Here is a 67,647-nt window from a genome sequence, read left to right on the forward strand (position 1 = left end):
GTTACTCCTGGCTTTGCACTCAGGAATTGCTCCTGGCAGTGCTTGGGGGACCATATGGGATGCCAGGGATCGAACCCAGGTCGGCCGCGTGCAAGGCAAACGCCCTACCCGCTGTGCTATCGCTCCGGCCCCCTGTGTTACATTTCTTAAAAAGCTTTTGCCCACCACGGACTGCATTTCCTCACCTCCCACTCACCACACCCGTATGGGCCACCAAATCATCCATCGTTACCTGTAAATGGTCTCTGGTCTGTCTCATGCCAGCCTGTTCCACTCTGCTGCTCTTCACTCCATCCTAGCAGTTCAGGCTGTTCTAAGAAACTCCAGTTATCACCCAGAAGTATCCGTTCAGCTGCAGAGACTGCTCTTCCAAGCTGCAGGTTGGACAGCCTTGCGGGTAACTTATACCTCACAACCCCAAATGATCCCTGAGCACATGGGCATTCAACCTAGAGCAGAAGCCTTTTCCCTCCCTTCTTTCCACATGTATCTGATCGCCTAGACCTGCCCCGCTTTGCTTCCTGCCTCTCTCAGCAATCTACTCTTCACTGCTGCCACCCATCCGAGTCATGCCACCAGCACCGCTTAACTTTGCACAGACCCAGGACCATTCTCCCTGCAGACACTCCAGTCCATCCTTGAACTTAAGCTGCCACAGTTTTCCATGGCTCTACAGATCAGCAGCTTCTGTTCTTCCCCCACTTCTTCCCAATCACAAAGATCCATAGACCCATGTGCCCTTTCTCTGTCTCTGTCTCTCGCTCATGAGAGGGTGGTTTGGAGCACACCTGAAGGTACTCAAGGGCTATTCCTGGCTCTGTGCTCAGGAAACCGTGTACATCGACAATATTACTTCCTGTACTCTCCCGCCTCCATTACGTTCTTCGAGCCATGCTTGGCCCAGGGTCTTGGTACTATTCTCCCTGTGCAGAACACCATCTCCTCAGCTCTGTTGGTTTTCTCGTCCTGTAGGCCTCTGCTCAAAGGTCATTTCACAGAAAGGCCTTCTCTGATCTTCCTCTCCAGGGAGGCCTCTGCCTTTTCCTTGTCCATGTATCTTTTTGCTTATCTTTTGTTTTGTTTTGTTTGGGGGCCACACCCAGCGGTGCTCAGGGCTTACTCCTGGCTCTGTGCTCAGGGGACCATGTGGCATGCCGGAGATCAAATTGAACCGGGGTCTGCTGCATGCAAAGGATACACACTACCCACTGTATTATCGATCCGGCCCTGTTCACTTTTCTATCTTGCCTGTGTACTCATTACAGTAGGCCCGAAATCCCAAATAACTGACAATTTGAAACCCAAACATTTGCTGAATGAGTAAGCATGATGGTCCTCCAGGCCCAAAGAGATCTGATCAAGCACTTCTTCGGTTTTGGTTTTGCTTGGGGGTGGGGGCAGGTACATCCAGTTGGCCTGACAGAGCTATTGCCCCTGCTGGACTCTGCCTTCCTCATCCCAAACCTCAAACCCTTCTCTTCCCAGGGCCTGGATCCGTGCAAAAGCACTCCTGCCACCCTAGAAACTTCCTACACAGCTCTCTGCCTAGCCTAGTTTACTCAGGGCTTCACCTACAAGGCCACTTTGGGGGTTTCTGACACTTGCTCCCCCACCCCCTGATGTAAAGGCCTGCTATTTGTTTTACTCACTAGATTACATTTCTTCTATACTAGATTTCATAGGTTTGGGAATTTTCTCCTCTTTTGTCTTTTTTTTTTTTTTTCTTTTTGGGTCACATCCAGTGATGCACAGGTGTTACTCCTGGCTCTGCACTCAGGAATTACCCCTGGTGCTGCTCAGGGGACCATATAGGATGCTGGGAATCGAACCTGGGTTCGCCGTGTGCAAGGCAAATGCCCTACCCGCTGTGCTATTGCCCCAGCCCTCTTTTGTCTTTAAGATCATACCCAGTGGTGCTCAGGGCTTCCTCCTGGTGATACTCAGGGGACCAAATGTGACATGGGGGTGGAACCCAGGGTCATCTGTGTGCAAGGCAAATGTCTTAGCTGCTTTATCTTCTCTCTGACCCCTAGGGGCTTTCTTTTGGTTTGGGGTTCACCTCTGGTAATTCTTGGGGGACTATTCAGTGCTTGGAATCAAACCCAGGCCTCACACACGGAAGGCAAATGTTCTTGGCCACTGTGTCACCTCTCCAACCCCCTCATCAGCTGGTGAGCTGTAAGCACCACTGAGACATGGTCTGTGTGTCTCTCTGCCCCTGTGCAGTCCATGTTGACTGATGCTCTGTGGAGACGAGGCGGGAGTCCACAGAAATCCCAGGCATGGACCGACGCATAGGACCTCTTAGCTGGTAAGTCTTTGGAGTAAGGAGGGCCCTGAGCAGGAAGGCCAGGAAGGGTTTGTGTAAACTGGGTGGAGACAGAGGGGCCTGTGGTCATTGACTTCTTCAGCTCAGGATGCGCTGAGCATATTCAAAGAAACGCAACAGCAACTTGGTTTTATTGTTTTTGGTTTTGGTGGGCCACACCCTGCGGTGCTAGGGTTTACTCCTGGTGGGCTCAGGGGACCAGAAGGAGTGCTGGGTACTGAACCCAGGTAGGCCACGTGCAAAGCAAGCGCCCTACTTGCTGTACCCTATCCGGCCTCATGGCAGCAGCTTGGAACCAGGGAATTCCTGAGCCATGCTGCAAAGGGTCCTCAAGGTCTGGCCCCAGACCCAAGTCCATTCACTTGCTAAGAATCTCTAATCAACAGGACTTGCTGCCCAGGGACACTGGTATACCCCAAAGAACACTGTCTTTTTTTTTTTTTTTTTTTTTTGCTTTTTTGGGTCACACCCGGCGATGCACAGGGGTTACTCCTGGCTCTGCACTCAGGAATTACCCTTGGCGGTGCTCATGGGGACCATATCGGATGCTGGGAATCGAACCCGGGTCGGCCGCGTGCAAGGCAAACGCCCTACCCGCTGTGCTATCGCTCCAGCCCCCAAAGAACAGTCTTTCTGTGGGGTGCTCACCGCCACTCCATAAGGCAGCTCTGGGTTAAAGGTTCCTTCAGCACCTCTCCTCAGCCACGGGAACCTGCTGCTTGGATGGTACCATCTGGCCTACACACCTCAAAGTGACTGCTGAGCACCAAGGGTGTTGGGCAGTTCCCCAGGAGCCTCCCTATGGCCTCCGAGGTCCTATTCTGAGGACACCTTCGCCCAGATCTGAGTGGCCTACCTGCTCCCTGCCTGTCCCAAAACACTTCTGTCCCTCTTTAGAGTCAGAGACATCTAGTGCCTTCTTGGCTGACCATGACCTGACTCATCCCCAGGGCTCCCCCCCACCCCAAAGGACCCTTCCCCGATCAATCCTTCCTGCTGGCCCCTCTGCACTGCCCTGGTATTCGGACTATTCGGCCTATTTTTTCTGTCTCTACCTGCAAATGACCCACCTTTTCAGGAAAGCATTGTTTTGAGTGCATCTTTGCACCCCAGTACTGGAAGCACCCTAAAAATTCTTAGGGAGGGGGGAAGGGGGTTAGAGAGAAGACTAGGCGCTTCTCCTGAGCCCAGACTTTCACAGGACCTGACTTGCCAGCCCCCCTTCCCCCCTAGCAGCGAATGAGGTAGGTGCGATTCCGAGGCGGCTGGCGCTGGCAAGGAGGAGCCCCGGGGGCCGCGGCGGGGTCACGTAGCTGCCCAGGCGCCTGGCTCCCTGACGCGCGCCGGCCGCCCTGTGCAACGCAGGACGGCCACCGCAGTCCACGGCGGCAGAGAACTCAAGCGCCGCGACCAGAAGCGCGGCCCGGGCGAGGGCAGCTGCGCACCCTTGCAGCGTCCAGGCCTCGGGCGCGGGGTCCCCGGGATGGGCGCCGCTCGGGCCCCTAGGCCCTCTGCTCCGGGGGAGGGCGCGGCGAGCACGCGCCGCGGGGACATCCCCAGGGGAGCAGCCCCGGGTCGGGAGGCCGGCTGAGAGGTGGGGGGTCCGGCGTGGGATCCGGAAGCAGGAAAGGCCAGCAGGTGTGGGACCTAAATTCGGATGAGGGCGGGGAGGGCGCTCGGTGCAGAAGGGCGCCCGAGACCCGCCCAGACACGGAGAACCGGGAATCCGACAAGCCCCTCCGGCTCCGCGGCTCTTCTGCCTCAAGTGCTAACTGCGCCCCACTTCAACTCGGCCTCTTCACAGAAGTGGCTGCACGCTTCGCGGTAAACGCCGGGGTGGGGGGGCGCGGGCGGGCGTGTGCGTGAGTGTGTGGAGGGAGGGGGGAAAGCCGGGAGCCCCGAGGGAAGGGCGGGGAGCCTGGGCCGGAAGGCGTCCCAGGCTCGGCCGGGAGCCGGCGCTCTCTTTCGACGCCACCCGCTGCCCCCGCCCCGGAGCCGGCCGGGACGGCACAACGTCTCCGCCCCCAGCGCACCGCGCACCTCACCTTGAACGCCGCCCCACCCACCGCCACCCGATTGGGCCGCTTGGACCCAGGCGACGCTGCCATTGGCCGAGGCGGCCCCGGGAGGCCCCGCCCCCTCCCCGCCCCCGCCCCCATCCGCCGGTACTTTGGACGGCGGCGTGGCGCCCCTCCTCCGCGCCCGGTCCCCGCCCCCTGGAGCAAATGCTGCCGAGCTGCGGCCGCGGGGCAGATGCACGCGCTTGGGCCCGGCTAGCAGGCGCGAGCAGGCGCTGGGCGCGCGAAAGCGAAAGAAGGAAGAGGAAGGGAGGGCGGGGGCGGGGTGTCGAGGAGGGGCGGGAGGAGGAAGAGGAGGAGGTTGGAGCGCGCTCGCGCCTGGCCCCGCGCCCGCGCGGAGGGAGGGGGAGAGGGGCGCGCGCGCGCACGCTCGCGCTCTCGCTCGCTCCATCCATCCATCCTCCGGTCGCGGCACGCGCGCGCACTCCGGGCTCGCGCCGCACCCCCCGCCCGGGAGAGGCGGGCTGGAGTGGGGGGCGGGGGGAGGGGCGCGCGGACGGCGCGCGGACTGCGCGCGGGCGGGGTGAGGTGAGGAGGAGGAGGCGGCGACGGGACGAGAAGGGAGGGGAAGGGGCCATGGCCGCCCGGTGAGGCGGCGAGGCGGGGGGGCGGCCCGACCCCCCGGCCCCGGGCCCTGGGCCCCGGGGGGCGGCGAGGACGGACCGACGGACATGGGGCTCCGGAGCAGCCGCCGCCGCCGCCGCCGCCGGAGGACGCGGCCCTGAGAGGCCGCCGGGCCCCGGCGCGGCCCCCCGGGCGGGGTAAGTACGGGACGGAGACGGAGACGGGGCGGGGGAGGGGCCTGCGGGGGGCGGGGGGCGGGGACGGGGCGGGGCTTGGGCCCCCTCCCCCCAGGTCTGGGTCAGCGCCCCTTCCCCTCCCCCCGGCCGACGCGGAAACGCCCGGCTTCCCCGGCTGCCCGGCGCGGCCGGGGCCCCCTGCGCTCCCCCTGCCTGGGTCCCCCCTGGGCGGGGCAGGGCCGGCCGGGGAGGGGGCGCGGGGCCTTTGTTAGGGAGCCAGGCCCCAGCCCCCGGGACAATAGAGGCACCGTCCCGGACTCGTCTCCCCGGGCGGGCGGGCAGGGCAGCAGCGGGGCCGGGACGCGTCCCGCGCCGCCCCACTCTCCAGGGCTCGGGCTGTCCCGGGCCGGCGCGGCCGCGGGCGGCCGGACTCTCCTCCCCCCGGCGGTATGATGCAGCAGCCGTGCCGCAGGGACCGGGGAAGAGCCGAGGCCCGGCCTCCCGCCCTCCCCTGTGCCCCTGGCGCGTCCGGCCGTCCCCACCCCACTCCGGGCCGGCGGCCCCGTCCACTCGCACCCCTCCGTCCAGGGATTCCTGGACTTTGGGGCTCTTGCAGAGACTTCCGGGCTGCCCCCCAGGGAGGGAGGGGGGTGTTTGAAGGAACACCAGGTAAGGGGAGCGCCCACTTCTGGCATGCCATCCCCTCCCCGGCCCTGCCCTCCGCGAGCCCGGGGTGGCCACAGATGCCCCTCGCAGGCTTCGGTGGGCGCGCTCCCCTCCTGGAGTGGCAAGCTTGTGCCCGGGGAAGGTAGCGTGGGTGAAGGTTGTAGGGTGCAAGGGCCGGTCCTACTTCTGGTAGCAGTACCCCCCCAAGTGGACATCCTGGCTGAAAGCAGAGGTGACTCTGAGGAGAGCCTGGGGAAAGCGGGGTGCTGTTGAGGAGTCTGTGCAGTTCTCTGCCACACCCTGTGGGTTTGCTTTGAGGCCTTAGAGTTCCTTCTCCTCCCCCTGCTGCATTGCACCATGGGTATGGAAGAGGGGTTTGAGTTTGGGGGAGCGGGGGGCAGCTGCTGCCTCCTGGAGCCCCAGCCTCGGATGGGGAGCGGGGGCTGTGTGCAGCCTGGGAAACACCAGGCCCTCTTCAGCGTGTGGGCCCTGGGGACCCTCCAGACTGGGGAGGCCCTGTCCTGCCAGCAGGGCGAGCTCTGGGCAGCGAGGTGCGGAGGGGAGGTGGCAGGCCTTAGCGGTGCCTCGGACTCACATCAGCACCCCCACCCCCTGTGTGCAGCCGTGTTGCCACCCGCTGTGCTATGAGCAGTCAGAGCGCCGTCTCCACAAGAGTTTACAAATGAAAATGGAGGAAATGTCTTTGTCTGGCCTGGATAACAGCAAACTAGAGGTGAGGGCTCCCCCACATGTGCCTCTGGCTTTTTCTCTTAGTGTCTGTCGCTAAATCTGGCATCTGCTCCGAAGAGGAATTTGGGTGGTCCGCCTGTCTCCTTTAAAGGGAAGAGCCAGCTGGGGGGGTGGGGGGACCCAAAGACCCAGAGGAAGAAAGGACATGAAGTCAAGGGGGGGGGATGACCAGGAGAGCGGCTCTGGGGCCCGGCCGGGCCAGCCGGGCCTATAGCGAGTGGGAGCTGCTCTCAGTCCAGTGGCTGCGGCCCCGTGACCGCGGCCGTTCTCCCCCCACCCGGGCCCAGGCCATCGCTCAGGAGATCTACGCGGACCTGGTGGAGGATTCTTGTCTGGGATTCTGCTTCGAGGTACACCGGGCTGTCAAGTGTGGCTACTTCTTCCTGGACGACACGGACCCTGATAGCATGAAGGATTTTGGTGAGCTCCAGGGAGGACGGACCGTCCGCGGGGCCCCAGGCCCTGCCCTGCGAGTAATCAGCGCTAACAGGTTGGGAAGCAGTGCCAGGCAGAGCCTAGTGCAGAGCAGATGCCCCCCACCCCCCTCAAGCACCCGCTTAGGCAGTGCAGTGAAGATGCTATGGAGCCGAGGGTGGGAACTGCCAGAGGTGTGAGGGTCCCGCCTGCCCTGACGGTCACGCCGCTCCTGTCCCCAGAGATCGTGGACCAGCCGGGGTTGGACATCTTTGGACAGGTTTTCAACCAGTGGAAGAGCAAGGAGTGTGTCTGCCCCAACTGCAGCCGCAGCATCGCCGCCTCCCGCTTCGCTCCCCACCTGGAGAAGTGCCTGGGGATGGGCCGGAACAGCAGCCGGATCGCCAACCGCAGGTGAGGGCCCGCCCCTGCGCCTTCCTGGGGAACAGGGTGGGTGGTACCTGGTCCTGGGTACCCACCGTCCCTCGGAAGTTGGGGGGCAGGCAGGGGAGCCTTGACACCCCTCCTTCTCTTTCCCGCTCTCTGCAGGATTGCCAATAGCAACAACATGAACAAGTCTGAGAGTGACCAAGAGGATAACGATGACATCAATGACAACGACTGGTCCTATGGCTCAGAGAAGAAAGGTGTTTGGGGGTCCGGGGAAGCTCGGGGGCAGGGAAGGGCATATGCCATCCCACAGTGGTGCAGGGGAGTGAGCTGGGAGACCAGCTTTGTTCTTCCTTTGGTGACCTTGCTCTTTGTCTTTCTATTCAATACAGCGAAGAAGAGGAAGTCAGACAAGGTGAGATCCCGGACAAGCCTAAGGGAAATTTGGGCAAAGGACCCATGGCCTCTCCGGGGACAGGGAGTCCTCAGGGGTCTTGACTCAAGTCCGAGATCACTGGGTACCTCTCGGGGTTTGGGGATGGGGGTGTGTGTGTGGTGGACCGGAGGGCAGCAGAGGCTTCTGAGGGCTGATAGGCCTCTTAGTGGGGGACCTGGGGACAAAGAGGAACTTGAGGCTGTTTCTTTGTCAAATATTTTTTCCTTCCCTGGGTTCTCGGCTCCCCCTTATCGTTACCCTTTCTCCAAAGCTATGGTATCTCCCATTCCAGAACCCTAATTCCCCTCGAAGATCCAAGTCTTTAAAACACAAAAATGGTAAGTGGGGCCGGAGGAGCATCTGAAGGGATGCTGGCAGTGTCTTCTGGGCCAGTGCTGCAGGGGAGGGTGGAGGCAGGGGACTGGAGGGAGGACAGGGGCATTGAGGGAGGGCCTGTGATCCTTCTGTCACCCCCACTTCCTCTCTGGTTATTTTCAGGGTTCTCTGTCTGTACCTCTGCATCAAACACCCTTCCCCTTCTTTTTTCTTCTTCAGGGGAACTTAGCAATTCGGATCCTTTTAAGGTGAGTCTGGGCTGCCCCTCTGCGGTCCTCATTAGCTCAGGGGTCGGGTGGGACTCCTGCTTCCTGGGTTAGAGAACTTGAGCCAGGGACACTTCCCCTCCCTCTACCCGTCCTCCCTTCTCTCTCTCTCCCCCTCCTTTCTCCTCCCTCCCTCTCTCCCCCTCCTTCCCCTCCCCGTTCACTCTCCCTCTCCTTATTCACTCTTTCCCCACCTCACTCCTTTCCCTTTCTTCCCCCTCATCCTCTCTCACCCCCCTCACTTCCTTGCCCTCCTCCCCCCCCACACCCTGTCATTTGGGATAGCTGGAAGGACCTCTCCTGTGCCCAGCCCATCTGACCTGTCCGCCTTCTTCCTCTCCTCCATCCTCAGTATAACAACTCCACTGGGATCAGCTATGAGACCCTGGGGCCAGAGGAGCTGCGGAGCCTGCTGACCACGGTGAGGAAGCGGAAGGGCCAGAACCCTGGAGAAGCCAGTGACCACTGTGTCTTGCAGTTTCTCTAGAACTAGATTTTTGGGCGTCTGGTAGTCTGAGGCCACTGTCAGGGCCATTTCTGCTCGGGCAATCCAGCGTTTGTACCTAGAGCAGGTTTCTCTTCGTGCCTCTTTTTCATCTTCTTTCTCTTGCAGCAATGTGGGGTGATTTCTGAACACACCAAGAAGATGTGCACAAGGTGAGCTCAGAGCCAAGAAGAGGGGGTGGGGGTCCCCTGCAGCTAGTCCTTGGGCCTGGGTCTGGGGCTCTTCATTCGTCTCTTGCCCGTCCAGTGGGAGAGGCCACCTCCTTAGGGTCTGGACATTCACCCCCTGCAGGTCCCTGCGCTGCCCACAGCACACGGATGAGCAGCGGCGAGCTGTGCGGATTTATTTCCTCGGACCCTCGGCGTAAGTACCCACCGTCCAGGACGGGTGTTGGGGTTACGCAAGGATTCCCCACAGCCCTTTGTGCGTTGCTTTGGGTCACACACGGTGGTGCCTGGGGGGCCTGAGGTACCCACGAGATCCTGCATGCAGAACCTTCACGCAGCCTTCCTCGCACTCTCCCCTCCCCAGCGTCCTTCCGGAGGTGGAGAGTTCCCTGGATACTGACAGCTTTGACATGACTGACAGCCAGGCCCTGATCAGCCGCCTTCAGTGGGACGGCTCATCGGACCTCTCACCCTCCGATTCAGGCTCCTCCAAGACGAGTGAGAACCAGGGGTGGGGCTTAGGTAGGTGCCGCTCCCGGGCCTGGCCAGAAAGCCCCTGACACTGCTCTTGCCGCCACCTGACCCTCCTCCGCTGTGCCCCCTCACTCAGGTACCAACAGCTCCGAGTCGCGGAAAACCAAGAAGAAGAAATCCCATCTGAGCCTGGTGGGGACTGCCTCCGGCCTGGGCTCCAACAAGAAGAAAAAGCCAAAGCCACCGGCCCCCCCAACGCCCAGCATCTACGATGACATCAACTGACTTGGGTGCAAAGGATAGCCTTTGGCTGGGCAGAGCCCTCTTGCCAGACCCCCGCCCGGGTGGCAGAGCCTGGCGAATGGACGGCTACTGGGGGTCTGGGCTCGGGAAGCTTGATGAGCCAGGCAGACAGAGGACCCGGTTATGCGCCCCTGGGGGGTGGCGGGGTCCTCTGCGATGGTGCACGATCCCTCGGCATGCAGGACTCAGACCTGGACATATTATGCCTTGGACATAAGTTTGGTGGGGAGGCGGTTTTCCTATTTATTCTGTGAGTTACTGGATGTCCAGCTAGGCCCGGGGCCTGACTTGGGCACAGTGCCAGGGCACTGCCTGCCCCCCACCCCAGGAACTGGACTAAGCCCTGCCGAGGAGCGCGGTTGCTCCCCGGGAAGCTGTGGGTGGAAGCTGAGCCTGGAGGGAGCCGTGCCCAGCTGCCCTCAGCAATGTGAATGGGTCCGGTGCTTGGAGCTGAGGGGGCAGGGCTGGGCGCGCCCTGTCTGTGCAGACCCTGCCGCGTGCATGCCCCCCGCCCCGGGGGCCGGCAGGCAGGCACAGCGAGCTGTCTGCAGGGGCAGACGTCCAGATCTGCCACCGCCATCCCTGCCCCTCACAGGGGCAGCCCCTTCCCCTCAGTCCCCACGGGCCTCCTCTGCAGCAGGAGCTGTCCTTGTGTGGCTGGGCGCCAGGAAAGGGCCCCCGGCCTCAACAGCTTCAAGGAACAGGCGAGGCGAGGGTAGGAAGAGGGAGCTGGATGTCAAAGTGACTCCCCTCGCCTCTCCTCCCTGACCCGGGCTGGTGAGGAGCGGGGGCCCAAGGGGAGAGGGAACGGTGCTGCTTTATTTGAAATGTTTTTCTTACCTCATTCCCTGCCCCAGGAAGGGGCCCAGCCTCACCCTCCTGGGGTGGCCCCACGTTCCTCCTGCCTACCCTGCCCCACTGCCCTCCCGGGGCAGCCCGAGTTCCCAACTGCTGCTTGCCACGCCCCTCCCCCACCTCGACCAGCTTCAGTTCCTCCCGGATGCTCCTGCCGCCCAAGCCTGCCCTCTTTCCCCTCCCGTAGCCGCTTTTAAGTTATTTATTCTGTACTTGTGGTTTGGGGCTCTGAGGAAAATCCTAGTCTTTTTTACCTCTTCCCCTTTGGCTGAGAGTGGGCCGGGGAGGGAGAAGAGGGGAGTCTGATCGGGGCTGTCCGTGGAGAAGGAAGGGGTGCCGTGCCTCGGCACTGCCCTCTGGGACGGTCATGCCAGTGTGCTCACCTGCCTGGTCTACATCGGAAGAGATGTACCACCCTGCCGCCACTGCCCGGCAGCGCGGGCTGGGAACAGTGTTGGCGATGGAGCGGGCCCTGAGCCACGGTCCCCTGCCCTCTGCCCTGAGGAGCCAGCCCAAGTTTGGGTAGCTAGTACCCAGGACTGGCCGGACTGATTGGGGTTAGGGACCCTAGAGGGTTAAGGGAACAGAGAGAGACTGGGCAGGAATGCCCTGTCAGAACCCCATTCTCTCCCTGGGGTGGTTCGAATTGCAGCTGACACCTGGTTACAAATTGGTTTTTAGCCCAAGAATTGTGATTATTTTTAAAAAAGCCAAACAAATGTTGGCAGGAGTTCAGACTAAATCCTGGGGCCTGGGTTCCTGTGTTCTTGACCTTCGACTCCCTTCCAGGGGGAAGTAGAGGAGGATCTTGGTGAGCCCCCGGCCTGTCCCCGACCTACCAACCTGCACAAGCTTGGGGAGTGGGGTGCAGGTGGAGGGAGGCAGGCCCTGGTCACTACCTTTGAGGCAGCTCAGGCCCCACAGACCCTTCCCTTCCCCTCTGGCCTCACCTCCTCCCTCTTCTGATTGGAGGAGGGAATAGTGGGAAGCAGTTTGGGAACTGGTTTGTCCACATCAACTTCCCCATTGTTTCTGGCCCGCCCTCAGGGCAGAGCCCCCTGCCCAGGCTGGGTAAGCCACGGGCTTGGTCTAGCAGGAACCCTGAGGGAGCAAGCCCTTTTCTTTCCGGGGAGAATGTGCCCCCCCCCACCCCCATGTAGTCAATAGGGGCTAGGAGCTCCCCTCCCCTCCCTCTTTAACAGCAGGCTCTGTGGGTGTCAGTTCCCATCCTCCCCCACCCTGGCTAGGTGTTGTCCACCCTGTATCCTATCATGTGTCTGAGTGTGTGTGTGGGGGGTTCTGTACTAATTTCCATGGCCGGTGGCTTTTCCTTCCATGCATCACTCCCCCCCGCATGCCCAGGGGCCACCCGCCTGGCATTACCGCATGCTGGGGTCATTGGGGGAGGGGGGTGGGGCTCACGCTGTCCTGTGGTCTTGAGATTTTTATTTTTGCATATGTAATCCATCCTGTACAGGTAGCTAACTTTGTAAGCGCTGTGTATCTCCCCTGCCCCCATGGCTGCTGGTGTAAATAAATGCATCTCCCGTTGGTAGCCCAGTCTACCTGCCCTCATTGCCTCGGTGGTGGGGAACAGAGCAAAGCCACTCCTGTGTCACAGAAAGATGCATCACAGCTACAAAATGGAACTTTATTGAGTCAAGGGTGTTGACCCTCCAGGAGTCCCAGAGAGGCAAGGGCCTAGGGCCCAAAGTTCCATACCCTGACTCGTCCTTGGAGCCGGGCAGGGTAGGGCGCTGGCTAGGGGCCAGAGCAGTCTCCTGCTTACAGCCTTAGGCCTAGGGTAGCAGCAGCTGTGGCCTGGCCTCTCCCAGTGCTGGGGGCTTGGCACTGTGCCCCGGTCCCCTGACTGAGCTCTATAAAGGACTATTAAAAAAGAAAGAAAAAACAAGCAAAGTGCTCTGATAAAAGGGAGACCACTGCAGTCCTCCTGCGGGGGCAGACAGACCTGCGAGCACGGCCTGCCTGTGGGACTTGGGTGTCAGGAGACAACTGCGGTGGACTGACACTGCTCCCGGCTCCCTGCCTGAGCAGACGGGCCATGCTGAGCGCCCCACCACCACCCTGGGGTGCTGACAAGTGGACATGCAGGACAATAGGGAGAGTGAGGGCCACAGCCAGGAGGGGTCCTCAGCCCGGCTCCCCACTCTGCAGGGCCACCGGCCCACCTCTGTCCCTCAGGACCCTACGAGTGAAGGAAGATGACACCCTCGCTTCTGGGTTGTGCTTGGAGGGGCAGGTGGTCCCCTCGTGGATGTGCCGGGAGGTCTTCCACCTGCCTCCCGGTCCTGCAGGGAGGACCCTCTGGCCTTCCCATCCCTCCCTCCCAGGCCCTTGGGCCCAGCTCTGGTCAGGAAAGTGGGGCGGCTGCGGAGGAAGATCATGCCTTTCATTCCCCCGTCCTTATCGTCCGTACATCCCGAATACTAGGAAACTGAAGAAGACCGTGACCCCCACCAGGGAGACCGTGGCAGGTGCTGTGAAGAACTGGCGGTAATTGATCCGGAAGTACCAGACCACCCCCAACAACACCACAAACACCGGCACCATGAGGCTGCCCACACTGATGCCCAGGCTGGGTGGCTCTGTGGTCGAGGAGGGGCCCAGGGCGGCTGAGGGACCCGGGGCACCAGTGCCTGGGGGCGAGCGGTGGCAGTGAATGACACAGTTGTCTGTAATGTTCAGGGAGCGCAGGGTGCGGGCCGGGTCTTGCAGCAGGCGGCCCTGGTAGATGAGTTTCATCTGACTCTCTTGTCCGGGGAAGTACTTACTGCAAGGGTGAGGAGAAGGCAGGGATAAGGAGGCAGCAGGTGGGCCACGGAAGCAGGGCTAGGTGTCTCAGGGAGCCAGCTCCTACCCCGAGGAGGAGCTGCACTGGCCCTCCCCCTCCTTGACTGGCCTGTCCCAGCACCCCCTTTCCAGCCCACTCACCTCTTCAGTGCACCCACAGTATCCTCGGGTCTGGCCACCGCCAGCTCCTCCGTGTCGTTAAGGAACTTGAGCCGCACGCTGATGAGGCCAACGCTCTCCTCGGCGCGCACGGCGGGCTCAGGGCCGCTGCTCTCGGGGCCCGCTTGTCTTTTGGGCAGCCCTTGGATGTCAAGCAGATGCTCCAGGCCGGGCTCCACACCACCCCCGGCGCCGGGCTCCCCCGCAGTGTCTCCCCCACCTTCGCCTGCCTCGTCAGCTTTCTCCTCATGTCCCTCCGACGGGTGGGAGAGTTCGGCTGGCTCAGGGGTGCTCTGGCCGGCCACCAGATGGTCCACGTGCCCCAGGTGGAGGACAGAGGTGTCGCCTGCTGACACAATAGTGCCCAGGAGGTGGTTGCCACCGCTGTCGGCCACATAGGTGGAGAGCCAGGCCAGGACCAGGGCCAGGATCAGCACCACCATGCCCGCCACCACCGTCACCTCGTTCCCCACCCCCTCGATGAGGGTGACATCAGACAGCTCCATGGCCTGGCTGCTGACCGGGTCCACACTGCAGGGACAAAAGTGAGGAAGAGTGTCAGAACCAGGTCACTGCCAGCGTTTTTTGTTTGTCCAGCCAGGCCAGCCCTGGGAGGACACGGGAACCGAGGGTCCCGTGGAAGGGGAAACACCCCTTCCCAAGGCCGGAACCCCCAGCTACCACTGAGGATGCGGCTTTGCCTCCTGTTGGGTCTCAGGCCCCCAAGGAGGTGCTGGGGGGGACGACAGCCTCTGGACCCTGAGGCTGCCGCGAACAGCCCCTCCAAGGCCACGTGCGGGGCCAGACGGCGAGATCCGGCCTCAGGAGGAGAGCCGGGCCACCGCACAGGGACAGCTGGGGGGTACCCCTCAGAAGAGACACTGCAGAACCGGCGGCCTCTGCGACCCTAGCGGCCCGAGGGGGGGGAATCAGCGCCCCTCCCGGGTGCCCAGAGGGTCTCAGGGCCGCAGACCACTCTCGAGGGGGCGTGATCTGGAAGATTCCGCGCGAGCGCCCGGTTCCCCCTCCCTGGCCGTGCAGCTCCTCCCTCAGCAGAGTCTGGGACAGAGCGGTGGGGTCCCGGCGGTCCCTGGGGCCATCAGGACCCTCTGTGCGACCTAACATCCTCACTTCGTGCCTGGGCCCGGGGCGGCGGCGCGGGCAGGTCCCGGGTCGCCTCTCCCCGGCTCTGTGTAACCTTGGCCACCTCAGCTTTCTCATCCGCGAACTGGGGCGAAGGCCGGTACCTACCTCAGGAGGTTTCTCTGCAGACGACTGGAAATCATGGAGACACAAACGTTTAGCACAACGCCTGGCACGTTGCGCCCGTCCAATAAACAGATGGCAGCAATATTTACTTGTCACGCGCACAACTAGCCCCCACGGCGGGGAAAGGTGAATGTCATCGACCCGGGCGGCAGGAAACGGGCGAGCAGACGCGAGACGGGGCTCTGGGGCGGGAAGGGCCGGCGCGGAGCCCGGGGCTCGGCCGCGGAGGCCGCGTCTCCCTGCGCCTGAGGAGGGGTCCCCGACTCCGCCCTCTCCGAGGCGAACGCGGCGCGCGGCGCCGGGCGGGGTCCGAGGGCGCACGCCGCGCGGCTGCCGGGGCCCGGGGCGCGGGCTCCAGGCAAGCGCTCGCGTCCGTCAGGGGGAGAGGCGGGCGAGGGGGTCACAAACCATCCACACCCCTCAAGCCTCGGGGCGGGGCCAGGAGACGGGGGGCGGGGCTTGGGAACGCGAGGAGTCATGGGAAATTAAAGGGCGCTCGGGCTGGTCCTGTGCCGGCTGGGGAAGCAAGCCTCACCTGAAAAAGCAAGGCTGAGTGTTTTGACTTCGCCAGGAAGGCCCACAGACTCACCTTTCCACAGGGGACAGGGGAGGGGCTGGCGATCCCCGATTCTGTCCGGCTCCGGGCTCTTCCGGCTTCTCCCGGAAGCTGTTAGAACCAGCGACCGGAAGTCCCGCCCCCACGCCTAGCACTGATGACGCAAAGCTACGTAAGGCGGGCTGACGTAAACGTATTCTTTAAATAAAAGGGACCGGTTTCGCCGCTGGACGAGGGGCGGGGTCATTATTGGCGGGATGTCGGCCTTTTCGTTGAAGACCACGCCCACCTGTGGGCGTGACCCAGGACGGCCGGGGTGAGAGGCGTGGCCTGTTAAGTCGAGCTGAGGCGGGGCTCAGATGAGATGGGTGTGGCTTGTCGGGGGCGTGGCTTCGCTGGTGGAAACTCTAGCAGGCTGGCACTTTTGGGCAGAGAGCGAGCCGCGCTTCCCTTTTCCCAGCCTTGTACTTCCGGCCTTGCTCCCAGCTGGGAGCTAATTTTTTTTTTTTCCCTGTTCTGCTACTACGCGCTGCGGGTAGCGGGATCTGTAAGGACTGGTCTCCAGAGCCCTAAACTAACCGGGAGACAGGCAGGAGGCAAGTGTAGTCATCAGCTCATCTGGAGTTCCCGAGAATGGAACTTCAGGCGTGTGGGAACTTGGTAAATAGGGCTCAGATTCGGCGCAGTTTAAGATACAAGAAAAACCGGAGCTCAGAAAAGACGGGAAGAAAAAGTTCAGCGTCCAAGAACTTAATCCAAAAATTTCACAAGGACTTTTAAATATATATATATGTGATGAGAATGTTGCTTTTTGGTGAATTTCAAAGCAGAAATAGTGCAGATGGGCAAGTTCATAAGCAAAAAGCTCCGTGATTTTCACCAAATCAACACATTGGTGGAACCAGCACTTAGGTCAAGAAACAGAGAATAAACTTTGAAGCCCTTTGTTACTCTCTTTCGTTAATAGCTTCCAAAGAGTGATCACTACTCTGGCTACAGTCATCTTGGTTTTCTGGTTTTGTACTTCGTATAAATGGAATCAAATGGTACTTTGTTGTCTCTTTTCTTTTTCAAAGTCCTTTTAATTTTTTTGTTTTGGGGCCACACCCAGCTTTGCTCCAGGCTTACTCCTGGCGTGCTTGCAGGTCCATATGGGGTGCCAGGGATTGTACCTGGGTAGGTGGTGTACCTGGGTAGGGTAGCCAGCACCTGACCCGCTGTACTGTCCAACTGGCTTCCTCTTTTTAATTTTTGTGTCTAGGTGTGAGGTGGGGTGTATTGGGGGCCACGCCCACCAACCCACAGTGCTCAGGGTTTGCTCCTGGCTCTGTGCTCAGGGATCACTGTTGATGGGGCTCAAGGGATCATCATATGGGGTGCCAGGGATTGAACACAGGTTGGCCACAAGCAAGGTAAACACCCTACTGATGGTACTATCTCTGATCCGGTTTTTTATTTATTGTTTGACTGTATGTGATTTGGGGGGCACATCCTGGTTGCCGGTGGCTCTCCCAGCTCTGTGCTTCAGGGCATGCTCTGAGGGTCATGTTGTGCTGGGGATCAAACTTGGACCTCCTGAATCCAAAGCCTGCCCTCAGCCCGCTGAGCTTTCTCCAGCCCTATTTAAAAATCTTTATGATAGTAAAGTATACTTGATAATTACCGCCACTTTAAGGACTTTTCATGACTAATTCAGAAGACCTTTTTTTTTTTTTTGAGGTGGGCACACTTCCTGGTGCTCCATGTTTACTCCAGGCTGGACATGGAGAAACCTATGTGATGCTGGGGATGGAATCTAAGACGCCCATATGCAAGGCAAGAGCCCTACGTGCTGTACTGTCTCCAGGCCCTGATTCAGTGTTTATTAATTAATTAATTAATTAATTTTTTGCTTTTTGGGTTACACCGGGTGATGCACAGGGGTCACTCCTGGCTCTGCGCTAAGGAACCACCACTGGCGGGGCTCAGGGGACCACATGGGATGCTGGGAATCGAACCCAGGGTGGCTGCGTGCAAGGCAAATGTCCTACCCGCTGTGCTATCACTCCAGCCCCAATTCAGTAGTTTTTAAGTACATTCTTTTTTGTTTTATTTTTGGGTCACACTTGGCTGATGCACAGGTGTTATTCCTGGCTCTGTACTCAGGAATTACTCCTGGTGGTGCTCAAGGGACCATATGGGATGCTGGGAATCAAACCCGGATCGGCCGCGTGCAAGGTAACGCCCTACCTGCTATGCTATTGCTCCAGCCCCCAAGTACATTCTTTATCCTCAGCATAGTCCTGTACTGGTTAAACAGTAATCCCTTCTTCCCTTCTCTCTTTTTCTGTCCTAGGAATTTGTTCTAGGCACCTTATTTAAGAGTGATAGTACAGGGGCTGGAGCGATAGCACAGAGGGTAGGGCGTTTGCCTGCCTTGCATGCGGCCAACCCGGGTTCAATTTCCAGTATCCCATATAGTCTCCTGAGCACCGCCAGGACTAATTCCTGAGTGCATGAGCCAGGAGTAACCCCTGTGCCTCACCAGGTGTGACCCAAAAACAAAACAAAACAAAAAAGAGCTATAGTACAGCAGGGAGGGTGTTTAGTAAAGCAGCCTTGCATGTGGCTGCCCAGGTTTGATCTCCATCACCCCATGTGGTCTCCCAACACCCACAAGCCCCACCAGGAGTGATCCCTGAATCTACCCTGCCCTGGGCACCACTGTGTGTGACCCAAAAACAAAAAGGAAAAGGACGAATCATTTGAATGGCCTTTGTTTTGGCGATTACACCCAACCGTACTTAGAGGCTACCTCCAATTTAGAGCTCAGGGGTAGCTTCTGGCACTGCTTGGGGAATTCTGTGGTGTTGGGAATCAAACCCAGGCCTCCTACATGCAAAGCATGTGATCCAACCTGTTAGGCCAGAGATCTCCCTGGCTCTCTCTCTTTTTGTTTTTTTGTTTGTTTCTATCTGTGAGCTATTGTGACTAATGCTGGCATGAGCACTCCTGTATGAGTCTCTGAGTCCCTTTTTACATACTTTCATCTGACTTCTTTTGATCAGATGTGTGTTTGTCAGATGAAAGATTCTGTTTAACCTTTTTGTATATGTACTTTTTTGTTTTGCTTTGTAGCCATACCTGGTAGCTTTAGGGACTACTCCCAGCTTGGTTTTGGGGGTCAGTGCTCCTGGTTGTTGCCAGCAGTGCTCCTGGGGCCACGCAATTCCACGATCACTAGAACCCCAGGCTTCCTCATACTTTGCATGTGCTCAAGCCCTTTGAACCATCTCCTCATCCCAATACCTTTTTTTTTCCAGTGGGAACAGGGTGTGTCACACATGGCGGTACATAGGGATACTACTCCAAGATCAGTGCTCGGGGGTTACTCCTTGGTGGTATTCAAAGAACCATCAGTGCCAGAGACCGAATCCAGGCCTCCTACACGTGGTTCTTTGAGCTATTTGCTTAGCATCCCTCTTTTCAACTTTGTGAATATCTGTCATTACAATAGCTTTAATTGGACACTTCTAGATGTGTATGTGTGTGCGTGCACACTTTTTTCTTTTTCCGTGCCTGCTAAGGGGAGGCATGGGGGGTGGGGGTGGCTTGGGGGGTGGTTGGGAAAATGGGGACAATGGTAAAGGGAAGGTCACATTGGTGGTGGGATTGGTGTTGGAACAGTGAATGCCTGTAACTATTGTATGATGAACAACTTGGTAAACCACAGCTTTTATATAAAGGGAAAAATAGAAAAAAAAATCTAGACATAGAGTAAAATTTAAATTAGTAAGATGTATACGTCTTCTGCAGAGGTGATAAACTGGGAAAGTAAAGGGGCGGTCAGGAAAAACGTTTGAAGATGTTTCCTCTGTCATAGAGGACTGGTCCCCTCTGTTTTCCTGCTGGAGGTCACAAACCTGGAACCTCACAACTGGGAAGCACGGGCCTGCTGTTGGATACTAACTCTGAGTGTTTTAGGCTTCATCAGTGAATTGCCCCTTTTCCTCTTCCCGGCGAGGCTCAGTGCTCTTGGGAGCATCCCAAACCCCCAAGTTTATCTTTAACCTTTCCTTTGTGTTTATACCTCATTGTCACAGTTCCCAAGTCAATCTTGGTTGCTTATAAGCCAAAACTTGATGGTAATTCTAGTGAATTGCTTGCTTTTCTATTTCCCCGATAGCCTTTTTATATTTTACTCTAGAGCAATGTTCTTTGCTTAAACACAGAAAGACCTTAATGCTATGCTCCTAAGATTGGGGAGTTGATTGACTCTGAAATATATCTGCTCCCGAGTATAATTACTTGGTCATAATTACTTAACTCAGGCTTCAGTTGCTGTAGTTCCTAACACCCCAAAAGGGAAGTCCTGCCATGGGACTGGGATAAACCCGGGGCAAATGGCAAAGCTACCCCGGCATCGAAATGGAGCATTCTAGAAAGCATAAATGCATGATCTCGATGCAAGCTGTTATGACTTAAGAGACAGGACCCCCATAGGAAAGGATAAGCTGAACTGGCCTGACGACTTAGTCTGGAATTTACGGTAAAAACCTCACTTCCTCTCAGAGCCCAGAGAAACTAAGTTTTGGGATCTCTCTCTCTCTCTCTCTCTCTCTCTCTCTCTCTCTCTCTCTCTCTCTCTCTCTCTCTCTCTCTCTCTCTCTCCTTTTCGGGTCACACTTGGAGATGCACAAGGGTTACTCCTGGCTCTGCACTCAGGAATTACTCCTGGCAGTGCTCAGGGGACCATATGGGATGCTGGGAATCGAACCCGGGTTAGCTGGGAATTGAACCCGTGCAAGGAAAACGCCCTACTCGCTGTGCTGGGGGTTGGGATCTTTCTCTTACTCTGTTTATCCAAACAACTGCAAGTATTGGTAAAAAGTAGAACTAATTGTTTGACTGTTTTACTTAATTGTTTGATATCTATGACTGGAGGGAAAGAGAAAAGCAGTACAGAGATCCCTGGGAGACAGAGCCTCTCCTTGAGTTTATCTCCCCCAGAGAATTGCCTCTGCTGGAATGTTTTACCTCTGTAAATCACATGGACATGCAGTCCTACACCTCTGGCCCCTTCAGATGCTCTATTAGTATGCTAGCAGCTCTGCATTAAACGGGCCATTTTCACCATCAGACTGTGGTCCCCGTCTCTCTGTCTCTCTGCTGGGGAGGCCTGGGGACCATGGAAGGCAGCTCTGGACACCAGCGCTGCTTTGTGAACTCACACCCTGCCATTCAGCTCCATCCCTCATCCTAACTTCGGAAGGTCAGACCAGAATGTCTTAGTAACAGTGGTGCTGCTGATGATGACAAAAGACAGAAATTTAAACAGTCATGTTATTCCATTTTAGTTTATTTAATTAAATGCAGGAGATGGCCAATCCAATTTTTTTCTTTTCTCTCTTTTTTTTTTCTCTTTTGTAGTCCCCCATTCAATCTGGGCTGCCACAGACAGGCAGAAAGTGTGAGGACACTTTTTTCTTGCATCTGTAGGTGTGTGCACATGTACTGTGTTAACACACAAACTTTTTGGGTCACACCCAGCGATGCAAGGGGGTTACTCCTGGCGCTGCACTCAGGAATTACTCCTGGCGGTGCTCAGGGGACCATATGGGATGCTGGGAATCAAACCCAGGTTGGCCGAGTGCAAGGCAAATGCCTTCCCCACTGGGCTATCAATCCAGCCCCCAGCGTTGGTGTTTTAGCAGGTAATGTTTTGGTCTTGCATGTGGTCAGCCTGGGTTCGATCCCCAGCACCACATATGGTCTTCCAGCAGTGAACCCTGAGCACGGAATCACAAATAATCCTTGAACAATCAGCTGAGACCCAAAAACAGCAACAAGAAAAAAAAAAGAAAAAGCTTTAGTGTTTTTATTTTGAAGAACACACGATGGGTCAGGATACAACTAAACAGAATTTTTTTTTCTTTTTGGATCACACTGGTGATGCACCGGGGTTACTCCTGTCTCTGCACTCACGAATCACCCCTGGTGGTGCTCAGGGGACTATATGGGATCTGGGAACTGAACCCAGGTTGGCCGTGTGCAAGGCAAATGCCCTAACAGCTGTGCTATCGCTCCAGCCCCTAAACAGAATTTTGAAGTCTGAGAAGAGGTTTATCAAGCAAAGTTACAAACACAGAGAACAGCTGGTTCAAGGCCTCTCAATAGGCATTTAAAAGACTGAAACTGAGTTGAATCACTGTTAAATCTTTTGAAATTCAGGGGCTGGAGAGATAGAACAGTGGGTAGAGATTTGCCTTGCATTCGGCCTCTGGCATCCCTGGTATTACAAGCCTATTGCAAGCCCTGGCATCCCATATGGTTCCCCAAGCACTGCCAGGAGTAACCCCTGAACATCACCAGGTGTGACCAAAAAAGCGCCCCCCACAAAAAAAAAGAGCTTCTGAATTTTTTTCTTTTTGGGTCACACCTGGCGATGCACAGGGGTTACTCCTGGCTTTTGCACTCAGGAATTACTCCTGGCGGTGCTCAGGGGACCATATGGGATGCTGGGATTTGAACCCGGGTTGGCTGCGTGCAAGGCAAACACCCTACCTGCTATGCTCCAGCCCCGAGCTTCTGAAATTTTAAATGCCAAGTGCCTTAAATACTTCAAACACATTCTCCTATGGAATTCTATAAAGTAGCTTTTATTGTGTCCCTTTTAAAGAATAATTGTCCAAAATATGCTAAAATCAGGGGCCAGAGTGATAGTACAGGTACAATGGGTAGGGCACTTGCCTTTCATGTGTAGCAGACTTGGGTTTGATCCCTGGTATCCCATATGGTCACCCAAGCTCTGCCAGGAGTGATCTGTGATCCCTGGGTGCAGAGCCAGGAGTAAGCCCTGAGCACTGCTGGGAATGACCCCCAAAGTAAAAACCAAAACAAATATACTAAGGTCATCCAGGTCTCTCTCTCTCTCTTTATATATGTGTGTATATATATATATATATATATATATATATATTCAATCATATATTCAATCTTTTTTTTAATTTTGAGGAAGGGGAGAACTCCTAGCAGTGCTCAGGGGCTACTCCAAGCAGTACTGAGGCTTGAACTCTGGCCTCCTGCATGCAGAACATGTGCTTCATGCTTTGCCTTCTCTCTGGCATCATAATATTTACTCGTCTCATTTACATGGACATCTAAATTGTTTTGGGGCGGGGGGGACTGGTGTGGTAGTACTGGGGTACTCTAGTAGGGTACTTGCCTTGCACATGGCTGACCCGAGTTTGATTCCCGCATCCCACGTGTTCTTCTGAGCCCTGCCAGAGTGATCCCTGAGCAGAGGGCCAGGAGAAAGTCCTGGGCACCATTAATCCGGAAAAAATAGAAAATAAATTGTTTTCAATACTTTGTTACTTTTTTTTTTTATAGGAACCACAACTAACAGTGTCCGAATGGTGGTGTTTGGGGGCCCTTGGGAATGTGCCCGGTGGTGTTGGTGGTTTCAGAGACTGAATTCAGGGTCTTGCACAGGTTAAGACATGTGCTTTAACACTGCCGCTATCTCCTCCCCAAAGAGATTTGATTTGGTTTGGCAATACTTCCCCAGCACCGCCAGGTGTGATCCTTGAGCCCAGAGCCAGGACAAAGCTGGTTCTGCCAACTGCTGTGTGCGGGCCCCCAACAAAGCAAACAACAGCGGCCTTCGCTCGGGAAGCTCTTAACAATGAACACTGGTACTTTTTGTTTGTTTGTGGGAGGTAGGGAGGCGGAGCATGTGGTACTGGGGATAGAACGTGGGCCTAATACATGCTAGGCAAGGGCTTTACCACTGAGTCACATCCCTGGGCCATACATGATGGTCCTTATGACTCTGGGGACCAGAGGAGGAAGTGAGGAAGGGGCCAGCTGGGGACATGCCCTGCTGTCCTAGACCTCCAGAAGCCATCAGTGTAGTGACCCCTGTTTAGGTGCACCCTGGATCCCTGGGGAAGGGGGACATAAAGAGGTCTCAGGCAGACATGTAACCTTCCCTAACAATCATTTACTGTCAAGGAAATGCCAGCCCGACACCACACAGGCGGGAACGAGGCTGAGCAGAGAGAGCTACTGGGCCTGCCAGCCTCGAGGGGTCCCAGCTCAGGGGAAGGACCCCCAAGCAGGGGAACCGTCACGCACAGATGCCCGGAAACGAAGGAGAGAGTCTTAGCGGCCAGCCTCAGCCAGTTTATTGGGGCGGGAGACAGGAGCGCCGGTGGGGACTCGGAGAGGCAGGAGCTGGGAAATTCCTGCTGGGGTCCCCGTATGGCCTGACAGTGGTGGCACCGTGCATCCCAGGATGGTGCCAGCACCCGTGAAGGACATGGGGGTCAACCGGTCAGTGACGTGTCTCTTTCATCTCTACGGTGACGGAGGGTAGGGGGGCAGCTGGCAGTGGTCTGTCACCCCAGCAGGAGACACGGGTAACACAGCGGGCAGGTGAGGGACAGAGGACCGGGCAGGATCAGCGCTGGGCACAGCCAGCGGGGCTCACTGGATGCTCCCCTCCACTCGCAACAGCACGTAGGCCCTGAGCCCGGGGGGCAGCGGGAGGCAGGCGGCGGCCTGGCGGCATCGCGCCCCCAGCTGAGCCCGCACTGTCAGCCGGGCGAGGTGCTGCAGCCGCCGCGGCTGGTTCTCCATGCCCAGGACGGAGCTGTAGAAGGCTTTGTGCTCCTAGGCCAGGACAGGGGCACCGTCAGATGGCCCCACAGCCTAGGGCTGTGCCCTTCCCTCTGGGGGCGACCTCCACCGGGGACCCCTGAGATATTGTGACATGCACCTCACCTGCGTGTTTGCTGCACTCTGAAGGCTTCAGATTCAGAGCCAGAGAGGCAGGGTGGGGGGGGGCACGGGGGGGCAGTTTAGGGGCTCAGCCATATCCGCGCCCACCCACCCTGAAGACGCTGCTGTGGTAGGGGATGGGGGGGGAGCTGAATCAGAGATGTCCCCAAAAGAAAGAGGCTGGAGAGACGTGTGACCACGGGCCCCCCCCACCTCTCCTCCCTCGGGGAAGCCTGTGCTAGAGGACCAGGCCCAGGGCACCTCCTTCCTGTTCCCAGAGCCTAGCCTCAGTGGCCGTACCTTCCAGAGCTCAGGGTGCATGGCCCCTGCCCAGCCGCTGTCTGGGGGCACCCGTGGGTAGGCATTCAGCAGCACTTCCAGCGCCCGGGGGCAGTTGGCACAAAGCTGCAGCTTCTGGGAAGGGAGACTGTAAGGCAGCGGCCTCCCTGGCCCAGGGCAGACCCTCCCTCCAACCTGTCCCACTACCCAGAAGCCATAGTGCAGCGGGCAGGGCGCTGCTGGCTGACCTGGGTTCATCTTCCTTTCCTTTTTGATTTTTCCCTTTTGGGCACTCCTGGCTCGGGTAACCCAGGAATCACTCCTGGCGGTGCTCGGAGTACCAAATGGGATGCCGGGGATTGAACCCAGGTCGCTGTGTGCAAGGCAAACACTCTACCCACTGTGCTATACTACCTTTCTGGCCCCTGACCTGGGTTCAATCTCATGAGCCCACCAGGAGTGATCCCTGAGTGCAGAGCCAAGAGTCAGCCCTGAGCACTGTTGGGAGTGGTTCAACCCCCATCCTCACCCAAACCCAAACCAAACAAATCCACTAACCACCCCATGGCCTTGCTCCCTGCCTCAGTTTACCCCACCTTAAAGAGCTCCAACTCCATGGCTCCACATGGCCCCCGGGCCGTATTTCCTCCCTCTCCCATTTCCGTCCCTGATGATCTCCACATGGGAGGGGTGGGCCGGCCTGTGGTTAAAGCGTCCCCCCTGCCCTGATAACAGCAGAGACTTGGGGCCCCCAGACCCAACCCTCGGTCTCGCCCCAAGGTACCTCGGGGTGCACCGGTGGGGCTCCATAGTCCAGCAGCGCCGCGAAGAGGACCTCGGGCTCCGGGCTAGCGACGTCCTGGACGGCCTGCAGGGCGCAGTCCATGGGCGTGTGGCCCGCCGCGTTGCGCGCCGTGGCACAGGCGCCGTGGCGCAGCAGCAGCTCGGCCAGGGCCCCGCAGCCGTTGGCGCAGGCGTTGTGCAGCGGCGTGTGGCGCTTGCGCCCGGCCACCCGGGGGTCGGCCCCGGCTTCCAGCAGCCGTCGGGCCACCTCCTGGTGCGGTCCGTCGGGGCCCTCGGCCGCCGAGCACGCCGCGTTCAGCGCCGTCTCGCCCTGCATGGTGCGGCGGGCCACGTCCGCCCCGCGCTCCAGGTACAGCGCCACGTGCGCCTCCAGGCCGCGCGCCGCCGCCACATGCAGGGCCGTGGCCTCGCTGTCCCGCGCCGCCAGGTTCACCTCGGCACCCGCCTCCAGCAGCAGCTTGGCACACCTGGGGTCAGGGCCGAGGCCTGGGGTAAGACCGGAGGGTCCAGGGCCCAACCTGCACCCTTCTGGGCTGTCCCGCTCCCCTTCCCATTCAGCTCCCCACACTGGTGGCCAGCCTCAAGTCCGGCTGGCACAAGCCCCAGCTTGAAGGGCTGCAGGAGTCCTCAGGAACAGTCAATCCAGGGAAACGGTCATGTGGCCAAGGACACAAAAAGCCCAGCGGGGAAGGCGCTTGCTTTGCATGCTGCTGCCCTGAGTTCGATCTTCTGCATCCCGTATGGCCTCCCGAGCACCGCCAGGGCTAATTCCTGTGTGCAGAGCCAGGAGTAACCCCCTGAGCATTGCTGGTGTGACCCAAATACCAAAAAAAAAAGTGTAAAGTTTCCGACCTTGCCCATGTCAGGTGGCACCCCCCAGCCTTAGTGGATCACCCCATCTGGTCAGGACCCAAGGCCTGGCTCTGAATCACTTGTCCTGAGACTGGACATTGGGACAGCAGAGCTTTGAAAATCCACAACACTAGAAAGCATCAAAAATTCCAGTATGAGGGCGGAAGAAAGAAAAAAAGTGAGGGGGGGGCTGGAGCCATAGCACAGCGGGTATGGCGTTTGCCTTGCATGCGGCTCACCTGGATATTTATACATCTATATGTATAGATGTATAAATATACATCTATACATCTACCGCCAGGAGTAATTCCTGAGTGCAGAGCCAGGAGTAACCCCTGTGCATCGCCGAGTGTGACCCAAAAAGCAATTTAAAAAAAAATAGTACAGCAGGTAAGGCACTTGCCTTCCATGTGGGCCACCTGGTTCAAATCCCCAGGACCACATATGTTCCACCGAGTGTTGCCAGGGGTCACTCTGCAGCTGGGAGCTGGGAATACCCCTGGAACTCTTTGTGTGTTTGGTGGTGCCACAGCTTGAACCCAGGCTCTCACTCTGGTGAGGTAAGTGCTTCACTGCTGGACTCTGTTCTGAGCCCTAGGCCAGGACCTTGTTGAGGTAAATATACATCTATCGTCAACACACGTGGGCTGAAGCAAATGCACAACAAACTCCACCTATAAAAGGAACAGGTAGGGAGCATGACCAGGTGTGGGCACATCCCTCCAAATAAAGTGGGGTGGGGGGAATGAAACAGGTGGCCAGGGTCGGGGCTCAGTAGGAGAGCACCCCCTCACCTTAGGTGACGCCTGGGGTTTGGTTCCCAGCTCAGCCAAAACAAAATTAAACAGTAACTTATAATTCAGAATGGCCAGTCAGAGGGCAGCATCTACCCCAAGGGGCCCCTGATAACCAAGGGGGGATATGTGAGCAGCCAGTTACATGTCAACTACTGAATTTCTTTCTGAATTTCTGAAATTCAGACCACTGCGGGTGCTACCCCCAGGGCTGAGCTAACTGGAGAAAGGTCCCCAGCCTGTGGGCTGTGGGTGTCTCCCAGGACCATTGCCCAGCCAGGAGGCCATGGCCAGGCTGTAAATGAGCAAACGGCTCAGCAGGGGGTGGGAGGAACTGAATGGGAAAGAGAAGAGGAAGCAGCAGAGGGCCCAGCCAGGTCTCCCCTCCACCCCTCCTGGACTCTGGTGATAGAGGGCTCTTGAAACAGGGTTACCCCAAAAGGCAACAGGGCTTCTGCCGCAAGGCTTAGTGAGAGACCCTCGGACAGGTCACTTGCCCTTTGCTTGTTCTGTTTTGGGGGCCCCACGCCACTGTATTCAGGGATCACGCCTGACACTGGTGGGGGGGATGGGCCATATGTGGTGCCAGCGATTGAACCCTGATTGGCTGTTTTCGAGACAAGAGCCTTGGCCTGTACTGTCTCCCTGGTCCCTGCTCCCCCTTTCTGAAATTGTTTTCCAGGCCACAGGAGCCCCCTCGGGTGCTGATGAGGATGTATACTCGAGGGGCTTCCCTCTTCCCGTGTGAGCCTGCTCTCGCTCTCTCACACACATGCCCCTGCCCCAACGGGTCACCTGGGCACCTACGGCAAGGACTCGGGGGTAGTGCAGAGGTGCAGGGGGGTCAGGCCCTCCGTGGACAGCACAGTGGCCCTGGCGCCGAAGGTCAGCAGCAGCCGCACGCAGTCAGACCAGGCTCCGGCGCAGGCCTCGTGCAAGGCGGCCCGGCCCCCCACACGGGCGTCCAGCTCAGCTCCCTGCTGGACCAGGTGGCGGACGCAGTCGGTATGGCCTCGGGACGCAGCCAGGGCGAGGGGCGCCGTCTGCTTGGTCCTGGGCGTCAGCACCCAGAATCCTGGGGAGAGCAGGCAGAGGGTGGGGTGGTGTCAGAGACCGGCGCAGCCGGCACTGGGCCCCCAGCACCCAGATGGTCCTCGGCACGGTGAGTGATGAGGGGGCTCTCCTGAGTATGGCCCCCAAGCCCAAACAGACAAAACCCCACCGGGACTAACTGAGGCCGTGCATCTCTTTCTATTTTTTTTTTTTTTCATCCCTTTTTGGTTTTTCTTTTGTTTGGATGCCACAGAACCACTGTCTTGTGGTTCTGGGCGTGGGGAGCCACTACTGGCTCTGGGCCAGGTAGAAGCCAGGCTCCTCCTTGCAAAGCCTGGACCGGGCCATGGTTGGGGGCTACACCCGGTGTGACGTGGCGTGGAGGCCGGTAGTAGTGGCTCTGTGCTTGGGGGTCACCCTTGAGCTCTCTGCCCGAAAAGCTCTCTTTCAGGAACCCCAAGTATTGTCTTGGTTTGGCTTGGGGGGGGTACACCCAGTGATGTTCAGGGCTTCTTCCTAGCCCTGCCCTCAGGGATCCCTCCTGGCAGGGCTCAGAGGGCCAGATGGGGTGCCGGGGATGAAACCCATGTCGGCCATGTAGGAGGTGAATGACCTCGCCACCATAAACCTTGAGTTTGCTCTCTTCCATTCACTGTGTATTCTGTTTTTGTTCGCTTTTTTGCTTTTTGGGTCACACCTAGCGATGCTCAGGGGTTACTCCTGGCTCAGCACTCAGGAATTACTCCTGGCGGTGCTCAGGGGACCATATGGGATGCCGGGGATTAAACCTGGGTCAGCCGCATGCAAGGCAAACGCCCTGCCCGTTGTGCTATTGCTCCAGCCCCTCACTGTATATTCTGGCCTTGATGGTGGGATGTAAATATGAGAGGGCATGAAGTTGAGCTGGGGGGCTTGGGGGAGGGGGAGGGCAGAGAACAGCCCTGAAGGATCCTGGACTTGAGGATTCTCCTGGGTTAGGGAGCGTGCAAGGAAGCAGGGTAGAGAACAGAGGAGGTGAACAAGCGTGGGGTGGGGAAGGAAGAGTGTGGAGAGGTAAGAGAAATGGTGTTGGATCCAAACTAGAAATGGGGCCAGAGACAGGAGAGGGGGAGGCAGAGGCCTGGCCTGCCCTGACCCCAGTTCCATCCCTGGCACTGCTTAGGGTTCTTGGAGCGACCCCTGATCACAGAGCCAGGGATAGCCCCTGAGTATTACTGGGTATAGCCCCCAGGCCCAAAACAACCACTAAAAATGACCTCCAAATTGCAAAGCATGTGTCTTGCACCTGGCCAGCCTGGTTCAATCTCTGGCACCCCATCTAGTCCTTCAGGCCCGGCCTGGAGTGATCCCTGAGCACAGAGCCAGGGGGAAGCCCTGAGCACAGCCAGCTGTGGCCCAAAAACAAACACAAGGAGGAGGAGGTGGAGGAGGAGGAGGAGGAGGAGGAGGAGGAGGAGGAGGAGGAGGAGAAAGAAGCAGAGGAGGAAAGAGGAGGAGATGAAGGACAGGGAGGAAGAGGAGGAGGAAAAAGAAGATGATTAGGGTCAAGTTCTATTTGACTATCAGATTTCTGTAGGGTAAAACCCTGAGTGGGGTCACATCTGATAGCTGAGGTCAAGCAGGAACTGGAAGCTTAGGAAGAGGTTCATAAATTCTTCAGGTGATGAGGCCACACCTCTGTGTGGGGTTTGAGTCTCCTGCTGAATTCAGTTTGCTGGGAGAGCTGAGAGCCAAGGAAATCACCTGGCAAGAACGCCAAGATTTTGATCACAGTGCCATTTAAAATAGGCAAAGGGGCCGGCGAGATATTACAGCGGGTAAGCACAGCCTTGCAAACTTATCCGACCCAGGTTGGTTCCCCGGCCCCCCGTAGGGTCCCCTGAGCCCCACCACGAATGATCCCTGAGATGAATCCTGAGCACAACTGGGTATGGTCCAAAACCAAAACCAAAACCACCTCCCACTGGAAAAATTAAAAAAAAAAAAAAAGAGCATATGGAGAATGAGTTCATTCTCCGAAGGGAAAACATATGCTGCACACAAGAGAAAGATCTCATTAGAATATCACGGTACTACTACGTGACACATAGAAGAAGAACTTCGACACGATCCCAGGAGCCCTCCCCCCACCTCCCACCCCACCCTGCTCATGCCTCCGCTCCGTTTGGGAGCGAGCTGGACGGGTGGTGTCGCCAGGAGGGTGGCCAAGCCCCCCTGACCCCAGGGCGCTGTCCCCACCCGGGGCTCCTACCCTGTTCAGCTGACCAGGCCAGCTGGTTGCTCACTGTCTCCACGACCATGTTGGCGGCTTCTCTGTCCTGGATCAGGGCGCGGACCTGTGGGAGGTCGCCGGCCAGCAGGGCACTGTGGACGGCTGGGTCTTGGCAGGTGCGGCGGGGCCTACTGACCTGGGCCCAGGAACTCGGGGGGCCCCTGCGGCTCCGGGCCTGCTGGGCCGCAGCCCGCCGGTCCTCCCATTCCAGCCACTCCTGCTGTAGGCGCCGAGCGCGGGGTGTGGACGAGGCAAGGGGGGAGCTTCCTGCCATGTGGAGGGGCCTGGGGATGGGGTGCCGGGCAGGGGCAGCTGGGAAGAGCTGGGTTCCCTCAGCCCATGGGCACCCCAGGTCCCAGGCGTCACCCTGCCCCTCACCCCTCACCCAGAGACAGGAGCAGCTGAGGCTATAAATAGGCTGGGCTGGGAACGTTTCCCCAGAGGAGGTTCTGGAAGCCAAGAGAGTGGCGAGGCCACTCCTGCCCTCTGCTCCCCACGGAGGGACCCCAGGCCCCTCAGGTTCGTACCCTCCCCTTTCTGGAGTGGGAAGCCCTGGGGCTGGAAGTGACGAAGACAGGAAGAATCGGAGCTGACCCCCCCACATCCCACCCCTCCCCCAATCTGTCACTGCTGTCGAGGCGCGGACCCCATCCAGGAAGACACCAGGGTAGCCACAGCAGTGACCCCCACGCCCCCACCACACACACACACACCCAGGCCTTCAGGGCATGCAAACCACTTCCATAGGAGGTCTGGGTTCAATCCCCGGCACCTCATCCTTCCCCTTCCCCCTAACACTACTAGGAGTGACCCCCCCACCCAAAACCAAAAATAAAAAAATAAATCACTCGTACACATTGCCCAGGGCCAAGTAAGGAGCAGATCTGGTTTGGACAGTAAATTCTAGAACTGATTCTAGTCAGCATCCCCGAACACCTCTGACATGGGTGATGCTGTCTGACCAACAGGACCTTAGGGCGAGAGGAAGGTAAACATTTGCCCAAGTCACAGTGTGGGCCAGGGAGCCAGGACGAGGACCCTAGATGGGGTCCCCCCCTGCACGGTGCCCCGGATACCTCGGGGGTGGCAGAGAGGTGGCCACTCTCCAGCAGGCGGCAGCAGGCTGCAGGAATGCCCTTGCAGCTCTGACAGCACTCCCCTGCGGGCGTGGGGAGGACCTGGGCTGGACCTTCCAGCTGTGGGGACCCCAAGCCATGGAGCGCGGCGGCGCTCCCCGCAGCCTCTAGAGGGCGGCAGGAGGCCGTGCATGACGCTCCAAAGGGCCGCTGGGCTGCAGGTGCCAGGGCTCCGCCCTGCCTGGCCCTGGGCACCTCCTTGTCCCCTGTCCCCACATTTGGACAGTCTTTAGCTACATCTGCAGGTCAGGCGCTGGGGGAAACAGCTAATTCCCGGCCTTCACGACAGCCCCAACCCTCAGCCCACACGCCCCAGCCCCAGGTCTGCAAGGGAGCCCCCCGCCCCCCAGCACTCTGGAACGCACCCCAGTGAATTTACACTTACCCGGTGGGTTTGGGTGCTGGCCAGGCCTGGCACACGGCGCAGCGCCCTTGGCTGGGTAGCCCCCGGCGGGTCAGGGCTCGGCCTCAGCAAACACTGGTTCACCTGCCCCCCCGGGGCGGCAGCCACCTGGCTCTCTCCAGCACTGCCCCGGCCCGCCTCACCCACTCCTGCCCCAGCATCTGGGTGATGCTCTAGGGCGGGGGGCCCAGAGGACAGATGAGATCATGCACAGCGAGGGCTTGGGGCTGCTCAGAGAAAGACGCCTCTATCCGCACGGCATGATTAACCCTGTTGGCACCCCTTCAGCGTTTTAATTGCTCTGCCCACGGCCTGGCCAGGCACCCACAGCTGGATTCCCAGGAAGGGGAGCTGGCAAAGTCAGGAGGGGCCAAGGCTTCCCGCCTGCGGCCCACAGTGGTCCTAGGACGTGGGGCCTGGGGCCCTCCCAGCCTTCATTTCAGGGAAGGGGGTGCCACCCCTTCATTCCACTGTGCCCCACAGCCTCTGGTCTGTCCCCCAGGCCTGGAGTTGCCAACTCCAGCTCGACCCCTAGATCCCCTGGGGTTGAGCATGAACTTCCTGAGGGCAGGAAAAGAAGCTCATACTTCAGCCCGCACAGGAATCCACGGGGAGCCAGTTCTACTGGCAGGAGCAGTGTGCCCGGCGACCGATGCCAGCCAGCCTCAGAGCTGGAAACCCGGAGTAGGGACCAGGGCTCCACAAGTCGGGAAGGCCACTGCAGGCCAGGTGCAAGGGGCCCACACGGCCGGGACGGGCACGAGCTGGCAGTTGTGGCACAATCTGCTCAGCTAGATAGCAACCAGTGGGCTGTCGAGCTTTTTTTTTTTTTTTGGTGGGGCGGAGAAGGGAGAAGCACCATAAGTGAAAGCAAAGGAGATATTAAATAACTTTTCTTTTTTTTTTTTTTTTTGGCTTTTTGGGTCACACCCCGGCTATGTTCAGAGGTTACTCCTGGCTCTGCACTCAGGAATGACTCCTCCTGGCGGTGCTTGGGGGACCATATTGGATGCAGGGGATTGAACCCAGGTTGGCTGCGTGCAAGGCCACTGTGCTATTGCTCCGTCCCTAACTTTTGTTTAAGTGCCCCCACCTACAATATTTGACTGGCAGGGTCTTAGGGTATTGTGCTCCGCCACCACACCCTCCACCAGAGCGCCCATTTCCTTTCCCTGCCGTGGTCCAGTTTTCTCTTTCCACCTGTCACTCATGCTTTGTGTATCAAGGGTCGGGTCCAGGGCTCTCCCGATTTGAATGTGGAGTTCTTGGCCATGCCCAACGGCGCCAGGGAGCTAACTGGGGCCTCCCACACGCAGAGCAGGCACTGGGCCTGCTGAGCTCTCTCCATCCGAAGGTGGAGGGTTGTTTGTTTTGTTTTTGGGGCCACACCCAGCAGTGCTCGGTGTTACTCTTGGCTCTACTCAGGAATAACTCCTGGCGATGCTTGAGACTGTATGAAACCCAGGTTAACCGCGTGCAAAGCAAAGCCTCACCCTCTTGCTGTCTCTCTGGCACCTGAAGGTGGAGGCTTTTTTTTTTTTTTGGCTTTTTGGGTCACACCTGTTGATGCACAGGGGTCACTCCTGGCTCTGCATGCAGGAATTACTCCTAGAGGTGCTTGGGGGACCATATGGGATGCTAGGGATCAAACCCGGGTTGGCTGCGTGCAAGGCAAATGCCCTACCTGCTGTACTATTGCTCCAGCCCTAACGGTGGAGTTCTTAAAGCCTCTCCGCACTTCAGCCTTCAGATGGGCTCCAGGGCAGTAGCTGCTTTGGGGAGGGGCAGGCTGACACCTCTCCAGAGCAGTATGAGGCCCATCAGAGGACCCTGTACTGCTGCTAAGTGATGGGTGAGGCTGGGGTCGGGGCTCAGGTTGAGACCTTGAACCCGCATCCCTCCAGCACCAGTTAGAATCTTCTCACTCCAGAAAGGAAAGCAAGATAGGCCACTTGGGAGTATTAGACCTTTGACAGCCCAGTCAGGGTCAGTCAGGGTCAACACCAACCCTTGATCTGATGTGGGGATAACACCATATCCCTGGGGTCATCCTCCCCCAGGCACTCAACCCCGGGCTAGTCACAAAATTCAATTCCAGGGGCCAGAGACAGCATAGTAGCTAAGGCACTTGCCTTGGAATGGCTGATTGATCTGTTTGATCCCCATCTTGGTGTGGTCCCCACCACTGCCAGCAGTAGACCCTGAGCAGTGCCAGATGTGACCCCAAAACCAAAACCAAACAAGGGAAGCTGGAGCAATAGTCTACAGGGAAGACACTCCCTGCAAAGCACAACTCAGCATACCTGGGTAGGGGAGATGCCCAAAGGGCTGAGCACCTGCTCTGTATGTGGGGGCCAGTTTGATCCTCAGTACCAGATGGTCTCCTGAGCACTGCTGGGAGTGACCTGCAAACAACATGCCAGTAGGTGCATCCCTGAGTACTAGTGGGTGAGGGGGAGGTGACAGCGCAGCAGGCAGTGCAGTGCGCTTGCCTTGCACACAGCCAAGCTGCATTGATCCCAGGCACTCCAGGTAGTCCCCCAAGCCAGCCAGGAAGTGATCCTTGAGTACCGCCAGTGTGACCCCCAAGCACAAAGCCCCTCAGGATCCCGGGAGAGCAGGGAAACCGAGCAAGTTCATGGTGATGTGAAAGAACTGCTTATCCACGCCGGCCACATAAGTAAGGGGGAGCCTAGGGGAGATGCGCAAGGGGGGTCCCCTGTAGTGTCATGCTACTGCTAAATACCGGAAACTATCTTCGAGGAAATTTATTGAGACAGAAATATAAGCAGGGCCCAGGAAGGTGTAAGGTGCGTGTCTTGTCTGCGGGGGGCTCCAGTTTGACCCCCCAGCATTGCAGATGGTCCTGAGAATCGCCAGGAGTGGTCCCTGAGCAGTCCGGAGTAAGCCCCAGCACAGCCGGATGTGGCCCAAAAACTACAGAAGGAAAAAGGCAAAGAAGAAACAAAAGGAGAAGGCGGCTCTGCCTGGGCCAAAAGCACACCGGGCAGAAGCTGCGAGACAGGACGTCGGGTAGGGCATTTGCCTGGCACGCAGCCGACCCAGGTTTGATCTCCGAGACCTCGTACGGTCCCTCGGGCCTGCCAGGAGCGATCCCTGAGTGCAGAGTCACGAGTAAGCCCTGAATATCACTAGGTGTGTCCCAAACCCTCCACAAACAGACCAAAATGAACACACAGGCAGAGCCGATATCAAGGAGAGGGGCGAACCAGGCATCAGACGCAGCCGGGCCCGGCAGCGGGGAGGGCCTGGCACCGGCGAGCTTGGGCACTGGGCCTCTCAGAAGGACAAGTCCGTGTGTGGCCTTTTCCTGGGCCAGGGTCTTGGCACTGCTTTTCGGGGCTGTGGCTGTCCAGCCTCTTCCACAGTCCCATGCAGGCAGGGGGTGGCCCGGAGGAGGGCAGGCAAGCTGGTTCCGGTGCACCAAGAGGACGGCCAAAGTGACAGCAGTGTGCAGCGTGCTTGGGGCGTGACCACGAGCTCCAGCCCGGTCTTTCCTCCAGCTGCCCGTGGCCGTGACCTGACCCGCAGAGGCTGCCCGACGGCGGTGAGGCTCAGGGCGGCTGCCCGGTGCTGGTCCCGCAGAAGAAGTCCTCGGGGAGCTCGCTCAGGAGCCCGTCCAGGTCATCTGCAGGGAAGGACATCCCCGTGACGTCGTCCCTCCCAACTCCTGCCCAGAGGGCCTGCACCTGATGGTCGAGTCAGGGCGCCAGGCCTGCCTCCGCTGCTCTTGGCTCCCCACACGCCCTCACACGGAAAGGCAGGGGCGCAGCCTGAGCAGAAAGGCTCAGCCGACTCCCAGGGCAACCCCAGCCGGGGACCAGGCTGGGAAAAGACACTAAAGGTTCCGAATCACACGATTCATTACTCTCTTAGTTTTCACTTTTTCAGGAGAGTGGCGAGAGTTTGGGCCACACCGGAGGTGCTCAGGACTTACTCCTGGCTCTGAGTTCAAGGGTCACTCCTGGCAGAGACTGGGAACCATATGGGGTTCCAGGGATCAAACCTGACTTGCAAGCGCCTTACCTGCTGTGCTATCATTCTGGCCCCCACAGTTCCGTTCAGTAATCTGGCTTCTTATCCAAAGACTTGGGGACAACCTGGTCTCCAAGGTGTCTTTGTGGGTGTAGGGAATGAAATATTCCTGACTGTAGTTCTGAAGTGGTGCTTACTGGCCAGAGCAACAGGACAGAGAGGGCAGGGCATTTGCCTTGCACACAGCCAACCCAGGCTTGATCCCCGGCACCTCATATGGTCCCTCGAGTTCTGCCTGGTGATCCCTGAGCGTAGAGCCAGGAGTAAGCCTGAGCAACACTGGGCATGAACCCCCCCAACATTAAAAATCAAACAACTGGAATGGTTGGAATGGTACTTCTGCTCGAGGACGCAGAAACAGCACTCCCCTCGATAAGCCCTGCAGCTTCTATCATGAGCTCTTTTGCTTGATTTCTGCGGTGCTGGGGCTTGCACCCAGGGTCGCACATAGACAAAGCATAAGCTCTACCACTGGGCCACCTCTCCAGCCAGCCCCTCAAAGTCGACCGCAGACTCAGCTAGGAGCGCACAGGCAGGGCTCAGTATTACTGCTGTCTCCCCAATTATTACTATCCCTTTTTTTTTTTTTTCCAAAAAAAAATTTTTTTTGGCAGGGGCTGCTGGATGGGCAGTGTTAAGATCATCCTGGTGGTGCTCAGGGGCTATTCCTAGCTCTGTTCATGATCATTCCTGGTGAGGGACCATGTGTTTTCAGGGAACAAAATGGGGCTCAGCCACATGCCTTAGCCTTGTACTATCTGGCTTCCCTTTCTTTTTCCTTTAAATAGGGACAATCCTGGGCAGTGAAGGGAAGGTGAGGAGGCCGTATGGAGCAGGGTATCAAACCCAGGGCTTCACACATGTAAGGCATGTACTCTATCAAAAGCGTCTGGCTAGAGTGGGTACTTTTCATCCCACAGTGAGAAATAAACGGGCTCTGTGGCTTACCCACTGGTCTGTGAATCTGGTTAATGTGAGATACCCACCCAGGATTCCATGCACTGGGGCCCAGACAAAGTAAAATTTTATTTTTGTTTAGGAGACACAGGTCTTATTCCTGGCAGGACTCAAGGGACCTTATGTGGTGCCAGGGATCAAACCTGGGTTGGCTGCATGAAAGGCAAGTGCCCTACCTGCTGTACTATCATAGTTGAATTAACGGAATAAACCCCCCAAGGGGCGGGTCTTAGGTTCATGTTGGCTTCACCTGGCTGATGCTGCCTCCTGGGGACTCAGCTGGCTTTGGGCGGCTCAGGTCTGTACCTGGTCTCCCAGCCCTACCACATGGCCACTGGACCCGGAGGGGGTCTGAGCTTACCCAGGTGTCTCTGCAGCCTGGTCATCAGCCCAGAGAGGCACCGGTCCACCCTGTGCATGATGAAGCGGCATGGAAATGGGGAGCCTGTAGACCATACTATTTTCACTGTGTCTTTTTTGGTTTGGGGGCCACACCTGGTGGGGTTCTGGGAACCCTATGGGGGGCCGGGGATCAAGTCTGGGCAGGCACGTGCAAGCAAGCGCCCTCCCTGCTGAACTACGGCTCTGGCCTTGTCTGGTCGGTGCAGCTGATCACACTGGGAAACCATCTGTGGCAGAGAAGGCACCACGGCTGTTTCTGAGATTCCATCAGATGCAAAAATTCACAGAAAAAAGGATCAAGATGCAGCTGAAAAAAAGATCTGGCCGAGCTCATCAAGGGTTAATGGCGGAGGGGCCAGAGAGACAGTATGTGGGGTTAGGGGCTTGCCTGCCACCGCCAGTTTCAATCCTCAGTAAGGCACTGACCCCCAGACGCAGCCAGGGGTCACTCCAGAGCAGAGCCAGGTGAGCCCCGAAACCTTGGCAGCTGCAGCCCAAGGCACTGCCGCCACCCCACCAAAGAAAGGAGGGGCTTGGGGAGCATGCAAAGGGCAGCCCCAGAGTGGACCCCAGTAACGGCTACTCAAGTGCGGAGCAGCGCGTGCCCCCAAGCTCCATGGTGGGATCCCAAGCCAGGGTTAGTGGCAGGGCAGCTGCGGGGAGGGCTGGTACTGACCTGCTTCGGGCAGCTCCTCCTCAGGGGCTGCCCCGGGCTCCGGGGCCCGGGCTGGGGCGAGGCCTTCCTCAGGCTTCCCGGTCTCGTCCTGGAGGAGGCCGCCCTGGGAGTCTGCGGGCTCCTGTGGACAGACGATCTGGTCACCTACGGCGGCACCCCCGGAATCCCCGCGTGGGGAGCCTCCTCCAGACAACCTCAGAATCATGGGCACGGGTGCGGGCGCAGGAGAGAGGCGGGATGGGTCAGGCCGGCCTTCGGGGCTGAGCGTGGAGGGGAAAGGGCAGAGCCAGTGCCCTGTGCGGCAGGCCAGTTTCTTCTTTGTACTCTGTGGGGTTCTGGTGTTTATTTATTTATTTTTTGGTGGTGGGCACACCTGGCATTATTCGGGGCTTACTCCAGATTCTGTGCTCACAGATCACTCCTGGCAGGCTTGGGGAACTGTATGGGTGCTGGGGAGTCGTGTACAAGGCAAAAGCCCTACTCCCTGTACTGTCACTGCAGTTCCTCACTGCGGTGCTCAGGGATTCCTGGCTCTGTGCTCAGGGATCATTCCTAGTGGGTCGGGAGAACCATATGGGGTACTGAGGGTTGAACCCTAGTCAGCTACGTGGAAGGCGAGCGCCTATGCACTGTACTATTGCTCCGGCCACTTTAACAGTTTATTTTCTTTCTTTTTTTGACTTTTTGGTCATATCCGACAGTGCTCAGGGGTTACTTCTGGCTGTGCACTCAGGAATTACTCCTGGTGGGGCTGGGGGGATCCTACAGGATGCTGGGGATCGAACCCAGGTCAGCCTTGTATAAGGCAAATGCCCTACTTGCTGTACCACTGCTCTGGCCCCAGATCATTTTATTTCTGTCTCTAATAACTGACAGACATTTACAGAAACCTACTTGGTACAAGTACAAGTGAGAAGAACACGAGATAAACATTTTGAAGGGAAATATCAATCATAAATTTTTTGGGGGGGCATGGAGGAGTGAGGTGCTACACCCAGTGATGCTCGGTTGTTACTCCTGGCTCTGCACTCTGAAATTACATGTGGCGGTGCTTGGAGGACCAACGGGGATCGAATCTGGGTTGGCCACAAACAAGGCAAACGCTCTCCCTGCTGGACTATCGTTCCAGCCCCAATAATAACTTTTTATTAAAAAAAAAAAAATGGGGGGGCGCTGGAGCAATAGCGCAGCAGGTAGGGCGTTTGCCTTGCACACAGCCGAGCCGGGTTCGATTCCCAGCATCCCATATGGTCCCCTGAGCACCGCCAGGAGTAATTCCTGAGTGCATGAGTCAGGAGGAACTCCTGTGCCTCACCAGGTGTCATCCAAAAAACAAAAAAAAAACCCAAAAAATAAAAATTTTTTTAAAATGGGGGGAGGGGGGCAGTAAGCTCAGGACTTACTCCTGGCTCTGTGCTCAGGGATCATTCCTGAAGGGCTTGGGGGACCATATGGGGTGCTGAGGATTGACCTCAGGTCAATGGCACTCAAAGCAAACGCCCTACTCACTGTACTACCCCTGCCAACCCCCATGTTTAAATGGAAATAAATTTTTTTGGAGGGTATTGGGTCATACCCAGGAGTGCTAGGAGCTGCTCGCAATGCAGTGCTCAGCAGACCACGCGGTGCTGCGTGTCAGCTCAGGGTCTTGCACATGGCTCGCACGAGTGTCGAGCTCACTGAGCCTGCTGCCCGGCTAGCAGACAGCTTTGTAAAACGAAGGAAACCTCGTTTTGGAGCTGATCTTCCCAACTGCACTGCTCTGAGGTTTCAGGAAGTCTCACAGGCCGGCCCGGAGAGTAACGAGGCCATTCAGAGAAACGTTTAGGGGTAAGTCTGGGCTGGAGACCAGCTGCTGACTGGCCCCAAACTAGCTGATTGGTGGGCAGGTGATTAAAATTAGTAACTAAGCCATTAGCCATGGTTTGCCCTAGAGAATGGGAGTAGGGGAGTAAAGCTCACGTTTTGCTTTATTCTATACTGTTTCCATTTTTTTCAGTGAGTATAGATGGCTTAACCTTGATAAGAAAGGGGCCAGAGAGACAGTACATGGCTCAAGGCGCTTGCCTTGCGCTTGACCAACCCAGGTTCCACCCCTGGTTGCACATATGGTCCCCCGAGCATCACTGGGAGAGATCTCTGAGCAGAGCCAGGATCAAGCCCTAAATATCACTGGATGTTGTGCTCCCCTCCTCTCCCCTCCCCTCCAAAACTGAGGAACAAAATCAAACAAAAAATAGAGATTATCTTTTTTTTTTTTTTTAAGTGTGGGGACTTTTAGAGAACATAGAGAATTCGGGAAAGTTAGAGGTGCAGTGGGTGAAACAAGTTAAAGCTAAAAGCGTCACTCAGAGGATCAGAGAGATAGTACAGGAGGTAGGGCGTTTGCCTTGCACGATGGTGACCCAGGTTCAATCCCCAGCACCCACCCCAGACAGTCCTCTGAGTCTGCCAGGAGGGATCCCTGAGCACAGAACTAAGGGTAAACCCTGTGCACTGCTGGGTGTAGCAAAATAATAATAATAATAATAATGATGATAAATCAAATAAAGGCACCACTCAAAACTCAAGTGAGGTCCTCTGCATCCTCTCACAGATGAGATGTAGGGAAAGAGGGGTGGGGGGCATGTTACATGTCATGGACAGAGCTGAGACCACCCATTTCCTAACCACCCCCCCATACCTTATCAGGGCATGACAGGGCCCTGGGCAGGATGGGGGTGGCCAGAGGGGGCAGTGGGTGCCTGGAACCCCGTCTTCAGTTCCCAGAGGGTCCTCCCTGCACGCCCATTTCTGTGTGCTGGGGAGCCGTGTGTGCTAACCGCTTTGCTTAGGCCTCTGTGACCACGTGAACCCACAACCTTAACCGGGGGCCACTGTCCTCCAGGGGACCCCAGCTCTGTCAGTCCTGCCCCGCCAGGCTCGAGCCTGCCGCCCTTCACCTCAGGCACATCCCCACATGCCGGCCGGGGACAGCGCGGCCCCCCGTAGCTCTTACCGTGCCCAAGCCCCCGTCTCTGGTGTCGCAGCAGTAAACTCGGACCAGGTTGCTGGGCGTCACGTTGAGGTAGTGGTTCCGGAGTGAAGGAGAAAACACGCCGACCTGCATTTGGAGGGGGTCAGCGCCCGCCCGAAGCCCAGGGCTGACTCCTGGCGGGCTCAGGGGAACATCTGGGCTTCCAGGAACTGAACCCAGCTTGGCCACATGCAAGGCCAATGCCCTACCCACTGCACTTGCTCCCTATTTTCCTCTCTATGTCCTGGGGGATGGGGCTTCCCAAACAGTGCTGGGGTGGGGTGGGGTGGCTCCTGGGGCCCCTCCTGGTGGCCCTCCACTGACTCTGTGGGCTGGACAGTCAAAAGGACACTCAACGGTGCTGGCGACACCAGGGCCACACCGGGTAGTGCTGGGCTCACACGGGGCCTGGTGCAAGCCAGCACATTCGGCAGCCCCGAGCTCTCCCTGGCTCCGGCCTCCCCAGCGCGGCGGGCGGGTCCCCGTACCTGCTTGAGCAGCAGCACTGAGCCTGGCTTCAGCTCACTGTGGCGGGACTCGAGCAGCAGCCGATGCACCGTGCCCTGCATCTCCCCTGCAACACCGCGGGCCGTCAGCTGCCTGCTGACTCAGTTTCCCCACAGCCGCATGGAGAGGTGACCCGAGGACTCGAACCCCCACCCCCCGCCCCAGGGACCCAACTCCTCACCCGTGGGGTCTCTGAACACGGCGCTGGCGTCCACTGTGCTCCGGGTCAGGGACTTGATCATCACGGCCATGCTGGGGACCTTGTTCCTGGGGAGCTGTCTCAGAGCTGCCTGGGGACAACGGGAGGCCTTGGCTGAGCCGCTGAGCTGCCCAAGGGTGCCAGGCAAACGGGGTGGGCGGGGCCGGCACCGGGGCTGAAGGCAGAGCAAGGCCAGTGCCTCGGTGCGGGCCTGTCGCCGCCCTCACTTCCCTCCGGCCTCCTCCCCTCCCTGGTGACCGGCAGCAGCACAGGGACATGTCTCCACATGGCTTGGACCCCTGGGGAGTCTGAGGAGGCGCAGGAGCCCCCTCCCCAGGCAGGGCCTGGGCACGCAGGGACAGGCCGGACACTTCCCGCGCCTGCGCACGGCAGCAGGGTTTTGGGCCACCCGGGCAGCCCCAGGAGAGGGGGAGCGGCTTCCCGGCCACAGCCCCCCGCTTACCTTTCGAAGCACCATGACGATGCTGTAGGCGCACAGGAAGCAGGCGGGGTCTCTCTCATCCAGGCCCAGCGCCGACTTCATGGTCAGCCAGGGCCCACGCCCAAAATCCTCTTCCACCGACGTCTGAGAACTGCTAACCACCTGGCACCACAGAGCAGAGGGGACTGGGTTCCTGGGGCACCTGCGCAGACCTGCCCGAGCGCCCCCCAGACGCAGGTGGGTGAGGAGGGGCCCGCAGGCCCGTCCAACCTCAGACACAGCCACGTTTCTCATTGTGTCGCTGTGAAAAATGTGTGGCTCAGTTTCTTTGTTTTTTGAGTGACACCTGGTGAATGCTCAGGACTTACACCTGGGTCTGGAATGACTCCTGGCAGTGCTCAAAGGACTATGCCAGATGCCAGGGATCGAACCCAGGTCAGCCACAGGCAAGGCAAGTGCCCACCCATGGCATCTCTCTGGCCCCGTGCCTCTCTTTTTTGCAGGGTGGGTCCTGGCCTCAGCACACTGTCACACAGCCAGCTGTCCTTGCGTCCTCGGGCCAGTGAGCCTGGGCAGTTCTGTGGGCTCCCAGAGTGCCTTCCGGCTGACTTCTTTGAGAAACAGCTGGATTTGGTTTGGGCTGGCTCCGGTTTTGGCTATTGACGTCCTTAGGTTTAATTCTTGCTTTGAAGCCAGATGTGGAGTAAGGGCTCTGGGTCTGAATTGGGTGGAGGCTCTGCAGAGCTGCAGCAGACGGACTGGGACTAATCCAGGCCAGAACGGGGCTCGGAGTCGCGTAGGCCAGCCACGCAGCAGCGTTGGAGGGAGGCTGAAGCTCACCCACCAGAAGGGAACCAACTGGAGGCTGGGTGCAGGCACATCTCCCCGGCTCCGCTGCCAGAACCCCGAGCTAGGGCCCCAGGTTCCTAACACAGACGGCACTGCCCGCGGAGCGAGCAGGGCTGACTCAGCTGGGACAGGAGGCTGCACCCACGCCCGATGACGGTCCGGGGCGCACGCCTCCCAGGCCCTCCCGTCCAGGCACCCTTTGGAATGTGACGCCGGGGAGGCCTCCAAGCAGCAACCCCGATGCCCAGTTCCCGAAACACACAGGCTGGCCCGGCCCACACCCTCCAGCGAGGTGGGGAAGCAAAACACGTGCACAGGAATCGTTACCTTGGTCCGGAGCTTAGCCAGCGCCCCGTGAGCTGGGGTTTGGGGCGTGGAGACCATGATCTCCTCCAGATTTTTCCCACTGTGCTAGGAGCAGAGAGAGAGGGGAAGGCGAGAGCGAGCTCAGCAGCTGTTATTTACAAGTACAGCGTCTTGTCTGGGTTACATAATGGGTGCAGGAAACTATCAGGGACAATTAACACATATTACATCTCTTCTAACAAAGTCTCAGGAGCCTTGTTGGCAGTTCAAAAAAAGTCGCTGTGGGGATGGGTCTGGGAATGCGAGGCGCTGAAGCTGGCCCAGGAGCAAAACCCCGGGCTGCCTGCAGGGGGCAATGACCTGAATAGCAGAGCCAGCCAGAAGGAGCCTGGAAGACACTCTCCCCAGTACAGACAATAGAGGAGCCTGGAGGAGACTCCCCCCCAGGTGCTCCCTCCAACAGACCCGGCCCAGAGAGACCATATGTGATGGGGAGAAACTTCGCAGTCTAGAAGTGGGAAGGCAGGGGGTGCACCTTACGAGCCCGGGATCCTGAACCATGTGGGATCTGACTTGGGGGAAAGCTGTCGGCTCCTGCAGAAATCCCAACCTCAGCGGAGCACCCACGGGCCCACACACCTGCCTTTACACGTGTGCCTCCCGGCTCACTCCCGCAGCAGCCCCCAGACACCCCAACCCACAGCAGGCCCAGGGAGCGGCCACACCCTGAAGTACCAATTCCTGGCGAGGTGCTGGAGGGTCCGAGTGGCATCCTCGATGGACCCTGGGCATCCTCTCCTGGGCCCCCCTGCCCCTCTACACGAAGCACACGCAGGTGCTCGGGTGGGATTAGTGCGGCTTTCGTCTCGGTACTCTCCGCTCACCGCAGACTGCCCAGGTCCCCCTGGACGAGGGAAGAGGCCGCCTGCAAGGCACGGGCAGCAGCAGGAGCCGCAGGAGCACAGGAAACCCAGCCTGGTGCCTTTCCGCAGGCTTCCCGAGCATTCGATACCCCTCCCTCTTCGGGGCTGTGGGGTCCACAGAACTTAGGTCAGCCATGGTCGAGGCAGGCGTCTCACTGTCTCTCTGCCCTCCCAGCTCTGGAGGGGAGCTTTCCCCACTGCTCTTTGACCCTCCGTCTCAGCACCGCCTCCCCTCCTTCCCAGGAAGGGGAAGGACATTCTGGGGAGGGCCATGCTGGGCCTGTGTCCTGGGGAGCTCTGGCTTCTGCACTCACCTGGTGGGGCAGGACACCGGCGGGGCCAGGGAAGCGGCGGGCCTTGGCGTGGGGGCCAGGGCGGGGCAGCTGCTGCGGCGTCCGATTGGCAGCGCTGACCAGCTGGACCAGGCGGTTAGTCACTATGGGAGTCTGCAGAGCTGCCTGGGGGCCTTTTGGGGTCCTGACAGGAGAGTCGCCACAGGGTCTGGGGGCGCTGAGTGGGAAGGGGCCCCGGGCGGAAGCCCTGAGGCCCGGCACGGAGGGAGATGAGGCGGCAGTGCCCGGAGCCCGCAGCCGGGGACAGCCAGGTCTGCTGCCCGGCCCCGCCGTTGGAGACGGGCAGGGCTGACTGGGGAGGTGACCTCGCGGGCTGCTCCGAAGGGCCCCACCAGCAGTCTGAGGCAGCCGAGGGGCCCGAAAAGGGGGCTCTGGGGGCCAGGCTTCCAGGCGGGCGCGCTGAGCGGGAGCCGCCGAGGCATTTGGGGCACCCACGGCATTTGGGGCACCCACAGCACTGGGCCTCCAGGGAGGCTGAGTGGTCTCCCAAGAAACACGTGGAGCTGGGGGCTTGTGGTGGGCTGGGACGCTGCCCGTGGTGTGAGCAGCAGACCTGGGCCCCCGTAGAAAAGACTGGCTCCGCTCGGCGCCCCGGGCCTGTGGAGCCGCGAGCACGTCCTCCCTCGGCAGGATTCCTGGGGCCTCCCTGCAGAGGCCAGGCGTTGTCGGCTCCAGGCCAGGCCCGTCCAGCTCCATGTCTGCCAGCACCTTATCAAATTCATCTTGCTCTGGGCCCTCGAAATCACCAAGCCCCGGCTGCTGGCTCTCAAATGTGAGCCTGGGGCGGGGGGCCAAGGGCGGGGCTCCCACTCTGGAAAGGGTCCCTTTCTGCTGAGCGCAGGGAGGAGACTCGGGCCTGAGAGCAGCTGTTCCCACAGACGCCTGAGCTCTCTGCAGACTGACTGCTGGAAGGCGGAGACCCAGGGCTGGCAGGCCCGAAGCCTCTGAAGGTGCAGGGGGACAGGCCGGCAGCTGCCCGGACACACCGTCCGGGGGCCTGGACGGGCCAGGGCGCAGGCATGCAGTTCTCACGGGCCATGGGCCAGCACAACGGCTCTCGGCATCCTCCACGGCCAACAAGAAATCCTGCGAAGAAGCAGAAGGGTCTGAGCGCCACAGCACCCTGCCGGCACTGGCTGGAGGGGAGCATGGTGATGTGACTGAAGATGCACGCATCCAGTGCCCCTTTGGTTTTAGGGCCAGACCTGGTGGCGCTGGGGGGCTACTCCTGGCGCAGTGCTGGGGCCCCCTGCGATGAAGGGGATGAGCGGGGGCTCCCACGTGAGAGTCTGCGCCAGCCCTCTGAGCCATCACCTGCTGCCCTAAGGGGATGGGTGATCCACCACCATGGGGCTCTTGCCAGCCACGTTCCAAGTGTTCGGGAGTTTCCCTTTCACTTCCGGGACAGAGGGGGGGGGGGCAGCGGCTGGCGGAGCAGCAGTATCAGGGCTTGCAGGAGCCACAGGAGTCACCCAAGGTCACACACCCATGTCCAGGAAACGTTCTTTCTGGTGTCCAGCCGTGCAGTCAGGCCCTTGCCAGCTGGCCCCAGGCTTGTCCACGGCCCACGTCTCGCCCCCACCACACTCACTGCCTTCGGTGAGCCAGGAGGCCTCGGAGCCAGCAAAACAGGCAGAAGTTAAATATAGCTTTTCAGCAAGTTAAATTAAGTCTGGATTCCAGTCGGGAAGCAAGGTGAGATTGCCACCTTGCAGAGCAACAGACCTGCTCTGAGGGTGTTTTTGAGTCAGAACTGCTGATTGAACTGACAGGAAGGTTCCCGCGGGCCCCGCCCCGCTGCCCCGAGCTGTCCGGGCTGCAGAGACTGTCTCCTTCCAGCCTGGGCATCAGCAGGAGGGGTCCACCCGAGTGGGTGCCCAGACTCACCCTCCTACCAGGATGGCTGTACCCAGATCCCCGACTGGGGTGGGGGGGGCTGGGACGTGACACTGCCATCTGGGGGGGGTGTGTGAGGGGTCATATTCCTGCACAAACGTCGCCGGATCACACCTGGGGGCCCTCTGACAGTCACCCTCTCAGGCTGTGATCACACGTCCCCAAAGCTGAAAGATGAACACAAGGACGCATCTCCTGGACAAAGTCGCCGTCCTCAGCTCTTGGGGAAAGCAACCATCAGGCATCAAGCCCCAAGGAGTAGTAAAGCCAGGTAATGTGTATAACCTTCCAAAATAATAATAATAATAAGATAAAGAGCTGGAGAGAGTCAGCAGGCAGGGAGCTTGCCCTGCACTCGCTCAACCCCAGTTCGAACCCCTGGCACTGCATATGGGCAGTCCCGTCAGGAGTGCTCCCTTGAGTACAGAGCCAGGACTAAGCCCAGAGCACCACCAGGTGTGGACCAGAAGGTTGGAGTACTTGCCCGGCATGCAGAGGTCCTGGACTCCATTCCTGACCCTGCAAGGAACCCTGAACACTGCTGGTGTGAGCAGCACCAGGCCGAGGATTGGGGAGCTGGGGGCGGCGGGTGGGGGGGCCCTAGGAGCCCCAGATCCTGCTGTGGTATGTAAGGGTTAAATTGCAGCTTTCTCTCTGTATACCCTTGGGATTAAGAAACGCCTTATTGGGGCTGGAGTGATAGCACAGCGGATAGGGTGTTTGCCTTGCACACGGCCGACCCAGGTTCGAATCCTAGCATCCCATATGGTCCCCTGAGCACTGCCAGGGGTAACTCCTGAGTGAAGAGCCAGTAGTAACCCCTGTGCATCGCCGGGTGTGACCCAAAAACAACAACAAAAAGAAACACCTTATCTTTTAAAAAAAATAAATAGATAATTATTTCATTAGCATCAAAAATAATTTTCTCTAGAAGGTGATCTGAAGATACAATAAGAAGCAGAATTATAAAAGGCATACCATACAGATATAAACATGAGTAAATTTCGAACATAGAAGCTACATTATAATTCAACATTAATTATAAGAACAGGGTTATAGAAGCCTTTTCTGCTTTGCCTGTTTAAATAAATAAAGTGATTCAATTTTCTTTTGCTCTATTCGAATTGAGATAATTTATTGATACAGATGATTCCATATGAAGAAACACCTTATCTTGATGTATTGTCGCAGTGATGGGAAAGTGAGAAACGTGAGCCGGTCACTAAGCACAGGTGACCGGGGAGGCAGCCAGAGGCAGAGCTCTAGGTGGCCCGCTCTGGGAACTGGACAGAGAAGAATAGGTCATAAATCATAAGTTATGATTCAGAATGGAAGGATTCCAACCCATCTGTTACCTAGACGGGAAGGGGAGTGGGACCACCAAAACCAATCAGTAAATAAATGTCCTCTACAAGACCTAAGGGTTCCCAGCAATGAGGCCCCCCCACCCCCAAGTCCCATGCTGCATCCCTTCGCCTCAGTGTACCTCAGTGTATTGTCATGACACAACCAATCAAGAAACTCCATTCTGTTGCCCAATCTGTTCCACAAGTTGGTTTGTTGCCAGAAAAACTCCTATAAGAAGTGCTCTGTGGGGGCTGGATTGATGGTACAGTAGGTAGAGGATTTACCTCGCAAGTGAGGCCAACCCGGGTAATTTCCCCAGCATCCCATAAGGTTTCCCAGCAGTACCAGAAGAAATTCTTGAGTGCAGAGCCAGGAGTAACCCCTGAGCAGCACCAGGCATGGCCCAAACCCACCCCCCGCCAAAAAAAAAAAAAAGTGCTCTGTAGCCCCACTCTGAGCCACAATTTCAGGTGACTGCCTAGCAGTGGTCAGACTGGACATTAAATAATTAAATCTCCTTACTTTCTTGCTTCAAGATGTTTTTGGTGTGGTTAAACAAATTCCATTATAAGTCCCCCCCCCCAGCCCCCCAGAAAAACCCTCACTGGGTACCAACCAAGTGCCACAAACTTTTTGCCAGAATTCTCTCCCTGACCACTCACAGGACCCTAGATTAGGTCTGATCAGTTTTCCTGGTTTCAAGATGCAGAAACCGGGACTTGAGAGTTAGGAACTTCCCAGCAGAACCAGAATCCCCAGCTGCCTCTGTCACTACATCATATGACATCTGTGAGTGACAGAAGCTGGAGACTGACTCTATTTTATTTATTTTTGGTTTGGGGGCCACAGCCAGTGATGCTCAGGGATTACTCCTGGCTCTGCACTCAGGAATTACTCCTGGTGGTGCTAAGGGGACCATATAGAATGTTGGGGATAGAACCCGCGTTGGCCACATGCGAGGCAAACGCCCTATGCACTGTACTATCGCTCCAGCCCCATCATACATCTTTTTAACTTGTACCCACACACCTGACATCAATGTAGACTTACTTATTACACAAAATTACTTAACAATGCTGGAGAGATTTCAACAGGAAGTTGTGAGGATTTTTTTTTTGGGGGGGGGGTACATGTTGGCAGTCCTGGGAATCAAACTTATAGCCTCAGGCTTGTCAGGCAGAAGTCCCATCACCTACTTTCCACCTCAGAGATTAAGTTCACTGCCTCAGCATCTAGCACCAATAGTCAGGTATAGATATTGTCTCCTGCTTCAGTCAAAAATGCATGGGTGGCCTGAGTAACCTCAGAGAGCCAGCCCTGTGTAACCTCAGAGAGCCAGCACCTGAGTAACCTCAGAGAGCCAGCACCTGTGCAACCTCCGAGAGCCAGCACCAGAGTAACCTCAGAGAGCCAGCACCTGTGCAACCTCCGAGAGCCAGCCCTGTGTAACCTCAGAGAGCCAGCACTGTGTAACCTCCGAGAGCCAGCCCTGTGTAACCTCAGAGAGCCAGCCCTGTGTAACCTCGGAGAGCCAGCACCTGTGTAACCTCAGAGAGCCAGCACTGTGTAACCTCAGAGAGCCAACCCTGTGCAACCTCCAAGAGCCAGCACCTGTGCAACCTCCGAGAGCCAGCACCTGAGTAACCTCAGAGAGCCAGCACCTGTGCAACCTCCAAGAGCCAGCACCAGAGTAACCTCAGAGAGCCAGCACCTGTGCAACCTCCGAGAGCCAGCCCTGTGTAACCTCAGAGAGCCAGCCCTGTGTAACCTCAGAGAGCCAGCCCTGTGTAACCTCAGAGAGCCAGCACCTGAGTAACCTCAGAGAGCCAGCCCTGTGTAACCTCAGAGAGCCAGCCCTGTGTAACCTCAGAGAGCCAGCACCTGAGTAACCTCAGAGAGCCAGCACCTGAGTAACCTCAGAGAGCCAGCACCTGTGCAACCTCCAAGAGCCAGCACCAGAGTAACCTCAGAGAGCCAGCACCTGTGCAACCTCCGAGAGCCAGCACCTGAGTAACCTCAGAGAGCCAGCACCTGTGCAACCTCCAAGAGCCAGCACCAGAGTAACCTCAGAGAGCCAGCACCTGTGCAACCTCCGAGAGCCAGCCCTGTGTAACCTCAGAGAGCCAGCCCTGTGTAACCTCTGAGAGCCAGCCCTGTGTAACCTCAGAGAGCCAGCACCTGAGTAACCTCAGAGAGCCAGCCCTGTGTAACCTCAGAGAGCCAGCCCTGTGTAACCTCAGAGAGCCAGCACCTGAGTAACCTCAGAGAGCCAGCACCTGAGTAACCTCAGAGAGCCAGCACCTGTGTAACCTCAGAGAGCCAGCCCTGTGTAACCTCAGAGAGCCAGCACTGTGTAACCTCCGAGAGCCAGCACCTGAGTAACCTCAGAGAGCCAACCCTGTGTAACCTCCGAGAGCCAGCCCTGCACAACCTCCGAGAGCCAGCCCTGTGTAACCTCAGAGAGCCAGCCCTGTGTAACCTCAGAGAGCCAGCACCTGAGTAACCTCAGAGAGCCAGCACTGTGTAACCTCAGAGAGCCAGCACTGTGCAACCTCCGAGAGCCAGCACCTGAGTAACCTCAGAGAGCCAGCACTGTGTAACCTCAGAGAGCCAGCACTGTGTAACCTCCAAGAGCCAGCACCTGTGTAACCTCAGAGAGCCAACCCTGTGCAACCTCCGAGAGCCAGCACCTGTGCAACCTCCGAGAGCCAGCACCTGAGTAACCTCAGAGAGCCAGCCCTGTGCAACCTCAGAGAGCCAGCCCTGTGTAACCTCAGAGAGCCAGCACCGGCACAACCTTAAAAAGTTATTTTGATGTGGTTGGAGGTCATGTGGGGGAAGGGTGATGCAGGCCGAATACAGACTAGAGACTGAACACAATGGCCACTCAACACCTTTATTGCAAGCCACAACACCTAATCAGAGAGAGAGAACAAAGGGGAATTCCCTGCCATAGTGGCAGGGTGGGGTGGGGGGAGACGGGACTGGGGAGGGGGGGGAGGGATGTTGGGTTTACTGGTGGTGGAGAATGGGCACTGGTGAAGGGATGGGTTATCGAACTTTGTATGGGGGAAACATGAGCACAAAGATGTATGGATCAGTAACTGTACCCTCACGATGACTCTCTAATTAAAAATAAACTAATTAAAAAAAAATGCATGGGTGGGGGCTGGAGCGATAGCACAGCGGGTAGGGCGTTTGCCTTGCACGTGGTCGACCCAGGTTCAATTCCCAGCATCCCACATGGTCCCCTGAGCACCGCCAGGGATAATTCCTGAGTGCAGAGCCAGGAGTAACCCCTGTGCATCGCCAGGTGTGATCCAAAAAGAAAAAAAAAAATGCATGGGTGTACACCGGTAGAGGGATGGGTGAGGGAACACTGCATGACTGAAACCTATTCATGAACGGCTATTTATAAAGGGTCTATCTCACAGTGATTCTAATTAAAAAAATATATATTTTAAAAAATGCACGGAAACTACTGTGTTTATGACTGGAATAGCTTTTTTTTTTCTTCTTCTTTTCAGGTCACACTCGGTGATGCACAGGGATTACTCCTGGCTCTGCACTCAGGAATTACTCCTGGCGGTGCTCAGGGGACCATCTGGGATGCTGGGAATCGAACCCAGGTCGGAAGCACCCTACCTGCTGTGCTGTCACTCCAGCCCTAAACCTCTCTATTTTGTGAACATCAAGGCACCTGTGAGCCCCTTGCGTCTAATGTTTGTCACCTGGTGTGGCTTTGAAAATCCCTTGAGTGTGTTCCCAGGGGCTCACTGGGTCGTGAATCCTGCGTCAGGAACCCTTGGCAGCTTCAGCCTCTCGTGCCCTGTTAGAAGTCTAGACACTGAGGTTTGAAGCTCTTCTTTCTCCCCAGGGCTTACTCTGGCTTTGTGCCCAGGGGTCACTCCTGGTGGCGCTTGGGGGATGTATGGGGTGCTGAACCCAGGAGGGCCACATGCAAGGCAAGTGTCCTGCCTGTTATATTATCTGCCCAACCCTCCCCAACTTCCGTCTCTTTTTTTCTGCTGCTGGGGATTGAGCCCAGGGCCTAACACATGGAATGCAGGTGCGCTACAGAATAGCTTCGTCTCTAAAACGGGTGGGGGGGTTTAAAGGGGCAAATGGAGCTTCCTCAGATCTCTTACAAACCCAGGGCTTGGGGCGGGGGGGGGGGGGGCAGGGGGCCGTCAAAGGTGTAATACAAAGCTTAAAGTTGCATGCAACTGACTCTGGCTCTAGGGCCAATCCCTGAGCACCACAGGGAGCAATTCCTAGGCACAGTTAGGGGTAGCCCCGGAGCATCACCAGGTCTGGCCCCAAACTCCTCCCTTCCCCTAGAGACAACTTGGGCTGGGGCTCATCAACAGATCACCTGCCTTGCATGTGTTCTGGGTTCGCTCCCCAGCACTGTGAAAAATCAGGTAGGAGCGATGACTCATCAGGCTGCCACATAGGCTTTGCTTGCAGGCCTGGTGGGCTCCCTGGTACCACATGGTCCCTAAAGCGCCTCTAGGAGCAGCTCCTGAGGACCAAACCCGGCTAGAGCCCATGTCCTGCATGCCTGAGGCCCCAGGTTTGACCCATGGTGCCACCGGCATGACCCCTGGTGGCCCACAGCCCTGCAGGCCTGAGCCGCACTTCATCACTGCCCTCAAGGCCAGGGTCCAGCAGAAGTGAGCCCCAGACCCCCCACCTGCAAAAAAATAAAAGAGAGAGGCCGGACCCATAGCACAGCGGGGAAGGTGCTTGCCTGTTGGATAACTTAACTTTGCTGCTCCCGCAGGGAGCTTAAGGTTTAACAAGCCACTCCTACAACAGAGCAACTGAGGCACAACTAAAATCCTACATTGCTTTTCTCTTTCCTTTATGTCATCTGTATGGTTTATTTAGCAATGTCCTTTTTGTATAGACACAGGAAGACAATTGATGCTATGCAATGTAACATGGGAGTTAATTGACACCGAATATTCACTCCTAGACATTTGCTTTCTTGACTTAAGCCTCAGTTGCCCTTAGTTGTCTAGCACCCCAAAAGCAAGGTCCCGACGAGGGACTGAATGGACCCATGGCAAGCTGTGAGCTACCCTGGCATCAAAATGGGCCAGATCATAGCACGGCGGGTAGGGCGTTTGCCTTGCACGCGGCAGACCCGGGTTGATTCCCAGCATCCCATATGGTCCCCTGAGCACCGCCAGGAGTGATTCCTGAGTGCAGAGCCAGGAGTAACCCCTGTGCATTATCAGGTGTGACCCAAAAAGCAAAAAAAAAAAAAAAAAAAGGGCCAGATCAAGCACCATAATACTTAACTATAAGTTAAGAGCATGGTCATGGACAAAAGAGGTAACTGTCATGACCCAAAAGAGGTAACTGAATAAGGCCCCTACTGGGGTCAGGAAGACTAACCTGGCCTGAGGACTGTGGTCTGGAATATATAGTGAGATGTCCCCAGGAAGAGCCAGCCTTTAAGCTTGATATCTCTTACTGTGCTCATCAAAATGACATTGCTAGAAATATTAGAAGTAAATTTACTACAACTATTTAAGTGGATTACTAGCTCGGGAAAGAAGAAAGCAACACACCCTGAATGGAATCCTGCTCTTGAGCGGATCTCCTAGTAATCTGGAGTAACCTCCCTAGATAAGATTTTGTCCTAGAATTAATCTCCTGGAGGAGTGGCCTTACCTCTCTTTGTTGATTTGTTAATGTTCTACCCCACCTTTGAATCCCCACCCTACATGATTTCTATATAAACTAGACTATAAGAGTGGGCTGGGGGGGATCCAGAGAGAGAAGCAGAAGGAGAACCAGAGGAGAATGAAGAGGAGACTGGAATATACTGCAGTTGATACCAACCAGCCTGGTCCTTGTTCCTTCCTTTGTCTACCCATCGCCATTGACCCCCACGGGATGGGGGAAGTGGTATGAGACTACCGAATGCAGGCGGCGAGAGCTAGAGCACCTCGACCCTTTAGTAAATACAGCTGACCCGGGTTCCATCCCCAGCATCCCACATGGCTCCGGAGCACTGCCAGGAGTAAGTCCTGAGTGCAGAGACAGAAGTAACCCCAGAGCACCACCAGCCAGAAACAAAAAAAGTTAAGTCTGGAGCACTTACTCTGCATGCAGAAGGCCAAATTCAGCTTCCAGCACTACATGGTCCCTCCAAACATTATCAGGCCCCCAAATTAAAAAGAAATAAAGAAAAGCAGGGACTGGAGAGATAGCATAGGTGTAAGGCACTTGCCATGCACACAGCTGATCCCGGTGTGATCCCGGTAGCCTATATAGTCCCCTTAGCCCCAGCAGGAGTGATCCCTAAGCACGGAGCCAGGAGTAAGCCCTGAGCACAACCAGGTGTGGGCCCCCTTTCTCCAAGAAAAACAAAAGCCCATCCTCTGTTCCCTGCATTCTGATCTCCTCAACTGATTCAGCAGGCCTCAACCAGATTAACCTTCTTAAATATTTTCAAACTGGGGCTGGAGCGATAGCACAGTGGGTAGGGCATTTGCCTTGTAAGCAGCTGACCCGGGTTCAACTCCCAGCATCCCATATGGTTCCCCCTGAGCACCGCCAGGAGTAATTCTGAGTGCATGAGCCAGGATTAACCCCTGTGCATCGCCGGGTATGACCCAAAAGCAAAACAAACAAACAAACAAACCCAAACTGCCACCAACCTGACTCCTAGGCTGGAGGCAGTACAGAAGTTAAGGCTCTGGCCTTGCACGGGACTGACATGGGTTCCATCCCTGGCACCTCACACGTCTCCTGAGCATCATCAGGAGTGATCCTGAGCACAGAGCCAGAGTAAGACTAAGCACCTCCGGGTATGGCCAAAATTTTTAAAAAGTGAAAGCGGGTGTGAACAGTAAACACGGGTGTGAGCACCTCAACTCCCAGTGGGCTCACAATCAAGCACGCCTGAGGCCCTGCCCTCACTAGAGGAGGGGAAGAGGAACGAATGGATGGATGAGTAAAATGGCTACCTTTGGGCTTCCCTCACTGAAATCCTACCTACCCTTCCTGAAGAGGACCTGCGTGATCTGGGTTTCCTGTGGTGGGTCTGAGCAGGAAGACCCCGGTGAGACTGCTAGATGAGTGGTCTCTGGCTGGCCCAGAGGAGAGAAATTCCTGTCCATAAGTAAGCGAGGGGCTGGGGGCGTGACTAAGCAGGAAAGCACTGGCCTGGCATTTGTCAGGTCCTGAGTTCGCTCCCTGACCCCACAAAATTAGTCACTTTCACTGTCACTGTCATCCCATTGTTCATTGATTTGTTTGAGAGGGCATGAGTAACATCTCTCACTGTGAGACTTATTGTTACTGTTTTTGGCATATCCAATACGCCACAGGTAGCTTGCCAGGCTCTGCCATGCGGGCGCGATACTCCAAGAGGGGCGGAGGAATCGAACATGGGTCGGCTGCGTGAAAGGCAAACGCCCTACCGCTGTGCTATCACTCCAGAACACCACACAAAATTAGTAAAGAAAGAAAGTAGCACCTGTCAGGATCAGCAGGGGTTATTCTAAGGGGAGAGTTTCAGGTCTGCTGCAGCTTCTCCCTGATTCTGAGAGGGTAGGAAGCAAAGCAGACCAGAGACGGGAAGAACAGCCCTCAGACTGCAGAAGAGAAAATGACAGAGGCCAGAGAATAAACTTAGGAGCCAGCGGGTGACGCAGGCCTCCAGGGAGGCTGTGCTGTGTCTGCACAAACTCTCTTCCCCAGAAGGCCAGGCAGCACACAGGTGAATTCAACTGCCCGGCAAGGGCCCTCAGCTTGCAAAGGAATGACAATCGGGTAGCTCAGAGCTCTGGTTCCTGTTTGCTTGGTTTGTTGTTGCTGGTATTTTAGGCCACACCCCGAGGTGCTCAGGGGTTACTCCTGGCTCTGCGCTCAGACATCACTCCTGGTGGGCCTGGGGGACCGTATGAGATGCCAGGAATTGAACACGGGTTGGCCGTGTGCAAGGTAAGCGCTGTACCCGTTATACTATCTCTGGCCTGTTTTCAAAACAGCTCCACAAGCTTTTTTGCATTTCTCAGCCTCTCACAGGGGTAAAAAAAAAAAAGTGTGTCTGTTTACATCACCCTATTATGTCACGTGAAAGAAGCGAGGAGTGGGCCGAGCCCAAGTGCCCTGGGCCGCCTCTGCCAGCCCCCGTCACCGACACCTCCTTACCTCGTCTTCAAACTCCTCTCCCACAGCAAAGAGCTTCTGCAGACTGCATGCCTGAAAGGAAAACAAAGCAGTCGAGGTTGGAGAACTCTGTTTGCAAGTACGCTGTGTCCTCACCGCGCTGCTCCCCAACTCTGACGGGTCAGCCAGTGTACTGTTTTCTGTTTGTTTTCTTGGTAACGTTGCGGGGAGAAAGAAGGATGAGGACAGAAAAAAAAACCCTACTTAGAATCCTGTCTCCTAACCACAAATCTACACTCTTGTCCATGACATTCACCCTGGGGGGGGGAGGTGGGGATGCAGAAACAATGCCCAGAGGTCCCACGGGGCACACAGCTCACGGGCCTAAGGACTTTGCAACACCCTTAAGCATCAGCTTCACCCAGGAACCAAGAGGAACACCACTTGGTCGGAGGTAAGACAGAGGGTAAGCACTTGTCTTGCACACAGCTCACGTGGGTTAGGTCCCTGGCACCCCATCTGGTTGCCCAAGGCCTGCCAGGAGTGATCCCTGGGAGCAGAACCAGGGGTGCTCAGGGAGTGCACCAGCATTGCCCCCCTCCAGATAAAAAGAGACAGAGACAGAGAGACAGAGACTGAGACAGAGAGAAACCACGAGAAAGTCAAGAATGCACAGCACTTGGGGCTGGAGCAAGAGCACAGTGGGTAGGGCGTTTGCCTTGCACGCGGCCGACCCGGGTTCGATCCCCAGCATCCCATATGGTCCCCTGAGCACCACCAGGAGTAACTCCTGAGTGCAAAGCCAGGAGTAACCCCTGTGCATCGCCAGGTGAGACCCAAAAAGCAAAAAAAAAAAAAAAAGAATGCACAGCACTGGGGAAAAGCCAAGCGAGGGTTTCCTCTGGCCAATCCAGGACCAATAACTAGGTTCCTGGAGGATGGCACCCTGTGCAGTGCCTCCTGTGTAGGAGAGGCGACTGCAGTGAGGGTCCGACCCCCGCACCCAAAGATCAGAAAGGTGGGCTTGGAGCGGCAGTCCAGTGGGGAGGGCGTTTGCCTCGCGCGCGGCGGACCTGGGTTCGATTCCCAGCATCCCGTATGGTCCCCCGAGCACCGCCAGGGGTAATTCCTGAGTGCAGAGCCAGAAGTAACCCCTGAGCATCGCCGGTGTGACCCCAAAAGCCAAAGCAAAACAAAACAAAACCCTCGAAGATCAGAAAGGACCCGGGGCAGGCGCGGGACGGGGGATGCTCAAGCGCACCTGGAGGGGGAAGCCGGAGTGCGCCAGGAAAACGTGGAAGGTGTCAGGAGGGAAACTGAGGCCCAGAGGGAGGTGAGTTCATTGAACCTTCCCAGGCTCCCCCGCGCCGTGCCCTGCAGCCCGGGCCCGCGGATCCCCGGCGGTGGTCTCCGTAGTGGGGGGTGGACCGAGTGTGGGGGGGTGTCGAGACGTTACCATGGCGACCACGGCGGGGCCCGGCCGCCCCCAGTTCGCCGGCCGCCGCCGCCTCGGATCTGGCGGGGACGGGAAGTTCTCAGGCCGAGCGACAGCGTCCCGGAGCGAGGCCAGTGAGCGGAGTCTCGGAGAGCGGCGGTCGGGGAACGGCCACCAGGAAGCCGGACACCCGCGCCCTAGGCCGCATTCGAAGCCGCCGCCATTCCCGCGTCTCCGCCCTCTTAAAGGGCCGGTCTTGTTTCTATCCCGCCGACACAAAGGGCCTGCCTTCCTCCCTCCCCCCCGCTTCCGCTTCGGCCTTAAAGGGGAATGGACAGGTTCTCGGACGCCCCCCAGCGGCCCCACGGGTTCGCTGGTCCTTCCCTTTCCAGGAAAAGTAAGGAAACCTTGGGCACCTGATGCCCAGCCCTGGTCACCCTGCTTTCCTGTGCCAAAGCACCGTAGGGACTGGGTGTTAGATCGCGCCTCTCACTCGTACTAGAATTTACACTACTGGCTTGTATGTTCCGCTGTTCATGCATCCATCAATCCATCCAGCCTTAACATGTTCTGATCTGACTCCTGCCTGCGTGTTTCAGTTTAGATCGCAGATCTATTCTTTCAAGTCACAACCCTTCCCCCAGGACAACCCGTTTCCCTTATCAGCACTTTTTATAATGCGTAATTGTTGTGCTTCACATTTTTATTGTGTGTCTTCCTCGTTAGAATATGAGCTCCGTGAGGGCAGGGACCTTTCCTGGCTTGTTCAGCATTGTAACCTCAGCACTCGGCACAATGCTCAATAGGGTTATTGAATGAATGACACAATGCTGGCTATGTCTTGGGCCCAGTGCTCGACCCTGGGGATAAAGAAATGAATGAAACTCCTTGTGCCCTTCAGTTCACAGACAAGTCAGGGAGAGGCAAGATCAAAAGATGAGTCCAGGAGAGCTGGGCAGAAAGATGGTCAGGGGTCCAGTGAGCTGGGAAGACCTTTTTTCTCACTGAAGGCTGTTGTGAGATTTTCAGCCTTACCTCAGTTTTCCTTCTTACTTGTCACTGGTCAGTGGCAGTTCTGGTTGCATTCGTGTGTGTTTAGTGGCAGTGGTGGTGGGTTTGCATACCTAGCTGTGATCAGATGCTACTCCTGGCTTTGTGCTCAGGGTCATCACACCTGGTGATGCTTGGGGAATCATACATGGTTCCAGGGATCAAACCAGGGTTAGCCAAATGCAAAGCAAGCGTCTTTGCCCCTGAACTATCTCTCCAGTACCTCGCTATGATTTTTGGAGACTCAAAGGCAAGAGGAGGGTCTGGAGCAATAGCACAGCGGTAGGGCGTTTGCCTTGTACGCAGCCGACCCAGGTTCGATTCCCAGCATCCCATATGGTCCCCTGAGCACCACCAGGAGTAATTCCTGATTGTAGAGCCAGGAGTAACCCCTGTGCATTGCCAGATGTGATTCCCCCCCTCAATAAAAAAGGCAAGAGGAAAATAGCTAACTTCATTTTATTTTTTGAAGAGGGGAGTGAGTGTTGGACCAGACCTGCAGATCCCCAGGAAACTGTGCCATGTCGGCATTGAATCCCAGTTCCCACATGCAAAACGCACAGTCACCCCATAGAGCCATATCCTCAGCCCCTGACTCAGTTTTTACGAGCAAAGTGAGCTAGTCAGAATCAGCCCTGGCTCTTTGGGGGATATTCTGTGCTCACCTCCCCGCAGCCCTAACTCTTCATAGCTTCCTGTGGACCCACTCAACCAGTCCTGCATCAGAAGGGAGGGGAGAACAGTGAACAGACGGGGAACCTGCACTCTCACTGCAGTTAGGAACTCCCTCAAGGCGTCTATGCTCTGAAGGTGGGGAACAAAGCCCCAACCCTCCTGTTCACAGGTCCGCCCTCACCGTCCAGCCTGCCCAGCTGTGGACAGGCCAGGAGACCCAGATCAGGTTGTCAGCTCCAGCTGCAGCAAGACCATGGAGCCCAAGGCCAAGAGGAATAAGAAGTCCCAGCTCACAATAGTTCCCAGCTTCCCATGTGAACCATGGCCCGTTTTATCTCCACAAAGATCCCACAGAGGGTGAGGAGTGAAGCATGACTTTATGGATTAGGGAACAGAGGCACCTGGAGAAAAGCAGTTTCTGGGCTCACACAGCCCATCACTCAGCGGTGATCTGTGAGGAAAGCCTGCAATTTTTTTTTTTTTTTTTTTTTTTTTGCTTTTTGGGTCATACCCAGCGATGCTCAGGGGTCACTCCTGGCTCTGCACTTAGGAATTACTCCTGGCCGTGCTCAGGGGACCATATGGGATGCTGGGAATCGAACCCGGGTCGGCCGCGTGCAAGGTAAACGTCCTCCCCACTGTGCTATCACTCCAGCCCCAAGCCTGTGATTTCTTTCTTTTTTTCTTTCTTTCTTTTTTTTTTTTTTTTTTTGCTTTTTGGGTCACACCCGGTGATGCACAGGGGTTACTCCTGGCTTTGCACTCAGGAATTACTCCTGGCAGTGCTCAGGGGACCAAATGGGATGCTGGGAATCGAACTGGGTCGGCCGCGTGCAAGGCAAACGCCTTACCTGCTGTGCTATCGCTCCAGTCCCCACTTTTTTTCTTTTTTTAATGTTGGGACTACACCAGCGGTGCTCAGGGCTCACTTCTGATGAGCTTGGGACACCATATGTGGTGTCAGAGATTGAACCCTGGCAGGCCACATGGAACTACCCACCATACTATCGCTCCAGTCCCAAGCCTGTGCTTCCTCCCTTACCGTAACCTTGCAAGGAGAAATGAACGCCAGACCTCAGCCCCGTGCTGGAACCTGGGTGGGGTGGGGTGCAAACTAGAACAAATGGGAAATGTGGGCGCAACAATCTGGAGAGGGGCCTGCAGGCCCTGGGGAGGTGGTTATCTGTGCTTTGAGAGTTGGGAACGACCCCCATGCGAGGGCGGGTTCATCGGCACCCCGCCTCCAGCAGATGACTTCGCCCTCCTGGACCTGCTCTCTGAAGGTAAAGGCAAGTAAAAGCAAGGCCCATGTGCTCTGGTGTTGTACCAGGTCCTCCTCCTTCCCCGCAGGAGCAGGCTTAATGGGGTTACCTTTCTGATGGGGAAAAGTGGGTGCTGGGACCTGGGCCAGAGGACCTCCTCCAGAAGACTCCTGATTTCTGGCTGGGAAACAGGGCGTCTCTCAAGCACCCTGAGTAATTGAAATGGAGTGGGCAGTTGGGCCGTCCCTGCTGGTGTTCAGGGGTTACCCATGACTCTGTGCTTAGGGGTCACTCCTGGTGGTGCTCAGGGGACTCAACAGTGCCAGGGATGGAACCTGGGCCAGCCACTTTGCAAGGGAAGTGCCTGACTTGCTAGCTAGCTCTCCTTCCCACTTGACTTCATCCATAATAGTCAGAATATTTCCAGGCCCCGATGCCTTCTGTCAGGAGGGGTGCCGATGACTCTTCTGCACTTTTGTCCTCTCAGGGCTGGGCCAAGGGTCGGTTCACATTCACCCTGTCACCATCTGGCTGTGGGGCGTCAAGCAGGTGACTTTCCCTCTCTGAACATTCTCCCTCGACTTTCCCTCTCTGAGCATCCTCCGTCGGCTCTCCGAAGCTTCAGTCAAAAGATCATCCTGCTGACAGGGTTTGCCGCGATAAGTGCATTAATCCACGGAAATGGCTAGCTCCACGCCTGGCATGTTGGCAGGGGCTCAACAATGTGGATTCCCTTCCCCCCCTACTTGAGTTTGCAAACATGTGCTGAGATTGGTGATGGGAGCCACATGGCTTGAGTTTGGATCTATTTCAGTGTATTCACGAAATGCTTTCGCAGGAATTTGTGTTTCTCTGGAATGAGCAGTTGCATGCGCCGGGCTGGCGCGGCGGCGTTCGTACGCTTCCGTGCTCCTTTGCCTCGGTGGGGACCGTGGGGGGCCCCTGGAGCTGCACACACAGTGCGTGGGAGGCTGCTTCCCCGCTGAGAGCGGAGCAGACCCGCACTGTGGGGTGGAACTTGGGCAGATCCAAAGTTGATCCCGTCGCCCCGGTCTGCAGAGAGAGGGCTGCCAGGAACCCAAGGGCGCCTGCAGACCGCTCGAAATTTGGCTAGGGAGACCTAGGCACTGAGGCTCGCCTCTCATTTGATCGCAACTAACCCCAAATCTTGAGCTTCAAAGAACGAGCAGGGTGTGGGTCCCCTCCCCCTTGATTCCCTTCCGGACCCCTCCCCCAACTCTCCCCGCCCTCCCCCGCTGCCAATAAATAGAGGAGGAGCCTCGCCGGGGCCTGCGTACTAAGGGGGCTGCAGCCGCTTTTCTCTGCCCTCCCCCTTATTCCCCCCACCCAGGTCCCCAGGCGAGCACTGAATCAGCCTGACAATGAGGTGAGTCATTCATGAACTGCTCCGGGCCGACCCAGCAGGCGGGAAGCGAACGTCAGCCAGCCTCGGCCCTGCCTCCCCCCAGCCCCCAGCGGGATGGCTCAGCCCCACGCACTGCAGATGTGGAAGAAACTGACGCGGGCGAGTCGAGGCCCCTCCCTCGGCTCTGCCATCCATTCATCCCTCACCCTTTACCCGCTGGTGGCGGGTGAGTCATCCCAGCCTCGATGCATGCCCCCTATCCAATACCCACCTCCACCACAAGCCTCTCCCGGGGGTCTTCCTTTGAGTCTGAGAGTGAGGGCAGGGGTGCTGGACATGGGGTGGGTTGCCAAGCCCCCCCCACCTCCCATAAGGCGGGAGCAGGGGTCCTGAACCCCTGTGCTTGGTCTTTGGAAGCCCCTTCTGGCGGCTCAGGGCTAAATGACAGGGCTCTGGGCAGGGCGCAGGTGGCTGGATTTGGGGGTACTGGATGCCAGCTTAGAAGGGGTTTGCTGATGTCCGCGCCCTTCTGAATGTTGGTGGGGAGGGGCTACAGAGGGGCCAAGAACGGTCCCCCACCAAGTCCCACAGAGGATTTTCCAGGGTTTGACGATCTTCACAGCCAGGTAGCTGCCCTCCCCTGCACCCCTAATCGTGTCCCCCACCCATCTCCTCCTGCAGGACTGGAAAGTCTTTAGAAGCTTCCTGAGGCATCCCCTGGTGGAGTCCCTCCTAGGGTCAGAAAATGCCACCCAGGGCCGGAACAATAGTGCAGCAGGTGGGGCACTAACCTTGCATGCGGGGTTTGATCCCTGACACCCCATATGGCACCCGAGCCCACCAGGCGTGATCCCTAAGCACAAAACCAGGAGTCAGCCCTGAGCAGCGCCTGGTGTGGCCCCAAAACCAGAAAAGAAAAAAGAAAAAGAAAGAAAATGTCTCCCAAAGCCTTAAGTATGTGTAGCCCCTATAGCGAAGAGCTCATCTTCTAAGTTGCCCTCGGAGAATAACTGATATGTGCAGAGATTTAGTCATGAGAATGTGTATCACTGCATTATTTAGAATGACGACAACTTTGGAAACAACCGCGGTGTCTCTCTAAAGGGGGTTGAATATAGAAACTGGGAAAAACAACCCAAGAGGGTGCAATCCAATGCCTGAATGTGATGTTGTTACAGAAACTTTGATGCCATGGAAATGTTTCTGTGCTGTCTTACGTGAAATGTTAGTTTGTAAGATAGCAGGTACAGAGTGATGCAATTTGGGGGGCTGGAGAGATACCACAGTGGGTAGGGCCCTGGCCTTGTGTGTGACCAACCCAAGTTGGATCCCTTGCATCCCATATGGCTCCCCCAGTCACCGGCATGAGTGATTCCTGAGTACAGAGCGAGGAGTAATGCCTGAGCATCGCTGGGTATGGCCAGAAAATAAAAAATAAAATCAAACAAACAAGCAGTGTGAGACAATTTTTCTTGAAAATGTGGAGCATGGGGACCTGGGCCGGCTCTGGTGGGATGCTTGCCTTGCAGGCCTCTAGCCAGAGGCCCCTAGTCGGATTCCAGGGGCAAAGCTTGCGGTGATCCGTCATCATAGCAAAGGGAAGGGAAGGAGGAAACATAAAGTAAAAACTCTGAGTGTGGAAAGGGAGGCTTGCACAGTATGGGGGTGCGGGGGTGGTGGCTCAGTCATGGAGCACTTGCCTTGCATGTGTGAGGTCCTGGATTTAATGCAAAAAACAAACATGAAAATGAAGAATCACTGGGCCTGCAGAGATAGCTCAAAGGGCTGGAGCACATGCTCCGGGTTTGGAGCCCCAGGTCTGATTCTTTGAGACCCTGAGTTGAGTCTTGGGCACTACCAGAGCAGCTCTAGCTGACCTCCCCCCACACACACACACTGACATGTGTGACTCCCATAAAAACATAATTTTAGGGACTGGAGAGTTAGGACAATGGGTAAGCACTTACCTTGCATGCAGCTGACCCAGGTTTACTATCTGGCACCTCAGAGGGTTCTCTAAGCCTCTCGGGAGTGATCCCAGATATAGAGCAGGAATAAGCCCTGAGTATAGCCAGGTGGGCCCCCCAAAAAACAAAAATATTAATAAATTTAAAAATAATAATTTTAGGACCAGAGAATGCAGCATGGGGGAGGTTCTTGCCTTGTGTGTAGTCAGTCCGGGTTCCATCATTAGCACCAAGCACGGCTCCCTGAACTAACCGAGAGAAAGCCCTGAGCATTGCCAGTTATGGCACCCACTGCAAAAAAAAAAAAAAAATTACAATGAGGGAGATGGCTTGGCTCAGAGAACAAGAGTCAGTCTCTGAAGTCAATCTCTGGCACTGGTCCTCTGAGCACTGCCAGGAGTGACCCCCAAAGACTGTACTGGTATTAGCCCCTGGATCGCCACTGGGAGTGGACCACCCCCAAAAACTATCATTTAAAAAGTACTGGTGGGGGGCAGTTGAGGAGATGGCATAATGGACTGGAGCACATACTTTGCATGCAGGAAGTCTGTGTTCAGTTTTTTTTTTTTTCTTTGTGGGTCACACCTGGCGATGCTCAGGGGTTACTCTTGGCTCTGCACTCAGGAATTACTCCTGGCGGTGCTTGGGGAACGTATGGGATGCTGGGAATCGAACCTGGGTTGACCTCGTGCAAGGCAAACACCCTACCCACTGTACTATCACTCCAGCCCCCTGTATCCTAGCACCGATGTCCACTGAGAATAGCACCCAGCACCGCTGGGGTGTGACCCCCAAATAGAGAAACACTTCTGGGAACCCAGCAGATGCTCAGTGGCTGTAAAGCAGGGCAATGAAGTTATTTTTGGTTTTGGAATTTAGGCCCTACATACCCTGTGGTGCTCAGTGCTTACTCCTGGCTCTACATTTAGAGCTCACACCTGGCGGTGCTGGGGGACCACCTGGGATGCCAGGGATAGGCCCCGGGTCGGCTGCATGACAGGCAAGGGCCCTACCCGCTGTACTGTCGCTTCGCCATGAGCCATGAGTATGATCCCTAGTGCCACCTGCCTGTGCCAACCATGTTCCAGTAACTGCTGCTGGGACCCCTGGAGTCTCACCAAGTGATCTCCCAAGAGGACCCCAGCTAGAAAATATGTGTGTCCCTGGGCTCCACCCTTAGCACAGCTCTCACCAAAAGAAGTAACGAGTCTTCTTCCCCTCACATTCTTCGTGTGTGTTTGGGGAGGGGGTGGGCCACACTCAGAAGTGCTCAGGCCTATGCTCCTGGATCTATGCTCAGGAGTCACCCCTGGCAGTGCTCCAGGGAACATCTGTGGTGCCAGGGATCGAACCTGAGTTGGCTGCATGGAAGGAATGCGCTATCTCTCTGAGCCCTCTACAAAATCTTCTGGGTCAGGAAAGTAGGGCTAGAGTACATGCTTGGCCTGTGAGACAACTAAGTTCGATCCCTGGCACCATATGGGCCTCTGAGCACTAAGGAGGGAGCAAATGTAGAACACCACCGAGTGCATCCTCCAAACCCAAACAAAACAAAGGGATGTGTGAGCACCGTGAGCAGGAGTACGGGGCCAATAGCAGAATGTAAGTTAGCGCCACAGGAATGGGTGTGAAGCAGGCAGGCATGTGTGCCAGTCACACCACTGACATGTGTGACACTGACACTGCAAAACTGCAAACGGAGGGGCTGGAGCAATAGCACAGCGGGTAGGGCATTTGCCTTGCATGCGGCTGACCCGGGTTTGATTCCCAGCATCCCATATGGTCCTCTGAGCACCGCCAGGGGTGATTACTGAGTGCAGAGCCAGAAGTGACCCCTGTGCATCACTGGGTGTGACCCAAAAAGCAAAAAAAAACCAAAAACCTGCAAAGGAGACAGAGACGGGGGAACTTGTTTTTGACTTGTATTGGGGCCACACCCAGCAGTGTTCAGGATTTACTCCTGGCTCAGCACTCAGGGATCATTCCTGATGGACTCAGGAATCTTCTGGGGTGCTGGGGATTGAACCTGGGTTGGCCATGTGCAAGCAAGTGCCTTACCCACTGTACTATCTCTTCAGCCCCAAAGGGGAAGTTTACCTGGATCGGCCTTATACAAGGCAAACACTCTCCCCGCTATACTATCGCTCCAGCACACCAAAGGGGGAAATTTTTAAATAAAATAGAAGAGGCTGGAGAGAGATCTCAAAGGGTGGAATGCAGGCTTTGCATGTGGGAATCCTGAGTTTAGTCCCCTGCACCACATGGTTCTCTAAACACTGCTGGGAGAGACCCCTGAGCACAGGGCAGGATTAGCCCCCAAGCACTTTCAGACACAAAAAGAAAAAAGCCCCAAATTAACTTTTAGGGGTCCAGAGAGACAGTCTTGGTGTTAAGGCACTTGTCTTGCCCATAGCCCACCCTTATTCAATCCTCAACATGCCGTATGGCCCCCTGAGGAGTGATCCCTGAGCACAGAGTCAGGAGTAAGCCCTAACCACTTCCTGGTGTGGCCTAAAAACAAAACAAAGAAAGCAAGTACCCAATTATTAACAACTGTTTTTGCTAGATGATGGATTTAGTAATGATTTATTTTCTTCTTTGTACCCACCTAATTTTTCTCCCTAAAATTTCCTTTTTCTTTTGGTGCTTGGGTCCCAGTAATGCTCAGGGCTCACTACTGGCTCTGAGCTCAGGGATCACCCTTAACAGTGCTCAGCAACCATATGAAATGCTGGGAACTGAACCAGGTTGGCCTCGTGCAAGGCATGTGCCCTACCCACTGCACTACCTCTCTGGCCCTCTCCCTAGAATTTTTACAGTGTTTAAGTTATTTTGTCATTGGGCTTTGGGTCATACCTGATGGTGCTCAGGGACTCAGTTCAGGGGCCCATATGTGGTGCCAGGGTTGGGAGTAGGTTTAGCCGCATGCAAGGTAATTCCTGTAACGACTGTACTAAAATTCTAATCCGAAAAATAATTTTTTTAAAGTATTATAATTGGGGTCGGAGCCATAGTACAGCAGGTAGGGCATTTGCCTTGCATGTGGCTGACCCAGGTTCGATCCCCGGCATCCCATATGGTCCCCCAGCACTGGCCAGGAGTAATTCCTGAGTGCAGAGCCAGGAGTAACCTCTAAGCATTTCCAGGTGTGACCTCCCCCCAAAAGTATTATAATAAAAAATGAATGGTACTGGAGATGGAGTACAGCAGGTAAGGCACTCACCTGTGTGCAGCGGACCTGAGTTCTACCCTCATCACCCCATCTGGTCTCCTGATCCCCACCAGGAGTGATCCCTGAGTATAGAGCCAGGAGTCAGCCCTGAGCACCACTGGGTGTGGCCCAAACCACCCCCCCTCCAAATTAATAAAAAACATTTGTGGAGGCAATAATGGGAATTAACTGTAAATAGTCATTTCATTTGGGTTGATGAGCTGCTCTAAAACTGGACTATGTGATAGTTGTGCAACTTGGTAAGTTTTCTAGAAATGTATTTCTTTTGCTAAAGGTGAGTAAAATTTACATTCTATAAACTATACTTGTAGTTGTTTAAAAACTCTTAACAAAAAACACATGTTGGGCTGTCATTCATTAAGATCCAAGGGAAAGAATTCCTGATAAAATACAGGACATCCACTTACACTTGAAGTTCAGATAAACAGGCACTAATTTTTTCTTGGGCGAGGGCACACCCAGAGGTGTTTTTGGGGACTACTCCTAGTCCAGTGTTTATGGAACCATGAGGTGCAAAGGATAGAACCTGGGGTTCCAACACGCTCTAGATCCTCTTCCCAGCACCAATGATTGACTTTGAAATTTAAGTACAGAGGGGCTGGAGCAATAGCACAGCGGGTAGGGTGTTTACCTTGCACGCGGCCAACCCGGGTTCGATTCCCAGCATCCCATATGGTCCCCTGAGCACCGCCAGGGGTAATTCCTGAGTGCAGAGCCAGGAGTAACCCCTGTGCATCG

The 67,647-nt window shown here is 56.6% G+C and overlaps 4 protein-coding genes and 1 pseudogene across 10 annotated transcripts; 1 reads left to right on the forward strand and 4 right to left on the reverse strand.

Moving 5' to 3' along the window:
- The first annotated feature begins 3,764 nt into the window (after positions 1–3,764).
- Positions 3,765–12,264, forward strand: ATXN7L3 (ataxin 7 like 3). 6 transcript variants are annotated; one of them, XM_055130633.1, is made up of 13 exons: positions 3,765–4,153; positions 6,436–6,546; positions 6,851–6,983; positions 7,220–7,391; positions 7,527–7,624; positions 7,760–7,782; positions 8,075–8,141; positions 8,302–8,387; positions 8,758–8,826; positions 9,019–9,062; positions 9,202–9,273; positions 9,442–9,599; positions 9,688–12,264. In XM_055130633.1, exons 2-13 carry the CDS (start codon positions 6,496–6,498, stop codon positions 9,834–9,836), a joined length of 1,122 nt encoding a protein of 373 aa, XP_054986608.1. In that variant the 5' UTR covers positions 3,765–4,153; positions 6,436–6,495; the 3' UTR covers positions 9,837–12,264. The 6 variants fall into 6 exon arrangements, with proteins under 6 accessions (XP_054986608.1, XP_054986610.1, XP_054986606.1 ...); XM_055130635.1 differs by lacking the exon at positions 3,765–4,153 and adding an exon at positions 4,572–5,168 and having other exon boundaries at positions 9,442–9,575; XM_055130631.1 differs by lacking the exon at positions 3,765–4,153 and adding an exon at positions 4,673–5,168.
- An 82-nt stretch (positions 12,265–12,346) lies between these two features.
- TMUB2 (transmembrane and ubiquitin like domain containing 2) lies at positions 12,347–15,661 on the reverse strand. 2 transcript variants are annotated; one of them, XM_055130638.1, is made up of 3 exons: positions 15,538–15,661; positions 13,662–14,210; positions 12,347–13,500 (listed from the first exon to the last, which is right to left on the reverse strand). In XM_055130638.1, exons 2-3 carry the CDS (start codon positions 14,183–14,185, stop codon positions 13,134–13,136), a joined length of 891 nt encoding a protein of 296 aa, XP_054986613.1. In that variant the 5' UTR covers positions 14,186–14,210; positions 15,538–15,661; the 3' UTR covers positions 12,347–13,133. The 2 variants fall into 2 exon arrangements, with proteins under 2 accessions (XP_054986613.1, XP_004621052.1); XM_004620995.2 differs by lacking the exon at positions 15,538–15,661 and adding an exon at positions 14,931–15,413.
- A 5,244-nt stretch (positions 15,662–20,905) lies between these two features.
- Positions 20,906–21,041, reverse strand: LOC129403989 (small nucleolar RNA SNORA31; annotated as a pseudogene).
- Positions 21,042–23,711: 2,670 nt separating this feature from the next.
- ASB16 (ankyrin repeat and SOCS box containing 16) lies at positions 23,712–30,674 on the reverse strand. The gene is made up of 5 exons (XM_004620994.2): positions 30,301–30,674; positions 27,804–28,071; positions 25,331–25,817; positions 24,568–24,681; positions 23,712–24,159 (listed from the first exon to the last, which is right to left on the reverse strand). The coding sequence occupies exons 1-5, from the start codon at positions 30,593–30,595 to the stop codon at positions 23,974–23,976; spliced, it is 1,350 nt and encodes a 449-aa protein (XP_004621051.2). The 5' UTR covers positions 30,596–30,674; the 3' UTR covers positions 23,712–23,973.
- A 2,169-nt stretch (positions 30,675–32,843) lies between these two features.
- HROB (homologous recombination factor with OB-fold) lies at positions 32,844–57,580 on the reverse strand. The gene is made up of 10 exons (XM_055132586.1): positions 57,379–57,580; positions 55,965–56,015; positions 44,508–45,632; positions 43,292–43,375; positions 42,137–42,277; positions 41,656–41,764; positions 41,456–41,541; positions 40,950–41,054; positions 37,952–38,072; positions 32,844–35,509 (listed from the first exon to the last, which is right to left on the reverse strand). Exons 1-10 carry the CDS (start codon positions 57,379–57,381, stop codon positions 35,436–35,438), a joined length of 1,899 nt encoding a protein of 632 aa, XP_054988561.1. The 5' UTR covers positions 57,382–57,580; the 3' UTR covers positions 32,844–35,435.
- Positions 57,581–67,647: the final 10,067 nt, after the last annotated feature.

This window comes from Sorex araneus, chromosome 3 (genome assembly GCF_027595985.1).
Source record: "Sorex araneus isolate mSorAra2 chromosome 3, mSorAra2.pri, whole genome shotgun sequence".
Classification (NCBI taxonomy): domain Eukaryota; kingdom Metazoa; phylum Chordata; class Mammalia; order Eulipotyphla; family Soricidae; genus Sorex; species Sorex araneus.

Bases quoted from the DNA above. Each gene is read 5' to 3' on its own strand.
- ATXN7L3 (XM_055130633.1), top strand. From the start codon at position 6,496: ATGAAAATGGAGGAAATGTCTTTGTCTGGCCTGGATAACAGCAAACTA. The intron at 7,392-7,526 runs GTGAGGGCCCGC...CGCTCTCTGCAG, and splicing joins AGCCGGATCGCCAACCGCAG to GATTGCCAATAGCAACAACA. The intron at 7,783-8,074 runs GTGAGATCCCGG...CTTTCTCCAAAG, and splicing joins AGAAGAGGAAGTCAGACAAG to CTATGGTATCTCCCATTCCA.
- HROB (XM_055132586.1), bottom strand. The intron at 45,633-55,964 runs GTAAGGAGGTGT...GCTTCTTCGCAG, and splicing joins GAGAGGAGTTTGAAGACGAG to GATTTCTTGTTGGCCGTGGA. The intron at 41,542-41,655 runs GTGAGGAGTTGG...GCGGTGTTGCAG, and splicing joins CGTGTTCAGAGACCCCACGG to GGGAGATGCAGGGCACGGTG.
- ASB16 (XM_004620994.2), bottom strand. From the start codon at position 30,595: ATGGCAGGAAGCTCCCCCCTTGCCTCGTCCACACCCCGCGCTCGGCGC. The intron at 28,072-30,300 runs GTAGGAGCCCCG...TGCTCTCCCCAG, and splicing joins GGCCTGGTCAGCTGAACAGG to GATTCTGGGTGCTGACGCCC. The intron at 25,818-27,803 runs GTAGGTGCCCAG...CCCTGACCCCAG, and splicing joins ACTACCCCCGAGTCCTTGCC to GTGTGCCAAGCTGCTGCTGG.
- TMUB2 (XM_004620995.2), bottom strand. From the start codon at position 14,965: ATGATTTCCAGTCGTCTGCAGAGAAACCTCCTGAG. The intron at 14,211-14,930 runs GTAGGTACCGGC...TTGTCCCTGCAG, and splicing joins CTGCAGAGAAACCTCCTGAG to TGTGGACCCGGTCAGCAGCC. The intron at 13,501-13,661 runs GTGAGTGGGCTG...TCACCCTTGCAG, and splicing joins ACTGTGGGTGCACTGAAGAG to TAAGTACTTCCCCGGACAAG.